The following is a 55,000-nucleotide window of genomic DNA, read 5'->3' as shown; positions in this document are numbered from 1 at the left end:
CGCCCTCGGGCTCCTCCTCCTCCCCTTTTCCTTCCTTCTCCCCCCCCACCCCCCATCAGTCTGAAGAAGGGTTTCGGCCCGAAACGTCGCCTATTTCCTTCGCTCCATAGATGCTGCTGCACCCGCTGAGTTTCTCCAGCAATTTTGTGTACGTTCGATCTTCCAGCATCTGCAGTTCCTGCTTGAACAATCCCTACTCTTTGTTTCCTGTCTGCCAACCAATTTAGACATTAACGTGGCTCAGTGATAGAGTTTAAGAAGGAACAGCAGATGCTGGAAAATCGAAGGTAGACAAAAATGCTGGAAAAACTCAGCGGGTGCGGCAGCATCTATGTAGCGAAGGAAATAGGCAACGTTTTGGGCCAAAACCCTTCTTCACACTGATGGGTGGTCCATCAGTCTAAAGAAGGGTTTGGGCCCGAAACGTTGCCTATTCCTTCGCTCCATAGATGCTGCTGCACCACAATGAGTTTCTCCAGCATTTTTGTGTAGCAGTGGTAGAGTTGCTGCCTCACAGCGCCAGAGACCCAGCTTCCAACCTGACTACGGGCGCTGTGTGTACGCAGTTTGTACGTTTTCCCCGTGACTTGCGTGGGTTTTCTCCGGGTGCTCTGCTCTCCTCCCACACTCCAAAGACGTGCAGGTTTTTAGATTAAACGGCTTGGTATAAAATTGTAAATTGTCCTTGGTGCGTGTAGGATAGTGTTAATGTGCGGGGTATTCGCTGGGCTGCGCGGACTCGGGTGCCGAAGGGCCTTTCTCCACGCTGTATCTCTAAACTAAAGTAAACTTTGCAGACCATGGATATGTCAAGTCAAGTCAAGTTTATTCGTCACATACACATATGAGGTGCAGTTAAATGAAAAGTGGCAATGCTCGCGGACTTGTGCAACAAACAAACAAACAAACTCCAAACAGAATGGAACAGAATCTCATATTCACATATTACATATTTGTGGGGGGGAAGTAAGAGAAAAAAATGACACCACACAACAGTAAAGTTAGTCCCTGGAGAGATAGGAGTTTACAGTCCTAATGGCCTCCGGGAAGAAACTCCTTCTCAACCTCTCCGTTCTCACAGCATGGCAACGGAGGCGTTTGCCTGACCGTAGCAGCTGGAACAGTCGGTTGCTGGGGTGGAAGGGGTCTCCCATGATCAGCGTGTAACAAAAAGAACTGCTGACGCTGGTAAAGCCGAAGGTAGACTTTGAATGCTGGAGTAACTCAGCGGGTGAGGCAGCATCTCTGGAGAGAAGGAATGGGCGATGTTTCGGGTTGAGAAGTGTCTTGACCCAAAACGTCGCCCATGGAAATGTCAGTGATTGATGTGTTGGATGTGTAGACTAGGGGAATGAATGGTGAGGACCGAGGGAACTGGAACCTTGTTGCATCTGGGGCAAGCTGGAATGAGAGCAGAACTACAGGACAGAGGAGATGCAGGTGAGGGGCCCATTTATTACAGCTGGGAGGAAACCACGTTGAAAGAACAAGGGCACCTCAGATGTCCTTGTATTGAAAGCCTCGTCTTGGGAGCTGATGCGGCAGAGACGGAGGAATTGAAAGTAGGGTATAGCGTCTTCACTCACCATCAACAACACCACAGTCACATCTGTGGAGTCTTTTAAGTTCCTGGGAACCATCATCTCCAAGGACCTTAACTGGGGGGCTACCATCGACTCCAGTCAATAAGGCCCAACAGAGGATGTACTTCCTGCGGCAGCTGAGGAAGCACAATCTGCCACAGGCAATGATGGTCCAATTCTACACGGCCATCGTAGAGTCTGTCCTCACCTTCTCCATCATGGTCTGGTTTGGCTCAGCTACCAAGCACAACACCTGGAGGCTGCAGCGAATCGTCCGATCAGCAGAGAAGGTTATTGGCTGCAACCTTCCCTCCATTGATGAACTGTACACTGCAAGGGCCAGGAAGCGAGCTAGCAAGATCATCTCTGACCCCTCTCACCCTGGCCACAAACTCTTTGAATCACTTCCCTCTGGAAGGCGACTCTGGACTGTCAAAGCTGCCACAGCCAGACATAAAAACAGTTTTATCCACGAGTAGTTGCTCTACTCAATAACCAAAAATCTGTAGCCTCCCTTTGATCTGGTATTTTATTTAATTCACATGTTTAATTGATAATGTTTTATTATTAATGTTTTATGGGTCATTCCTAACTGTCACTGTATGTCACGTTGTCACTTGTGTGCGGAGCACCAAGGCAAATTCCTTGTATGTGAATACTTGGCTAATAAACTTATTCATTCATTCATTCAAGAGGCAGGGTGGGAAGAAGTGTAGTCCAGATAACTGTTGGTAGGTTTGTAGTGGACGTGTCAATAGTCTGCCCCCTGTGGAGACAGAGATGAGGAAAAGGGAAAGTCTCAGAGTGATACAGCGTGGAAACAGGCCCTTCATCCCATTTGATCCACACTGACCAACATGTCCCATCTACACTAGTCCCACCTGCCTGCATTTGGCCCATATCCCTCTAAACCTGTCCTATCCACGTGCCTGTCCAAATGTTTATTAAACTTTGCGATAGTCCCAGCCTCAACTACCTCCTCTGGCAGCGCGTTCCGTACACCCACCACCCTTGAGAGGGTTGTCAGGGATAGTCCAGGTGAATGTGAAGGCAGGGTGGAAGTTAGTGGTGACGTTAATGAAATCAATGAGTTTTATTTACCCATGTTATTTTTATTTACAAAGATTTTCATTTATCCTGTTAGGGCATCTCCCTGTTTTATTCCCCTTAGTTGCACAAATGTAATCGATAGGGCCAGGGTGTTTAGGAGCTAAAACTCTGAAATAGGCAGGCAAAATGGCATCATAAAATTACAAAAAAAGACACGAAAAGGCATTTATTGACAAAAAAAATGCATAAAAAGGCACGTATTTCCACCACCAAAATATGGTTAAAAATGCTAATTATCAAGGTATATTACATTAAATGACCAAAGGTGCCTTGTTGTACTACTACTAGCATTTTTTTCAAATTATCTGGTGTTAAACTATGTCGTTTGTCAGTCAGAATATGCTTCAGTTGTGAAAATCTTCTTTCTACCTCAGCTGAGGTCACTGGTGCATACCCGAAACAAGCTACAGACTCTATATTCATGTCGATATTTTGTGCATTACAAATACCTTTGAGAACTTTAGCAATGTTTTGTATTTCTTCAAGATCTTTGTTCGCTAACAGCGATAACCACATATACTAAAAAACTGCCCTACACACACTAGGGACAATTTACAATTTACAGAAGCCAATTAACCTACAAACCTGCACGTCTTTGGAGTGTGGGAGGAAACTGGAGCACCCGGAGAAAACCCACGCAGGTCACGGGGAGAAGGTACAAACTCCGTACAGACGGCACCCGTAGTCGGGATGGAACCCGGGTCTCCGGCGCTGTGAGGCAGCGACTCTACCCGCTGCACCACCGAACTGCCCCAATGTCACATTGAGTTGCGCTGCTCCAGATGAGAATGTCATTGTTCTATCTGGGACACACCGACAATAAAACACTCTTGACTCTTGACGGCTTACGGATGGGCGAAGTTTCGGGTCAGCACCCTTGTTCAGCCACCTGCGTGACGTCCACTTTGGGCGGGCTGCCCAACCTCCCTGACGTTGGGGGGGAGGGGAGGGGAGGGTAGGGGAGCTCCGTGGACAGGTGGAGCCACTCAGAGGGTTTTGATGGGGACGGCGCGGATGGTGGGCAGCTGCCCGATGGGGGGGGCCACGTACTCCTCCACCCTCAGCAGCCGCAGCAGGATACGCTTGCTGTCTCTCGGCCACGAGTACACATGCGTGTTCTGCAGCCAGACGGGCACGTGTGTCTGCGGGGAGAGTCAACACGTCAGTAACATACATGTGATTGTGATCATGTACAGTCAATAGACAATAGACAATAGGTGCAGGAGTAGGCCATTCGGCCCTTCGAGTCAGCACCGCCATTCAATGTGATCATGGCTGATCATTCCCCAATCAGTACCCCGTTCCTGCCTTCTCCCCATATCCCCTGACTCCACTATCTTTAAGAGCCCTATCTAGCTCTCTCTTGAAAGCATCCAGAGAACCGGCCTCCACCGCACTCTGAGGCAGAAAATTCCACAGACTCACAACTCTCTGTGAGAAAAAGTATTTCCTCGTCTCCGTTCTAAATGGCTTACCCCTTATTCTTAAACTGTGGCCCCTGGTTCTGGACGCCACCAAGATCGGGAACATGTTTCCTGCCTCTAGAGTGTACAAACATCTTAATAATCTTACATGTTTCAATGAGATATCCTCTCATCCTTCTAAACTTCAGAGTGTACAATCCCAGCCGCTCCATTCTCTCAGCATATGACAGTCCCGCCATCCCGGGAATTAACCTTGTAAACCTACTCTGCACTCCCTCAATAGCAAGAATGTCCTTCCTCAAATTAGGGGACCAAAACTGCACACAATACTCCAGGTGTGGTCTCACTAGTGCTCTGTACAACTGCAGAAGGACCTCTTTGCTCCTATACTCGACTCCTCTTGTTATAAAGGCCAACATGCCATTTGCTTTCTTCACTGCCTGCTGTACCTGCATGCTTATTTTCATAGACTGATGTACAAGGACCCCCAGATCCCGTTGTGCCTTTCCCCAACTTGACGCCATTTAGATAAAAATCTGCCTTCCTGTTTTTGCTACCAAAGTGGATAACCTCACATTTATCCGCATTAAACTGCATCTGCCACGCATCTGCCCACTTCAAAGGATGTACAGGTCAGTAGGTTAGTTGGCTTGGTATAAGTGTACAATCGTCCCCTGGTGCGTGTAGGATAGTGTTAGTGTGTGGTGATCGCTGGCCGGCACCTACTCGATGGGCCGAATGGCCTGCTTCTGTTCCTGTATCTCTAAACTAAACCTTGAACTAAATGCTCCCACTTTTTGCATCCTGCACTCTCTGGGGCAATTTACTTAAACCAATGAACCTACAAACCCGCACGTGTCTTTGGGATGTGGGATGACCCGGGGGAAGCCCTGGAGGTCACGGAGGGGGCGTACAGACTCCAGCCGAGGTCAGGATGGTGCCCGGGCCTCTGGTGCTGTAAGGCAGCAGCTCTACCCGCTGCGCCATCGTGCCGCTGAATTGTTTTTGTCAACTAACTGAATTACTATGAATTCCAGCATCAGAAAAATAGAGAGAGTACAGAGGAGATTTACTAGAATGTTGCCTGGGTTTCAGCAACTAAGTTACAGAGAAAGGTTGAACAAGATAGGTATTTATTCTTTGGAGCGCAGAAGGTTAAGGGGGGACTTGATAGAGGTTTTTAAAATTATGAGAGGGATAGATAGAGTTGACGTGGATGAGCTTTTCCCACTAAGAGTAGGGAAGATTCAAACAAGGGGACATGACATGAGAATTAAGGGACAGAAGTTTAGGGGTAACATGAGGGGGAACTTCTTTACTCAGAGAGTGGTGGCTGTGTGGAATGAGCTTCCAGTGGAGGTGGTGGAGGCAGGTTCGTTTTTATCATTTAAAAATAAATTGGATAGTTATATGGATGGGAAGGGAATGGAGGGTTATGGTCTGAGCGCAGGTATATGGGACTAGGGGAGATTATGTGTTCGGCACGGACTAGAAGGGTCGAGATGGCCTGTTTCCGTGCTGTAATTGTTATATGGTTAAACCCAGGATACGTGCACAGTGACTATATCAGGGGCTTTGCGGGAGGGGGTATGTGCGGTAGCAGGGGAGGTGTGTGGAGGAGGGCGTGTGTGTGGGGTAGGTGTGTTGGGGGGGGGGGAGTGGGGGAAGGAGGTGTGAAAGTACTTTTTGAAAGTTTAGAGATACAGCACGGAAACAGGCCCTTCGGCCCACCGAGTCCGCGCTGAACAGCGATCCCCGCACACTAACACTATCCTGCACACACTAGGGACAATTTACTAAGCCAATTCACCTACAGACCTGCACAGCTTTGGAAAGTGGCAGTAAGCCGAAGACTATATTATTGTTATTTATCAAACTTTACAATATTTACATATTCACATATTCTGTAAGAATTTCATTGTCCCATCCGGGACATATGACAATAAAACACTCTTGACTCTTGAACTCGGAGAAAAAAACCCACGCAGGTCACGGGGAGAAGGTACAAACTGCGTGCAGACAGCGCCCGTAGTCAGGATGGAACCCGGGTCTCTGGCACTGTGAGGCAGCAGCTCTACCCGCTGCACCATCCACCGTGCCACCCAGTATTCACAGATTTGGTTTGAATCTATGTGTTTTAAATGTTTGAATCTTTAGAACACCTGGTTTTACTTGCCTTGGTAGCATTTGGAAATAATACAGGGATAAATCTGAAGTTCATGCTTGCTTGTTGGATGAATTCAACCTGCATCTGCAACAAACAAAATATACAGCTCTTAAAAAAGACACAGAGTGCTGGAGTAACTCAGCGGGTCAGGCAGCATCTGTGGAGAACATGGATAGGTGACGTTTCACAGAGTGCTGGAGTAACTCAGCGGGTCAGGCAGCATCTGTGGAGAACATGGATGGGTGACGTTTCACAGAGTGCTGGAGTAACTCAGCGGGTCAGGCAGCATCTGTGGAGAACATGGATAGGTGACGTTTCACAGAGTGCTGGAGTAACTCAGCGGGTCAGGCAGCATCTATGGAGCTAAGGAAATAGGCAACGTTTCGGGCCGAAACCCGTAAGGGTTTCGGCCCGAAACGTTGCCTATTTCCAGAAGGATTTCGGCCCGAAAAGTTGCCTGTTTCCTTAGCTCCATAGATGCTGCTGCACCATAACTCAGCGGGTCAGGCAGCATCTGTGGAGAACATGGATAGGTGACGTTTCTTCACAGAGTGCTGGAGTAACTCAGCGGGTCAGGCAGCATCTGTGGAGAACATGGATAGGTGACGTTTCACAGAGTGCTGGAGTAACTCAGCGGGTCAGGCAGCATCTGTGGAGAACATGGATAGGTGACGTTTCACAGAGTGCTGGAGTAACTCAGCGGGTCAGGCAGCATCTGTGGAGAACATGGATAGGTGACGTTTCACAGAGTGCTGGAGTAACTCAGCGGGTCAGGCAGCATCTGTGGAGAACATGGATAGGTGACGTTTCACAGAGTGCTGGAGTAACTCAGCGGGTACAGCAGCATCTATGGAGCTAAGGAAATAGGCAACGTTTCGGGCCGAAACCCTTACGGGTTTCGTCCCGAAACGTTGCCTATTTCCAGTAGGATTTCGGCCCGAAAAGTTGCCTATTTCCTTAGCTCCATAGATGCTGCTGCACCATAACTCAGCGGGTCAGGCAGCATCTGTGGAGAACACGGATAGGTGACGTTTCACAGAGTGCTGGAGTAACTCAGCGGGTCAGGCAGCATCTGTGGAGAACATGGATAGGTGACGTTTCACAGAGTGCTGGAGTAACTCAGCGGCTCAGGCAGCATCTGTGGAGAACATGGATAGGTGACGTTTCACAGAGTGCTGGAGAAACTCAGCGGGTCAGGCAGCATCTATGGGGAACATGGATAGGTGACGTTTCACAGAGTGCTCGAGTAACTCAGCGGGTCAGGCAGCAGCATCTGTGGAGAACATGGATAGGTGACGTTTCAGAGTGCTGGAGTAACTCAGCGGGTCAGGTGGGGGTGGCGGGGATAGTGGGGTGGGGGGGGGGGGGAGATGGTGGGGGAGGGAGGGTGTTGGGGGGGGGAGAGGGGTGGGTGACAAGGAGGTTGATGGGTAAACAGGTCAGGTACCGGGAGGTCTCACCATTTTGTGGATGTATCTGGTGTGCAAGCCATGCTCATCTCCCAGTTGCTGAAATCCAGTTCCCTCGATATCCCGCTTGTATTTCGGACTGATGGCGATGACTATCATCACTTCTCTCTGCAGACAACGACACGGAAACAGCTGAAATCGCCAACAACCGTAAGAATGGAGATCTCTCTCACGTAAATTCCTTTGGAAGATTGCGAACATTCGGAATGTCGACAGACATAACATGAGGAATCGAATATAGGAGCAAAGACGTTCTTCTGCAGTTGTACAGAGCCCTAGTGGGACCACACCTGGAGTATTGTGTGCAGTTTTGGCCCCCTAATTTGAGGAAGGACATTCTTGCTATTGAGGGAGTGCAGCGTAGGTTTACAAGGTTAATTCCCGGGATGGCGGGACTGCCATTTTCTGAGAGAATGGAGCGGCTGGGCTTGTACACTCTGTAGTTTAGAAGGATGAGAGGATATCACATTGAAACATATAAGATTATTAAGGGTTTGGACACGCTAGAGGCAGGAAACATGTTCCCGATGTTGGGGGAGTCCAGAACCAGGGGCCACAGTTTAAGAATAAGGAGTAAGCCATTTAGAACGGAGACGAGGAAACACTGTGGAATTCTGTGCCTTAGAGGGCGGTGGAGGCCGGTTCTCTGGATACTTTCAAGAGAGAGCTAGATAGGGCTCTTAAAGATTGTGGAGTCGGGGGATACGGGAAGAAGGCAGGAACGGGGTACTGATTGGGGATGATCAGCCATGATCACATTTAATGGCGGTGCTGGCTCGAAGGGCTGAATGGCCTACTCCTGCACCTAATGCTGTTGATTCACGTTTCTCTCTCACATCGGTTGTTTCGACAATAATCGACCAGGCACCGGGGTTGCTTTAAACGTACGTTTATGGAGCAGGAGTCTTCACACAGGTTACAACCTGGCAAAGAGTCAAGCTGACTGCCTTTAATTGCAAGGCTCTTTATATGTTAATGCCACCGTTTAGCACCTCCCACATTCCCCCCCGATCAAAGAACCGACACGTTGGAAGAATACAGGAAACCAAGTATGTACATATAAGGGGATGATAGAGGAACCACACATAATCTCAGACCATTTCATCCCTTAGTCTTCCTGGCAAGGGGGGGGGGGGGGGGTTGTGTATTCCTCAATCTTGTCAGACTGGGCCTGTGATCCTTTATTCATGACTACACAGTAACTGCAAGACATTGTGTATTCCCGCCTAACAGCCTGTTCCAGCAAGCCTGGTCAGCAGCCATCTTATGTCCTTTGTTTCAGTCTACCTGGCCAACCATTTTGTCTTACAGAACAGTCTTATAGCATTGATTCAGAATTTCTATTCATCAATGCCTATTGTCTATTGTTATGGGGAGAAGGCAGGAAAATGGGATTGAGAAGCAGAGATCAGGCATGATTGAATGGCAGAGTGGACTCAATGGGCCGAATGGCCTAATTCTGCTACTATAACGTGAACTTGTGGAAAGTTCACGTTAGAACACGTTATTGTGGAAACTTGTGACACCGACTTGAGGCAGCATTCTATGAGTCTCATTCTTCACCCTCTCCAAAGACCTTTAGACTTTAAACAGAGAGCACAGCAACAGGCCATTCGGCCCACCGGGTCAGCGCCGACCAGCGATCCCCGCACACTATCCTACACATACCAGGGACAATTTACAAGTTCACTGAAGCCAATTAACCTACAAACCTGTACGTCTTTGGAGTGTGGGAGGAAACCGAAGATCTCGGAGAAAACCCACGCAGGTCACGGGGAGAAGGTATAAATTCGGTACAGGCAGCGCCCGTAGTCAAGATGGAACCCGGGTCTCTGGCGCCGAGAGGCAGCAACTCTACCGCTGCGCCACCGTGCTTCCATTATAACCATATAACCATATAACCATTACAGCACGGAAACAGGCCATCTCGGCTCTTCTAGTCCGTGCCGAACAACTTTTTTCCCTTAGTCCCACCTGCCTGCACTCATACCATAACCCTCCATTCCCTTCTCATCCATATGCCTATCCAATTAATTTTTAAATGATACCAACGAACCTGCCGCCACCACTTCCACTGGGAGCTCATTCCACACCACTACCACTCTCTGAGTAAAGAAGTTCCCCCTCATGTTACCCCTAAACTTCTGTCCCTTAATTCTGAAGTCATGTCCTCTTGTTTGAATCTTCCCTATTCTCAAATTCCATATCAACTCTGTCTATCCCTCTCATCATTTTAAAGACCTCTATCAAGTCCCCCCTTAACCTTCTGCGCTCCAGAGAATAAAGCCCTAACTTGTTCAACCTTTCTCTGTAACTTAGTTGCTGAAACCCAGGCAACATTGTAGTAAATCTCCTCTGTACTCTCTCTATTTTGTTGACATCCTTCCTATAATTGGGCGACCAAAATTGTACACCATACTCCAGATTTGGTCTCACCAATGCCTTGTACAATTTTAACATTACATCCCAGCTTCTTTACTCAATGCTCTGATTTATAAAGGCTAGCATACCAAAAGCTTTCTTTACCACCCTATCTATATGCGATTCCACCTTCAAGGAACTATGCACGGTTATTCCCAGATCCCTCTGTTCAACTGTATTCTTCAATTCCCTACCATTTACCATGTACGTCCTATTTTGATTAGTCTGTTGAGTTCTTCAGTTAGATTAGTCTGTTCAGTTCTTCGATCAAATTCACATACATGTCAATTCAAACAGCCATCAGGTGAACAGGTGATCCAGTGATCTCCCCAGTTGCTAAAAATTTGAAATCCCCTCCCCATTCCCACACTGACCTTTCTGTCCTGGGCCTTCTCCACTGTCAGAGTGAGGCCCAGCGCAAATCGGAGGAGCAGCACCTCATATTTTGCTGGGGCAGCTTACACCCCAGCAGCGTGAACATTGACTTCTTTAACTTCAAGTAATCCTGGCTTTCCCTCTCTCCCTCTCCACCCCTCCCCCACACCTAGTCGTCATACTAGTTTCACTGTTGTCCTCTTGAATTCCACCGTCAATGTTAACTCATTATCATCTACACCACAGCCAACAATGGACCATTGTGGGCTCCACATTTCCTTGAACATCATTGCTTTCTGCATATCTTCCATTCATTTGTCCTAAATACCATCAAAATCTCTCATCTCCTTTCACCAGACTCTCAGTCTGAACAAGTGTCTCGATCCGAAACGTCACCTATCCATGTTCTCCACAGATGCTGCCTGACCCGCTGAGTTACTCCAGCACTCTGTGAAAAGTCACCTATCCATGTTCTCCACAGATGCTGCCTGACCCGCTGAGTTACTCCAGCACTCTGTGAAACGTCACCTATCCATGTTCTCCGCAGATGCTGCCTGACCCGCTGAGTTATGGTGCAGCAGCATCTATGGAGCTAAGGAAATAGGCAACTTTTCGGGCCGAAATCCTTCTGGAAATAGGCAACGTTTCGGGCCGAAACCCTTACGGGTTTCGGCCCGAAACATTGCCTATTTCCTTAGCTCCATAGATGCTGCCTGACCCACTGAGTTACTCCAGCACTCTGTGAAACGTCACCTATCCATGTTCCCCACAGATGCTGCCTGACCCGCTGAGTTACTCCAGCACTCTGTGAAACGTCACCTATCCATGTTCTCCACAGATGCTGCCTGACCCACTGAGTTACTCCAGCACTCTGTGATACGTCACCTATCCATGTTCTCCACAGTCGCTTCCTGACCCGCCGTCTTACTCAAGCAGTCTATGAACCGTCACCTATCCATGTTCCTTACATTGGTCACGTATCCTTCCATCCACTTGGTGATGTCCATTCCACGTAATGAGTTCTCAAACATGTCGATCTGTTGGACAACCAGATGCAGAGAGAATGGGGTTAGGAGGGAGAGAGTGATCAGCCATGATTGAATGGCGGAGTAGACTTGATGGGCCGAATGGCCTAATTCCGCTCCTATCCCTTATGACCTTATGAGTGTGATGTATGTAATATAATTAGCATATGTTATGTCTTGTGGGAGGGGACGCATGCGTTAGAGGAGACTCATGGTGGCATCGTACAATAAAGAAACTTGTTAGTTTACTCCTGTATCTGAGAGTTCTTTTGAGTTAGTTCCAAGTACCCAAAGACTCTACAATTGGCAACGAGGATGGGATAGAGTTTGTGAACTCACCCACAGGACACTACAATGACCATATAGGTCATTGAGGCCGGCTCTTTGAAGGCGATCGCACAAAATCCTACACAACTGACTTGTTTTTAACCAAAAATAAAATCAATTTAATCAATAATTTACAAAGCAAAACAATAAAAACAACCCCAGCACCACAATACTGTAGACAATAGACAATAGGTGCGGGAGTAGGCCGTTCGGCCCTTCCAGCCAGCACCGCCATTCACCACCGGAAACTGGAGGAGCAGCACCTCATATTCCGCTTGGACAGCCTGCACCCTAGCGGCATAATGAATGAATGAATGAATGAAAACTTTATTGTCATTCAGATATACACCTAGACACAGTGCACCTTGAACGAAATTTCGTTGCATTTTACTCTCCAAAATCAGTTAAAAGTTAAAAGTTCTAGGTGCGTCCATAAAAATGCGTCATGCGCATGGTTCTGTAAAATAAATATATATTAAAAAGTTTTTAAAAGTGACGATATTTAAAAAGTTCTAGCCGCGGTTTTTTTGATTGTTCAGTAATCTTATGGCCTGGGGGATGAAGCTGTTGCAGAACCTAGTTGTCCCGCTCTTCATGCTGCGGTACCTCCTCCCAGAGTTAAGCAGTATGAACAGTCCAAATTGTGGGTGTGTGGGGGCTCTGATAATGCCCTTAGCTCTACTCAGACAGCGCTTGTACCCCATGTCCATGATGGAAGGAAGAGAAGTCCCAATGATTTTTTCCGCTGTCCTCACCACTCTCTGAAGGCACTTCCAGTCCGCAGCTGTACAGCTGCCACACCACGTAGAGATGCAGCTGGTCATGACCGACTCAATTGTGCTTCTGTAGAATGTGGTGAGGATGGGAGGGTGGAGGTGTAAACTTCTCAACCTGCGGAGGAAGTACAACCGCTGCTGTGCCCGTTTTGCCAGAGATGTAATGTTTGTGGACCAGGTTAAGGTGTCCGTTATATGCACCCCCAGGAACTTGATGCTTTTCACCTGCTCCACTGCTGAGTTGTTGATGCAAAGTGGAGTGTGACTGGGCTGAATTTTCCTTCTGAAATCGACGACAATCTCCTTGGTTTTGTTCACATTTATGGCTGGTGACTCCTTCATGGCTATGACTCCTTCAATTTCCGGTAGTCCTTGCTGTCTCCTCCCCTTCTCACATCTCCCTCAGCCCTCGGGCTCCTCCTCTTCCTTTCTCCTTTCTGCTCCTCACCCCCCCCCCCCCCACACCCTACATCAGTCTGAAGAAGGGTCTCGACCCGAAACGTTGCCTATTTCCTTCGCTCCATAGATGCTGCCGCACTCGCTGAGTTTCTCCAGCACTTTTGTCTATCGCCATTCAATGTGATCATGGCTGATCATCCCCAATCAGTACCCCGTTCCTGCCTTCTCCCCATATCCCCTGACTCCGCTATCTTTAAGAGCCCTATCCAGCTCTCTCTTGAAAGCATCCAGAGAACCTGCCACCACCGCCCTCTGAGGCAGAGAATCCCACAGACTCACCACTCTCTGTGAGAAGAAGTGTTTCCTCGTCTCCGTTCTAAATGGCTTACCCCTTATTCTTAAACTGTGGCCCCTGGTTCTGGACTCCCCCAACATTGGAAGGCCAGGGAATGTGTCTGCCTAATATGGGAGCCATGTGCGCAGTGCAAAGGCAGGAGCATGGGGTTAGGAGGGAGGGATAGACCAGACATGATTGAGAAAAAGATGAGAAAAACATTTTTCACACAGGGAGTGGTGAATCTGTGGAACTCGCTGCCACAGAGGGTAGTTGAGGCCAGTTCATTGGCTATATTTAAGAGGGAGTTAGATGTGGCCCTTGTGGCTAAAGGGATCAAGGGGTATGGAGAGAAGGCAGGAACAGGATACAGATTCAATTTTAATTGTCATTGTCAGTGTACAGTACAGAGACAACGAAATGCATTTAGCATCTCCCTGGAAGAGCGACATAGCACATGATTTGAATAAATAATAATAAGTGTCCGGGGGGGGGGGGTGGTGATTGGCAGTCACCGAGGTACGTTGTTGAGTAGAGTGACAGCCGTCGGGAAGAAGCTGTTCCTCGACCTGCTGGTTCGGCAACGGAGAGACCTGTAGCGCCTCCCGGATGGTAGGAGGGTAAACAGTCCATGGTTGGGGTGAGATACTGAGTTGGATGATCAACCATGATCATAGTGAATGGCGGTGCTGGCTAGAAGGGCCGAATGGCCTACTCCTGCACCTATTTTCTACGTTTCTCTGTTTCTATGTGCAGCACAAACAAGCAAGGCGGAATACAGATGTTGCATTATTGGGACACAAGTAATAATCGAAGATAGACACAGAGTGCTGGGCCGAATGGCCTAATTCTGCTCCTAACACCTGGCAACTTGTGAACATACACTGTTTCTGGGGTAGAAACGCTGAAGGTCAAGGAATCAAGGAATTGAGAAAACTACTTACTGTCGTCTCAAAGCCATTGCCGCGGAGAAAGTTGACAAAGGGGAAGATCTCATTTGCTGTATCCAAGGAGTACGTCACAAACACCTTCCCTAGTGTGACAAAACATGCACATCAACTACTTGTCCCGATGGGAAGGGCGGAGAGAAGATCAAAAATTCCACAAATTTGCAACTCTCTGGGTGAAAAAATGTCTTCTCACCTCAGTCTTAAATGGCCTCCCCTTTATTCTAAGACTGTGGCCCCTGGTTCTGGACTCGCCCAACATTGGGAACATTTTTCCTGCATCTAGCTTGTCCAGTCCTTTTATAATTTTATATGTTTCTATAAGAACCCCCTCCTCATCCTTCTAAACTGCAGTGAATACAAGCCCAGTCTTTTCAATCTTTCCTCATATGACAGTCCCGCCATCCCAGGGATCAATCTCGTGAACCTACTCTGCACTGCCTCAATCACAAGGAGGACTCAAGGGCATGAGTTACAGGGAGAGGTTGAGCAGGCTAGGAGCAGGTGGACGAGGGGTGATCTTACAGAGGTGTACAAAATCATGAGAGGAATAGATCGGGTAAATGGATAGTCTTTTACCCAGAGTAGGGGAATCCAGGAGCATAGGTTTAAGGTGAAGGGGAAATTAATTAATAGGAACCTGAGGGGCAACTTTTTCCATGGTTCCTTCACATCCAGAGCCCTAGTGAGACCACACCTGGAGTATTGTGTGCAGTTTTGGCCCCCTAATTTGAGGAAGGACATTCTTGCTATTGAGGGAGTGCAGCGTAGGTTTACAAGGTTAATTCCCGGGATGGCGGGACTGTCATATGCTGAGAGAATTGAGCGGCTGGGCTTGTACACTCTGGAGTTTAGGAGGATGAGAGGGCATCTCATTGAAACATATAAGATTATTAAGGGTTTGGACACGCTAGAGGCAGGAAACAAGTTCCCGATGTTGGGGGAGTCCAGAACCAGGGGCCACACACAGTTTAAGAATAAGGAGTAAGCCATTTAGAACGGAGACGAGGAAACACTTTTTCTCACAGAGTGGCGAGTCTGTGGAATTCTCCGCCTCAGAGGGCGGTGGAGGCCGGTTCTCTGGATGCTTTCAAGTGAGAGCTAGATAGGGCTCTTAAAGATTGCGGAGTAATGGGGCTGTCCCACTGTACGAGCTAATTCAAGAGCTCTCCTGAGTTTCCCCTGATTCGAAATTCGGAGAATCTATGGTCATGGTAGCTTAAAAGTAGCAGAGTCAGGGGGATATGGGGAGAAAGCAGGAACGGGGTACTGATTGGGGATGATCAGCTATGATCACATTGAATGGCGGTGCTGGCTCGAAGGGCCGAATGGCCTACTCCTGCACCTATTGTCTATTGTCAATGTATCTATGTTGAATGCGTGGCATTTGCTTGATCATTGTCTGGCTTGATCCTTCCTTGATGATGCTGCTGGCCTTGCCGAGGCAGCGTGAGGTGCAAACGAGGTCAATGGAGGCGAGGTTGGTTTGTGTGATGGTCTGGGCTGGGTCCGTAACTCTCTGTCTCCCCGACTGCACAGTGCGATACGGTGAGACACTTACGGAAGTCGCGGGGGAGATCGACGGTCCTCAGACTGCCTGGGGATGCGGAGGCAGTGGTGGGGTCTCGTGGGCCACGGGGAGGGGGAGAAGAAGGGGTAGCACCAGTCCTTGCAGGATGCTCCTCATCCCCCACACCAGCACCAGCACCAGCACCATCGGGCAGGCCAGGTCTCTCCACACCAATCCCTCTGATGTTGGCAGCAGACACGTCCTCCCTAGAAGAAGGAACATGTTTTAATAACATAACAGTTTTATTGTCCAGAGCCCCAAAACAGAACAATTAAATTCCGGAGGTTACACAAAAAAGCTGGAGAAACTCAGCAGGTGCAGCAGCATCTATGGAGCGAAGGAAATAGGCAACGTTTCGGGCCGAAACCCGGAAGGGTTTCGGCCTGAAACGTTGCCTATTTCCAGAAGGGTTTCGGCCCGAAACGTCGCCTATTTCCTTCGCTCCATAGATGCTGCTGCACCCGCTGAGTTTCTCCAGGTTTTTTGTGTAACCTTCGATTCTCCAGCATCTGCAGTTCCTTCTTAAACAATGAAATTCCGGTGAAGGTTATTGGCTGCAACCTTCCCTCCATTGATGAACTGTACACTGCAAGGGCCAGGAAGCGAGCGGGCAAGATCATCTCTGACCCCTCTCACCCTGGCCACAAACTCTTTGAATCACTTCCCTCTGGAAGGCGACTCCGGACTGTCAAAGCTGCCACAGCCGGACATAAAAACAGTTTTTATCCACGAGTAGTAGCTCTACTCAACAGCCAAAAATCTGTAGCCTCCTTTTGATCTGGTATTTTGTTGGTTCACATACTTGATCAATGGTGTTTTATTATTAATGTTTTATTATTATTAATGTTTAGTGTTTTCTGAGTCATTCGTAACTGTCACTGTATGTCAAGTTGTTACTTGTGGGTGGAGCACCAAGGCAAATTCCTTGTATGTGAATACTTGGCCAATAAACTTACTTACTTACTCCATAAGTCCATTCGGCCAATCAAGGTTTGTAGGTTAATTGGCTTCTGTAAAATAGTCCTCTGCGCCTAGGACAGTACTAGTGTACGGGATTATTTCGTCGGGGTCTCCTGAAGGGCCTGTTTACTTGCTATATCGCTAAAGTCTAAAGTCTATAGGACACACAAAAACCTGGTGACTCTGGTGTACTGCCTAAGGGTAACCTGGTCATATGCTGAGAGAATGGAGCGGCTGGGCTTGTACGCTCTGGAGTTTAGGATGAGAAACATCTCATTGAAACATATATGATTATTAAGGGTTTGGACACGCTAGAGGCAGGAGACATGTTCCCGTTCGATGTTGGGGGAGTCCAGAACCAGGGGCCACAGTTTAAGAATAAGGGGTAAGCCATTTAGAACGGAGACGAGGAAACACTTTTTCTCACAGAGAGGTGTGAGTCTGTGGAATTCTCTGCCTCAGGGGGCAGTGGTAAGCACATAGAATGTACATAGCGGGTACGTCGGAGCTCGGGGACGTCTCTTAGCGGCTCGTAACGCTAACGGCAGGTACTCGGGAAACGCGGTAAGCTCGGGAAGATTTTTCAACGTTGAAAAATGTCCACGAGAGCCCCGAGTACCGACGAGTGGCCATTACCGTAAATTCTCCGAATTTCGAATCAGGGGAAACTCAGGAGAACTCTTGAATTAGCTCGTACAGTGGGACAGCCCCATGACTCCGCTATATTTATTTAAGAGCCCTATCTAGCTCTCTCTTGAAAGTAACCAGAGAAGCGGCCTCCACTGCCGTCTGAGGCCAGCTAGCTTATGTAAGGGCCGTTCAGAAGCCTGATAACAGAGGGGAAGAAGCTGTTCCCGAGTCTGGTGGTGCGAGCTTTCAAGCTTCTGTGCCTTCTGCCGGACGGGAGCAGGGAGGGACAATTGCTGACAATTTCTGTGAAGATAAGTTAGCAAGCAGCTTCACACCACAGCTCACTTTATTCTTTGTTAAATCCCCTCTGTGGTCTGCAGCTGAACCCACATACACCAGTCTCCCTCTCAACATCCAGGTCACAGAGCAACCGTCGATCCAGATACTGCACAGCAGGTCAAAATCACTGGCCTCTAAAATACTGGCTCCGGGCTGGGATCTCATTGAAACATATAAGATTATTACGGGTTTGGACACGCTAGAGGCAGGAAACATGTTCCCGATGTTGGGGGAGTCCAGAACCAGGGGTCACACACAGTTTAAGAATAAGGAGTAAGCCATTTAGAACGGAGACGAGGAAACACTTTTTCACACAGAGAGTGGTGAGTCTGTGGAATTCTCTGCCTCAGAGGGAGGTGGAGGCCGGTTCTCTGGATGCTTTCAAGAGAGAGCTAGATAGGGCTCTTAAAGATAGCGGAGTCAGGGGATATGGGGAGAAGGCAGGGACGGGGTATGTAAGCTCCCCCCGCGCCGGGCCATCAGACCTCGCGTCGAACCTTCTGCAACGTTGGAGCTCCCGACTCGGCCTCTCCCGGGACTGCGAGCCCTTGATGGTACGTCCGCAGGCCGCGGTGGGGCTCTCGACATTCCGAGGCGGCCTTTCAACTCCTTCGAGCCCTTTAAGAGCCCTATCTAGCTCTCTCTTGAAAGTATCCAGAGAACCGGCCTCCACCGCCCTCTGAGGCAGAGAATTCCACAGCCTCACCACTCTCGGTGAGAAAAAGTGTTTCCTCGTCTCCGTTCTAAATGGCTTACCCCTTATCCCTTATCCAGCCCCGACGCGAGGTTTGATCGCCCGGCGCGGGGGAGCTGACATCCCCCCCGATGCAGGAACAGAACGCCTCGACACGGAGGGCCAAAACGCCGCCGGCTACGGCAGTCAAGGTCGTCCCGTCAACGGAGGGGGGCGCTCGAGGCCCCAGACCGAGGAAGAACAACAAGGGAACAACAAGGGAAGGACTTGGAACTTTATTTCGCCTTCCATTACAGTGAGGAATGTGGAGGAGTCACTGTGGTGGATGTTCATGTTAAAATGTGTTTTGAGTCTGTTGCTTTTTTAAATTGTATGACTGGCCTGGCCTGGCCTGTGAAATTTCACTACACCAATTGGTGTATGTGACAATAAATGAACCTTATGTACCTTCTGAACGACCCGCCGCAGAACCCGCTGTGTCGTCTGTGCTGTCTGTGTGGAGTTTGCACGTTGTCCCTGGGTGTCTGTGGATTTCCTCAATGCCCCGACCCACTAAGGCAAGCATGGACAAGTCATAGTGGCAGAAATAGGCCATTCGGCCCCTCACGTCTACTGTGCCACCCAGTTCAAAGTGACCCAAGTAACCCAGTAGACAAAAATGCTGGAGAAACTCAGTGGGTGAGGCAGCATCTACGGAGCGAAGGAATAGGTGACGATTCGGGTCGAGACCCTTCTTCACACTGATGTGGGGGTGGGGGTTGGGGGCGGGAAGAAGAAAGGAAGAGGCGGAGACAGTGGGCTGTGGGAGAGCTGGGAAGGGGAGGGGAAGGAGGGAGAAAGCAGGGACTACCTGAAATTGGAGAAGTCAATGTTCATACCGCTGGGGTGTAAACTACCCAAGCAAAATACGAGGTGGTGCTGCTCCTCCAATTTGCGGTGGGACTCACTCTGGCCATGGAGGAGGCCCAGGACAGAAAGGTCGGATTGGGAATGGGAGGGGGAGTTGAAGTGCTGAGCCACCGGGAGATCAGGTTGGTTATTGCGAAGTAACCCAGAGTGTGGGTTTGCAAAGAGAGAGTCTGGAGAGGTATGCAAGGGTCCCTGGAACGATTTATCCCGAACAGCTCCGTCACAGAGGACTCTGTGATTTACGGACTGTTCCCAGGGACACATTCAGAGACTGACATCGAGTGCTGCTGGAGGGTCATCAACTCGGTCAAAGACGCTCTTTGGTCTGCCCGAGCGTTGCTCACCACCCAGCAGAGCGAGATGTCCGTCAGGGAATGTTGCCGACTGGCCCACTGCAGACTGCAGGAGTACGTGCTAAGGGACTCGCTGAAGCTTGGTGCAGCCAACGCCAAGGCTCGGTGGGGGAGGGCCACAGTCTAGGGTCCTTCCGCTGCTGGACATAGGGGGCAAGGTATGGTGGAGACGCCCCTCAAATTAAATTAAGGGAAGGTATCCCACCCCAGGGGGCCACATGAGTGGCACGGGTGGGGGACATTTTTGTGGAAATGAAAATGTCAGATGGAATTTTCGCACTGTGTAAACATTGAGTATAGAAGTTGGGATGTAATGTTAAAATTGTACAAGGCATTGGTGAGGCCAATTCTGGAGTATGGTGTACAATTTTGATCGCCTAATTATAGCAAGAATGTCAACAAAATAGAGAGAGTACAGGGGAGATTTACTAGAATGTTGCCTGGGTTTCAGCAACTAAGTTACAGAGAAAGGTTGAACAAGTTAGGGCTTTATTCTTTGGAGCGCAGAAGGTTAAGGGGGGACTTGATAGAGGTTTTTTAAAATGATGAGAGGGATAGACAGAGTTGACGTGGAAAAGCTTTTCCCACTGAGAGTAGGGAAGATTCAAACAAAGGGACATGACTTGAGAATTAAGGGACTGAAGTTTAGGGGTAACATGAGGGGGAACTTCTTTACTCAGAGAGTGGTAGCTGTGTGGAATGAGCTTCCAGTGAAGGTGGTGGAGGCAGGTTCGTTTTTATCATTTAAAAATAAATCGGATAGTTATATGGATGGGAAGGGGATGGAGGGTTATGGTCTGAGCGCAGGTATATGGGACTAGGGGAGAATATGTGTTTGGCACGGACTAGAAGGGTCGAGATGGCCTGTTTCCGTGCTGTAATTGTTATATGGTATATTATATGGTTATATTGTATATATGTATTACTTGGACAGGGGCCACAGAGTGGCACGGGATGGGGGACTGTTTGGTGAAATTTGACAAATGTAAAAAAATAGTGCTGGAAAATATTTGTATAGTCTCCGAAAATGTCGGATGAATTTTGTTTGTTAATTTTTAATTTAATTTTAATTTTTTTTGTTTGTTTGTCGAATAAAGTCTATTTTGAAATTTAAACTAAAAAAAAAAAAAAAAAAAAAAAAAAAAAAAAAGTAACCCAGTAACTCACTGTTGTTGCTCTGGCACGAAGATGCCCGGCAGTGTTCCAGTCCGAGGGTCCCTCTGTGGGCGGGGACGGGGGGTGTCAACCCCGCAGTGCCCGCGTGGACGGGCAGCCGCTTCCTCCTCCGCCGCCCGGCGATACATCACGTTAGGACGTGGTGGATGATCCATGACGTTGTGGCACCGTGGCAATTGCCAGCCGACGGCACCGCCTGCTGGCACAAACACAAGGGGGTGGGGCAAAGCCTGGCGTTAACTCAACCGGGGCACATCACCAACAACCACCCACACTGAAGCAACGGCCAAGAATGTAGACAAAAGCGCTGGGGAAACTCAGCGGGTACAGCAGCATCTATGGAGCGAAGGAAATAGGCAACGTTTCGGGCCGAAACCCTTCTGGAAATAGGCAACGTTTCGGGCCGAAACCCGGAAGTGGGTACAGCTCCATAGATGCTGCTGTACCCACTGAGTTACTCCAGCACTCTGTGAAACATCACCTATCCATGTTCTCCACAGATGCTGCCTGACCCGCTGAGTTATGGTGCAGCAGCATCTATGGAGCGAAGGAAATAGGCAACGTTTCGGGCCGAAACCCGGAAGTGGGTACAGCTCCATAGATGCTGCTGTACCCACTGAGTTACTCCAGCACTCTGTGAAACATCACCTATCCATGTTCTCCACAGATGCTGCCTGACCCGCTGAGTTATGGTGCAGCAGCATCTATGGAGCGAAGGAAATAGGCAACGTTTCGGGCCAAAACCCTTCTGGAAATAGGCAACGTTTCGGCCCGAAACCCTTATGGGTTTCGGCCCGAAACGTTACCTATTTCCTTCACTCCATAGATGCTGCTGCACCCGCTGAGTTTCTCCAGCACTTTTGTCTACCTTCGATTTTCCAGCATCTGCAGTTCCCCTTCTTAAACAACGACCAAGAAAGCCCACCAACGCCTCCACTTCCACAACACTCCGGTATCTCGCCGAGACCAAACGCAGGCTCGCTCGACACCTCTGCTCCGTCCCCCTAAACCTACCTCATCTCCCGCTTCATAAACACTTAAAGCCCCACCCCCTCCCCCTCCCATTCCCAGACAGAAAGCCTTCTGTCCTGAATACAGGAGCAAAGAGCTCCTTCTGCAGTTGTACAGAGCCCTAGTGAGACCACACCTGGAGTATTGGGTGTAGTTTTGGTCCCCTAATTTGAGGAAGGACATTCTTGCTATTGAGGGAGTGCAGCGTAGGTTCACCTGGTTAATTCCCGGGATGGCGGGACTGTCGTAAACTGAGAAAGTGGAGCGGCTGGGCTTGTACACTCTGGAGCTTAGAAGGATGAGAGGGTATCTTATTGAAACATACAAGATTATTAAGGGGTTGGACAGGCTAGATGCAGGAAGATTGCTCCCGATGTTGGGGAAGTCCAGGACAAGGGGTCACAGCTTAAGGGTAAGGGGGAAATCCTTTAAAACCGAGATGAGAAGAACTTTTTTCACACAGAGAGTGGTGAAAATGGAACTCTCTGCCACAGAGGGTAGTCGAGGCCAGTTCATTGGCTATATTTAAGAGGGAGTTAGATGCGGCCCTTGTGGCTAAGGGGATCAGAGGGTATGGAGAGAAGGCAGGTACAGGATACTGAGTTGGATGATCAGCCATGATCATATTGAATGGCGGTGCAGGCTTGAAGGGCCGAATGGCCTACTCCTGCACCTATTGTCTATGTTTCTATGTTCTATAAGCCATTTAGAACGGAGACGAGGAAACATTTTTTCTCACAGAGAGTGGTGAGTCTGTGGAATTCTCTGCCTCAGAGGGCGGTGGAGGCAGGTTCTCTGGATGCTTTCAAGAGAGAGCTAGATAGGGCTCTTAAAGATAGCGAAGTCAGGGGATATAGGGAGAAGGCAGGAACGGGGTACTGATTGGGGATGATCAGCCATGATCACATTGAATGGCGGTGCTGGCTCGAAGGGCCGAATGGCCTACTCCTGCACCCATTGTCTATTGTCTATTGTCACCCTCCCATCCCCACACACAAAGCCTTCTGTCCTGGGCCTCCTCCATTGTCACAGTGGGGCCCAGCGTAAATTGGAGGAACACCATCTCATATTTTGCTCGGGCACCTTACTCCAACATCGTAACCCTTGCTTTTCCTCTCTCGCTCCATCCCTCCCCCACCCTGGATATGTTTCCATACAGTGGATATATTTAAGGCAGAGATAGATAGATTCTTGATTAGTGCGGGTGTCAGGGGTTATGGGGAGAAGGCAGGAGTATGGGGTTGAGAGGGAGAGATAGATCAGCCATGATTGAATGGTGGAGTAGACTTGATGGGCCGAATGGTCTAATTCTGCTCCTATCACTTTTGAACATGAACACTCCCTCTTCTTCCCTCTCCAGCCCGGCAGGAGCGTTACTCCAGCACTTTGTGCCTTTCCTTGGGAAACCAGCACCTGCAGTTCCTTGTTTCTCCATTTGGACTGCTGTTTGACAATAGACAATAGACAATAGGTGCAGGAGTAGGCCATTCGGCCCTTCGAGCCAGCACCGTCATTCATTGTGACCATGGCTGATCATCCCCAATCAGTACCCCGTTCCTGCCTTCTCCCCATATCCCCTGACTCCGCTATCTTTAAGAGCCCTATCTAGCTCTCTCTTGAAAGTATCCAGAGAACCGACCTCCACCGCCCTCTGAGGCAGAGAATTCCACAGACTCACAACTCTCTGTGTGAAAAAGTGTTTCCTCATCTCCGTTCTAAATGGCTTACTCCTTATTCTTAAACTGTGTGGCCCCTGGTTCCGGACTCCCCCAACATCGGGAACATGTTTCCTGCCTCTAGCGTGTCCAAGCCCTCAATAATCTTATATGTTTCAATGAGATACCCTCTCATCCTTCTAAACTCCAGCGTGTACAAGCCCAGCCGCTCCATTCTCTCAGCATATGACAGTCCCGCCATCCCGGGAATTAACCTTGTAAACCTACGCTGCGCTCCCTCAATAGCAAGAATGTCCTTCCTCAAATTAGGGGACCAAAACTGCACACAATACTCCAGGTGTGGTCTCACTAGGGCTCTGTACAACTGCAGAAGGACCTCTTTGCTCCTGTATGAAACTGCACACAATGCTCACAAAGTACCAAGGTCTAAGCGGAAGCTCAGAGGGGATAGAGCCTTCTCTGTTGCTGCTCCGGCACTCTGGAACACCTTGCCGTTGCACATCAGACAGGCCCCCTCACTGTCCATCTTCAAATCCACCCTAATAACTCATTTTTATTCTCTGGCTTTCAACACTGGCTGAGACATTGCTCCTGTTTTTAGTGCTTTTAATGTATTTTAATTTTTACTGTTTTATAGTCCTTTGTATTACGGTTTTTAATGGTTTGTAATAACTTCTTGTCCATGAGTTCTCATGTACAGCACTTTGTGGCAACTGCAGTTGTTTAAAGTGCTTTATAAATAAAGTTATTATTATTATTATTATTATTATTTACCTCGAACTGAGGCGATAGTTACAAGATTAGAATGCTTGCTTGCTGGTGTCGTGTGTGTTCGGCTGGAAGGCGTGAAGGGTGTCAGTTGAGGGGAAATTGCACGTCAGGAAGCTGAGAAATGGCCCGTGTTATTGACGAACGATTTTCCCAGGGCTGTTAAGGCGGGGAGGAACCGCAGTCGCGGTGAGAGGGGGGGGGATAGGAGCGCGGTGCGGGGTGTAACGGCTCTGCCACAGACCTTCAACGCTCACACCAAGACAGACGAGGAGCCGCCAGCCATCCCGTCTGTTACCACAGGCCAGTACTCTGCCCCCCCATCAGCGCACACGGGTAGCCTCACCGCTGCCCGAAGTGTAGATGTTTCCTGTAGATAAGGGAGTGTGTGTGTGTGTGTGATCAGGACATGTCCTGTGGCCCAGAGCCACATCCACTGCAGGAACACACACACAACACACACACACACACCTCATATCTCCCTTGTGCAGCTTACAACCCAGCGGAGATAGGCAACACAAGAAGGATGAGGGGGGGGATCTTATAGAAACATATAGAATTATAAAAGGACTGGACTAGCTAGATGCAGGAAAAATGTTCCCAATGTTGGGCGAGTCCAGAACCAGAGGCCACAGTCTTAGAATAAAGGGGAGGTTATTTAAGACTGAGGTGAGAAAAAACTTTTTCACCCAGAGAGTTGTGAATTTGTGGAATTCCCTGCAACAGAGGGCAGTGGAGGCCAAGTCACTGGATGGATTTAAGAGAGAGTTAGATAGAGCTCTAGTGGCTAGTGGAGTCAAGGGGTATGGAGAGAAGGCAGGCACGGGTTATTGATAGGGGACGATCAGCCATGATCACAATGAATGGTGATGCTGGCTCGAAGGGCCGAATGGCCTCCTCCTGCACCTATTGTCTATGTTTCTATGTTTCTATTAAAAGTGGCAGCGTTAGAGTTGCTGCCCCACAGCGCCAGAGACTCGGAGTTTGTACCTTCTCCCCGTGACCCGCGTGGGTTTTCTCCGGGCGCTCCGGTTTCCTCCCGCGCTCCAAAGACGTGCGGGTTTTGTAGATTCATTGGTTGCGGTAAAATTGTAAATTGTTCCCAAGTGTGTGTGGGGTAGTGTTAGCGTGCGGGGATCGCTGGCCGGCACGGACACGGTGGGCCGAAGGGCCTGTTTCCACGCTGTATCTCTAAACTAAACTCAAATACACTATAGTTTGAGTAACTCAGCAGGTCAGGCAGCATCTGTGGAGAACATGGATAGGTGACGTTTCACAGAGTGCTGGAGTAACTCAGTGGGTCAGGCAGCATCTGTGGAGAACATGGATAGCTGACGTTTCAGGCCGAGATCCTTCTTGTACCTTGACTCCATCCTATCCCCCCCCATGGTCTAGTCCCTCCTGACCTATGTCCAAGATACACCTTAAAGATAGCAAGTCAGGGAATAGGGGAGAACAATAGACAATCAGACACATTGAAGGTGCAGGAGTAGGCCATTCGGCCCTTCGAGCTCAGCTGTGACCGCCATGAGTCAAGTGTTTATTCTTCTGCAAAGGTCATGTCAGCTGGCATCATCCCCATCCATCAGACACAAGGAACTCGTTCCATGGGCCTTCTCCCCTATATCCCCTGACACTGAACTACAGATGCTGGAATCTTGAGAATCTAGTAATTAATAGGTGATAAATATTCAGACACAAATGTACTTACAAGATGGCAGAAAATGCTGGAGAAACTCAGCTGTGAGCATTGTTGGATGAAGGAACAGGTGTTTCGGTCGAGTTCTTCACCTGGTGGGGTGGGTGGGGGGGAGGGGAAGAATGCAGGGCGGAGCTGGGCTGGGATGGGAAGGGTCGGAAAGGAGGGAGAAAGCTGGATGAAATGGAGGTCAATGATACCGCTGGGGTGCCGGGGGGAATCTCCATGGAGGAGGCCCACAGAAAGGTCGGATGGGCCTGAAGCTGAGCACGGGAGAGGAGTGGCGAACCCGGAGGTGTTGGCGAAGTCCCAGCTGACCCAGGCCAAAGTCATCCTGGGGGTCCTTGGATGGAGTCGAGGGGGAGGTCGTAGCAGTTGCTGCAAGGGAAAGTGCCAGTACCGGATAGACACACGTGTTGGTCCTGGCTGCAAGAGGTGGATCCTTCATTGTACCTTGAGCGTTGCCGGGCGGTGGGGGGGGGCGGGGGAGGGGGGAGAAACTGCAGGTAGCTGGGCCTGGGGTTAGACTGGGGGCCTCCCCCCACTCCCCGCTGCCCCGTGGATGCCCACGGCCTCCGGAGGGGAGGCAGTGGTTCCTGTCGAAGGGGGCCCCCTCTGTCTCCGGCGGGCACCAGTCCCGGCGGCCCTTCCCGGATCCGGGAGACGAAGAACGCTCCGGGCGGCTCGCGGCGGCAAAGTCGTTGACGTCGGACTCCATGGGCTCCTGGGATACACGCTGGGTTGGCGGTGGGGAGAGGGGGCGCTGACGCACGTGGCCCGCCACCGGGGGGCGTGGCGGTGAGCAGCGCGGGCCGCGGGCTGCAGGCTCCCATGCATCGCTGCTGCATTGCTGCCGGTCACCGCACGCACGGTGGCTGCATGCGGGCCCAGGCTGCAGCCAGGAACACACCTCCTCTGGCTCACTGCCATCTGGAACACACAAGGGGAGACCATCAGTTCATAGGTGATGGGAGCAGAATTAGACCATTCGGCCCATCAAGTCTACTCCGCCATTCAATCATGGCTGATCTATCTCTCCCTCCTAAACCCCATTCTCCTGCCTTCTCCCCAATGAATTGGCCTCAACTACCTTCTGTGGCAGCGAGTTCCACAGATTCACCACTCTCTGTATGAAAAATGTTTTTCTCATCTTTTTCTCAATCACGGCTGGTCTATCCCTCCCTCCTAACCCCATGCTCCTGCCTTTGCACTGCGCACATGGCTCCCGTATTAGGCAGACACATTCCCTGGCCTTCCAATGTTGGGGGAGTCCAGAACCAGGGGTCATAGTTTAAGAATAAGGAGTAAGCCATTTAGAATGGAAACACTTCTTCTCACAGAGAGTGGTGAGTCTGTGGAATTCTCTGCCTCAGAGGGCGATGGAGGCAGGTTCTCTGGATGCTTTCAAGAGAGAGCTAGATAGGGCTCTTAAAGATCGTGGAGTCAGGGGATATGGGGAGAAGGCAGGAACGGGGTACTGATTGGGGATGATCAGCCATGATCACATTGAATGGCGGTGCTGGCTCGAAGGGCCGAATGGCCTACTCCTGCACCTGTTGTCTATTGTCTCCACCGCCGTCTGTGTGGCAAAGAATCCCACAGATTCACCACCCTCTGACTAAAGAAATTCCTCCTCATCTTCCCAAAGGAACGTTGAATAGATGCCATCGACTACAGGGTTGGGTAAAATCGAATCATTTTGTCTGGAGAAGCTGCGATTAAGGGGAGACTTGAAAGAAGCATGTTGAACTATGAGAAGTGTAGATAGGGTAGACAGTCAGAACCTTTTTCCCAGGTCAAAGGAAGTCAAAGGCAACATGGTGGCACAGCGGGTGAGCTACCGCCTGAAGGGCCTGTCACACTTGGTGATTTTTCGGCGACTGCCGGCATCATTGACTGACGTAATCAGGTCACCGAAAAAGTCGCGGCGTGATGGCCGTATGGGCGTGCGGTGTTTTTTCAAGTGTCGCGACATTTTTTTTGTCGCTGCTGGATTTTGAAATGTTCAAAATCTTTTGGCGACCCTGATATGACGCCAGCAGTCGCTGGAAAAAATCGCCAAGTGGGACAACAGACCCTTTACAGCACTAGAGACACGGGTTCCATCCACTAAATGGCTGCCTCGACTGTAATCATGTGTTGTCTTTCCACCGACTGGGTAACATTCTTGCCGTAGAGGGAGTACAGAGACGGTTCACCAGACTGATTCCTGGGATGTCAGGACTGTCTTATGAAGAAAGACTGGATAGACTTGGTTTATACTCTCTAGAATTTAGGAGATTGAGGGGGGATCTTATAGAAACTTACAACATTCTTAAGGGGTTGGACAGGCTAGATGCAGGAAGATTGTTCCCGATGTTGGGGAAGTCCAGAACAAGGGGTCACAGTTTAAGGATAAGGGGGAAATCTTTTAGGATCGAGATGAGAAAAACATTTTTCACACAGAGAGTGGTGAATCTGTGGAATTCTCTGCCACAGAGGGTAGTTGAGGCCACAGTTCATTGGCTATATTTAACAGGGAGTTAGATGTGGCCCTTGTGGCTAGAGGGATCAGAGGGTATGGAGAGAAGGCAGGTACAGGATACTGGGTTGGATGATCAGCCATGATCATATTGAATGGCTCGAAGGGCCGAATGGCCTACTCCTGCACCTATTTTCTATGTTTCTATAACACACAATAGTTTTCACTGTACCTCAGTGAATGTGGCAATAAACTAAACTGTACTACACTACACACACTAGGGACAAATTTACCAAAGCCAATTAACCTACAAACCTGCACGTCTTTGGAATGTGGGAGGAAACCGGAGCACGCGGAGAAAACCCATATGTTGACGGGGAAGAAGGTACAAACTCCGTACAGACAGCGCCCGTGGTCAGGATGGAACCCGGGTCTCTGGAGCTGTGAGGCAGCAACTCTACCGCTGCGCCACCGTGCCTTCATGGTAAGTAAGTCTAGGTAGAAACAAGGAACTGCAGATGCTGGTTTACCAAGGAAAGACACAGAGTGCCGGAATAACTCAGCGGGTCAGGCAGCATCTGTGGAGAACGTGGATAGGTGACGTTTCACAGAGTGCTGGAGTAACTCAGCGGGTACAGAAGCATCTGTGGAGAACATGGATAGGTGACGTTTCACAGAGTGCTGGAGTAACTCAGCGGGTCAGGCAGCATCTGTGGAGAACATGGATAGGTGACGTTTCACAGAGTGCTGGAATAATTCAGCGGGTCAGGCAGCATCTGTGGAGAACATGGATAGGTGACGTTTCACAGAGTGCTGGAGTAACTCAGCGGGTCAGGCAGCATCTGTGGAGAACTTGGATAGGTGACGTTTCACAGAGTGCTGGAGTAACTCAGCGGGTCAGGCAGCATCTGTGGAGAACGTGGATAGGTGACGTTTCACAGAGTGCTGGAGTATCTCAGCGGGTGCAGCAGCATCTATGGAGCTAAGGAAATAGGCAACGTTTCGGGTCGAAACCCTTCCGGGTTTCGGCCCGAAACGTTGCCTATTTCCAGAAGGTTTGGCCCGAAACGTTGCCTATTTCCTTCGCTCCATAGATGCTGCTGCACCATAACTCAGCGGGTCAGGCAGCATCTGTGGAGAACATGGATAGGTAACGTTTCACAGAGTGCTGGAGTAACTCAGCGGGGTCAGGCAGCATCTGTGGAGAACATGGATAGGTGACGTTTCACAGAGTGCTGGAGTAACTCAGCGGGTTCAGGCAACATCTGTGGAGAACATGGATAGGTGACGTTTCAGATCTGAAGAAGGGACCCAACACGAAACGTCACCCATCCATGTTCTCAGCTGATTTACTTCAGCATTTGTTTAAGAAAGAACTGCAGATGCTGGAATAATCGAAGCGGGACAAAAATGCTGGAGAAACTCAGCGGGTGAGGCAGCATCTATGGAGCGAAGGAATAGGCGACGTTTCGGGTCGAGACCCTTCTTCAGAATGATCTTCAGCATTTTGTTTCTTTCTGAAGTCAGTATAATGTGTTTTTTTACCAAAAGCGCAAGTTGTGGAGTGAAACTTTAACCCTGTTTCTGGGAATTTAAGCAGGGCAGATTCTGCAAGTGTTCTTTCTGGGAAAAGTGTGTGTCAGTGACCTTGCCTATTCTCAAGAGCGGCCTCGATTGGTGATTCCATTCCTTTAATTTATTTCCCTTTTTATCTGCAACTCGAACAGGATGATTATGAAATATGCAGCGTGTTGTGATAAATGCGATAAATCAGATAAGTTTCGGTGTAAGTTTATTATTAGGGCTAGAGTGTAAAAAAGTGTTTTGCATGCGATCCAAACAGATCAGATAACACTGTACACAAACTCAAGCACAATAGGTGGAGCAAAGGGGAATATACAGAGTGCAGAATATAGTCCTCAGCGTTGAAACCCATCAGTTCCACAAAAAGAGTTCTCAGCAACGTAACCATGTGGACAGCAAACAGAGGCGCAGCGGTAGAGTTCAAGTTCAAGTTCAAGTGAGTTTATTGTCATGTGTCCCTGTATAGGACAATGAAATTCTTGCATTGCTTCAGCACAACAGGACATAGTAGGCATTTACTACAGAACAGATCAGTGTGTCCATATACCATAATATAAATATATACACATGTGAATAAATAAACTGGTAAAGTGCAAATAAACACATAATGGGTTATTAATAATTGGAGTTTGTCCGTGCCTGGTTTAATAGCCTGATGGCTGTGGGGAAGTAGCTATTCCTGAACCTGGACGTTGCAGTCTTCAGGCTCCTGTACCTTCTGCCTGAAGGTAGCAGGGAGATGAGTGTGTGGCCAGGATGGTGTGTGTCTTTGATGATACTGCCAGCCTTTTTGAGGCAGCGACTGCGATAAATCCCCTCGATGGAAGGAAGGTCAGAGCCGATGATGGACTGGGCAGTGTTTACTACTTTTTGTAGTCTTTTCCTCTCCAGGGCGCTCAAATTGCCGAACCAAGCCACGATGCAACCGGTCAGCATGCTCTCTACTGTGCACCTGTAGAAGTTAGAGAGAGTTGCTGCCTCACAGCGCAGGAACTGTCCCGGGTTCCATCCCAACTACGGGCGCTGTCTGTACGGAGTTTGCACGTTCTCCCCGTGACCCGCATGGGTTTTTTCCGGGCGGTTTCCTCCCAAAAAACGGACAGGTTTGTAGGTTAATTGGCTTTGGTTAAAATTGTAAAATGTCCCTGGTGAGTGGGATAGTACTAGAGTGCGGGTGATTACTAGTCACTTGATGGGCTGAAGGGCCTGTTTCCACTCTATGTCTCAAAGCCATACATATCTACAATCAGTTCAAACTCATGTACGATAGGTAGAGCACCCGCCCGCTGAGTTTCTCCAGCAATTTTGTCTACCCTAGACGTTATGAAGTGGTGTTGTGAGAATTATTATCTCATAGCTTCCATTCCACCACACAAACCAACCTCCCTTCCATTGACTCCATCTACACCTCACGCTGCCTCGGCAAGGCCAGCAGCATCATCAAGGACCAGTCTCACCCCCGGCCACTCCCTCTTCTCCCCTTTCCCATCGGGCAAGAGGTACAGAAGTGTGAAAACGCACACACCTCCAGATTCAGGGACAGTTTCTTCCCAGCTGTTATCAGGCAACTGAACCACAGACGGCTGTGGAGGCCAAGTCAGTGGATATTTTTAAGGCAGGGATAGATAGATTCTTGATTATAGACAATAGACAATACTTCAATTGTCAGAGGTTATGGGGAAAAGGCAGGAATTTGGGGTTAGGAGGGAGAGATAGATCAGCCATGATTGAATGGCGGAGTAGGCTTGATGGGCCGAATGGCCTACTTCTGCTCCTATCACCTTGGCTTGGTGTAAATGGGAATTGTCCCTAATGTGTGTTGGATAGTGTCAATGTGCGGGGATCGCTGGTCGGCATGGACTCGATTGGCCGAAGGGCCTGTTTCCGTGCTGTATCTCTAAACCAAACTAAACCAAACTCCTCCCCACGCATCTCCTTTAAACTTTGCCCCTCTCACCTTTAAGCCACGTCCTCGACTCTTTGACATCACCACCCTGGAGAAAAAAGATTCTGACTGCCTTTGCCTTTCATCATTTTATACGCTGCTACCAGGTGTCCCCTCAACCTCTGGCGTTCCAGAGAAAACAATCCAAGCCGATGAGATGTGTCTCATCATCCAACGTTCCACAGATCCAACCGCTTTAGAAAGAAAGAATGAATGGGGAGGCCATTTAAGACTGAGGTGGGAAAAAAATTTCACCCAGAGAGTTGTGAATTTGTGGAATTCCCTGCCACAGAGGGCAGTGGAGGCCAAGTCACTGGATGGATTTAAGAGAGAGTTAGATAGAGCTCTAGGGGCTAGTGGAGTCGAGGGATACGGGGAGAAGGCAGGCACGGGTTATTGATTGGGGACGATCAGCCATGATCGCAATGAATGGCGGTGCTGGCTCAACAAAACCAATATTTGATCCAAAGTGGCCTCCTCCTGCACCGATTGACTATGTTTCTATGATTCTATGTTTCTATGAATGAATAAGTTTATTGGCCAAGTATTCACATACAAGGAATTTGCCGTGGTGCTCCGCTCACCAGTGACAACATGACATACAGTGACAACGACATACAAGAAGGGAGAGAGAGAGAACAAGGAACTTCAGAACAAGGAAATTCAATTAAGCTGATGTCAGTAAACACATATGCGCTGGAATCTACTATTATATAAGTGTTGATAGCACGTAGAACATGGTATGAAGATCGGGCGGGGTCAACAAAGAATTACGTGAGACACAAGAAACTGCAGATGCTGGAATCTTGAGCAAAACACAAAGTGCTGGAGTAACTCAGCGGGTCAGGCAGCCTCCAGAACCAGGGGTCACAGTTTATAGGCAATAGACAATAGGTGCAGTGTAGGCCATTCGGCCCTTCGAGCCAGACTCCCCTAACATCGGGAACTTGATCAGAAATTTCATCAATAGACAAAGTGAGTTCATCAGTACTTAAGATTATTAAGGGTTCGGACACGCTAGAGGCAGGAAACATGTTCCCCATGTTGGGGGAGTCCAGAACCAGGGGCCACACACAGTTTAAGAATAAGGGGTAAGCCATTTAGAACAGAGACGAGGAAACACTTTTTCACACAGAAAGTTGTGAGTCTGTGGAATTATCTGCCTCAGAGGGCGGTGGAGGCCGGTTCTATGGATGCTTTCAAGAGAGAGCTAGATAGGGCTCTTAAAGATAGTGGAGTCAGGGGATATGGGGAGAAGGCAGGAACGGGGTACTGATTGGGGATGATCAGCCATGATCACATTGAATGGCGGTGCTGGCTCGAAGGGCCGAATGGGCTACTCCTGCACCTATTGTCTATGTTTCTAGTTGCAGCACAAACAAGCAAGCGGAAGACAGGTGTTGCATTATTGGGACACAAGTAATAATCGAAGATAGACACAGAGTGCTGGAGTAACTCAGCGGGTCAGGCAGCATCTGTGGAGAACATGGATAGGTGACGTTTCACAGAGTGCTGGAGTAACTCAGTGGGTCAGGCAGCATCTATGGAGCTAAGGAAATAGGCAACGTTTCGGGCCGAAACCCGCAAGGGTTTCGGCCCGAAACGTTGCCTATTTCCAGAAGGATTTCGGCCCGAAAAGTTGCCTATTTCCTTAGCTCCATAGATGCTGCTGCCTAGGTGGCGTTTCACAGACCATAACTCAGCGGGTCAGGCAGCATCTGTGGAGAACATGGATAGGTGACGTTTTGGGTCGAGACCCTTCTTCAGACTGAGCAGTCAGAAATGCCTGGCTCGCTGAGTTACTCCGGCATTTTGTGTCTTTGATTTAAACCAGCACCTGCAGTTCCTTCCTAAACAGGAGGAGTAACAATGTTTTATTTCGGGGCCTCGGAAGATCAGCTATGTTGTTAAGCTGGACAGAATCCTAGAAACATAGACAATAGGTGCAGGAGGAGGCCATTCGGCCCTTGCGACCCTACCTTGCATTGGAGAAGATAGTAGACGGTCCTACCTTGCAATTGAGATAACAAGTCCTCTACAATAGACAATAGGTGCAGGAGGAGGCCATTCGGCCCTTCGAGCCATTCAATGTGATCATGGCTGATCATCCCCAATCAGTGCCCCGTTCCTGCCTTCTCCCCCCCGTATCCCCTGGCTTGCACTGGAGAGGGGGAACATGTCCCCTCCCATGGTTGGTGGTAATTTAGAGCAGATAGCTTGTACCCTGCACTGGGAGCTCACATTGTCGCCCAGCTTGTGTTGTTGGTGCGTGGACATGTCTCCTACCTTGGACGTGAGGAGCGAGGATTGGGCTGGCGCCTTGCATAGCTGTCCCTGGTCAGCGCCGCTCGCTGTCTGCAGTCTCTCTGTAGGTGTGTGTAGGTGTGTGTGTGTGGTGCAGGTATGCATGCGCCTTGAACCAGGAACAAGGAAGACACTCGGGTTAAAACCCGGGGAATGCCGCAACTCGCCCTATGCAAATACACAGCGCTGGAAATCCCCTGCAGTCCTGCTTGCCTCCCTCTCTACGTGTCTCTCTCCTTCCTCTCTCTCTCTCCCTCTCTCTCTCTCCCTCTCTCTCTCTCTCTCTCTCTCTCTCTCTCTCTCTCTCTCTCTCTCTCCCTCTCTCTCCCCTCTCCCTCCTCCCGCCTCTCCTCCCCCCTCTCTCTCCTCTCTCATTCTTCTCTCCCCCCGTCCCTCTCTCTCTCCCCCCTCCTCCCCCTCTCCCTCCCCCTCCCTCCCCCTGTCTCCCTCCGCACTCTCCCTCCCTCTCTCTCTTTCCCTCTCTCTCTCCCTCTCCCTCTCTCCCTCTCTCTCTCTCCCCCTCCCTCTCTCCCTCCCTCTCTCTCTCTCTCTCTGTCTCTCTCTCTCTCTCTCTCTCTCTCTCTCTCTCTCTCTCTCTCTCTTTCCCTCTCTCTCTCTCCCACTCTCTCTCTCTCTCTCTCTCCCTCTCTCTCTCTCTCTCTCTCTCTCTCTCTCTCTCTCTCTCTCTCTCTCCCACTCTCTCTCTTAAGTTGTGAACCGTGGGGAGATCGACACATAGAAACATAGAAACATAGACAATAGGTGCAGGAGGAGGCCATTCGGCCCTTCGAGCCTGCACCGCCATTCATTGTGATCATTGCTGATCGTCCCCAATCAATAACCCGTGCCTGCCTTCTCACCATATCCCTTGACTCCACTAGCCCCTAGAGCTCTATCTAACTCTCACTTAAATCCATCCAGTGACTTGGCCTCCACTGCCCTCTGTGGCAGGGAATTCCACAAATTTACAACTCTCTGGGTGAAAACGTTTTTTTCTCACCTCAGTCTTAAATGACCTCCCCTTTATTCTATGACTGTGTGACCCCTGGTTCTGGACTCGCCCAACATTGGGAACATTTTTCCTGCATCTAGCTTGTCCACGGGAGTAACGGAGCGGGTCAGGCAGCATTTCCCCGAGGTGTTGCCTGACCCACTGAGATACTCCAGCACTTTGTGTCTACAGTGTTATACAGCGTGGAAACAGGCCATTCGGCCCGACTTGCCCATACTGGCCAACATGTCCCATCTACACTAGTCCCACCTGCCTGCGTTTGGCCCATATCCCTCTAAACCTGTCCTATCCATGTACCTGTCTAAATGTTTCTTAAACAGTGGGGTAGTCCCTGCCTCAACTACCTCCTCTGGCAGCTCGTTCCATACACCCACAACTCTCCCTATAGAAAGCAAAAATGCATTAAGAGACTAATTCATATTGTACATGGCACTACAATTACTCTGGGCAGCACAGCGGTAGAGTTGCTGCCTCACAGCGCCAGAGACCCGAACATCCATCCCGACTACGGGCGCTGTCTGTACGCAGTTTCTACCTTCTCGCCTTGAACGCGTATTTTTCTCCGGGTGCTCCGGTTTCCTCCCACGCTCCAAAGACATACAGGTTTGTAGGTTGACAAAAATGCTGGAGAAACTCAGCCGGTGAGGCAGCATCTATAGAGTGAAGGAATGGGTGAGGTTTCGGGTCGAGACCCGCTGAGTTACTCCAGCAATCTGTGAAACGTCACCTATCCATGTTCTCCACAGATGCTGCCTGACCCGCTGAGTTACTCCAGCACTCTGTGAAACGTCACCTATCCATGTTCTCCACAGATGCTGCCTGACCCGCTGAGTTACTCCAGCACTCTGTGAAACGTCACCTATCCATGTTCTCCACAGATGCTGCCTGACCCGCTGAGTTACTCCAGCACTCTGTGAAACGTCACCTATCCATGTTCTCCACAGATGCTGCCTGACCTGCTGAGTTATGGTGCAGCAGCATCTATGGAGCTAAGGAAATAGGCAACTTTTCGGGCCGAAATCCTTCTGGAAATAGGCAACGTTGCCTATTTCCTTAGCTCCATAGATGCTGCCTGACCCGCTGAGTTACTCCAGCACTCTGTGAAACGTCACCTATCCATGTTCTCCACAGATGCTGCCTGACCCGCTGAGTTACTCCAGCACTCTGTGAAACGTCACCTATCCATGTTCTCCACAGATGCTGCCTGACCCGCTTAGTTACTCCAGCATTCTGTGCCTTTTTATGGTTGGGATAAAATCTTAGTGTAGTTTAGAGATACAGCATGGAAACAGTTCAGTTTAGTTTATTGTCAAGTGTATCGAGGTACAGTGAACGGCTTTTGTTGCATGCTATCCAGTCAGCGGAAAGACAACACATGATTACAATGGAATCATTTACAGATATATGATAAGGGAATAACGTTTAATGCAAGGTAAAGCCAGCAACGTCCGATCAAGGATAGTCCGAGGGTCACCAATGAGGTAGATAGTAGTTCAGGACCGCTCTCTGGTTGTGGTTGGATGATTCAGTTGCCTGATAACAGCTGGGAAGAAACTGTCCCCGAATCTGGAGGTGTGCGTTTTCACACTTCTGTACCTCTTGCCCGATGGGAGAGGGGAGAAGAGGGGGTGGCCAGGGTGCGACTGGTCCAGGCCCTTCAGCCCATCGAGTAGAGTATGGAATGTTAGTGTTGAGAGATTGTGGTGAGTCTGGGCCTGGGGTGAGTTCCACATCTAGTCCTGCTCGTTATACAACATGGGGAGGGCGTGGAGCCTATTGTTCGGGCAGGAGAATTTTAGTTATGAGGACAGGGCAGGTTATTTCCTCTACAACAGAGACTGATCAGTCTGAGCAAAATCACCTGGTTAGTTGCAAACCAATATATTTACAACAGACAATAGACAATAGGCGCAGGAGTAGGCCATTCGGCCCTTCGAGCCAGCATCGCCATTCAATGTGATCATGGCTGATCATCGCCAATCAGTACCCCGTTCCTGCCTTCTCCCCCTATCCCCTGACTCCGCTATCTTTAAGAGCCCTATCTAGCTCTCTCTTGAAAGTATCCAGAGAACCGGCCTCCACCGTCCTCTGAGGCAGAGAATTCCACAGACTCACCACTCTCTGTGAGAAAAAGTGTTTCCTTGTCTCCGTTCTAAATGGCTTACCCCTTATTCTTAAACTGTGTGGCCCCTGGTTCTGGACTCCCCCAACATCGGGAACATGTTTCCTGCCTCTAGCGTGTCCAAACCTTTAACAATCTTATATGTTTCAATAAGATCCCCTCTCACACTTCTAAAAAGATGTTTACTCAGAGGGTGAGGCAGCATCTCTGTAGAGAGGGTCTCAACCCGAAACGTCACCCATTCCTTCTCTCCATAGATGCTGGCTCGCCCGCTGAATTAGTCCAGCATTTTGTGTCAACCCAGTGCAAAAATAAGTTAATCAGTAAGTAAGTAAGTTTATTGGCCAAGTATTCACATACAAGGAATTTGCCTTGGTGCTCCGCCCACAAGTAACAACATGACATACAGTGACAGTTACGAATGACTCAGAAAACACTAAACATTAATAATAATGAAACATTAATGATAAAACACCATTGATCAAGCATGTGAACCAACAAAATACCAGATCAAAGGGAGGCTACAGATTTTTGGCTGTTGAGTAGAGCAACTACTCGTGGATAAAAACAGTTTTTATGTCTGGCTGTGGCAGCTTTGACAGTCCGGAGTCGCCTTCCAGAGGGAAGTGATTCAAAGAGTTTGTGGCCAGGGTGAGAGGGGTCAGAGATGATCTTGCCCGCTCGCTTCCTGGCCCTTGCAGTGTACAGTTCGTCAATGGAGGGAAAGTTGCAGCCAATAACCTTCTCAGCTGATCGGACGATTGGCTGCAGCCTCCGGGTGTCGTGCTTGGTGGCTGAGCCAAACCAGACCACGATGGAGAAGGTGAGGACAGACTCTGCGATAATATTGTGGTAAAGACTCAACAAGCAGCTACTTGGATCACTGGAGCGTTTGTCCCAGGTGAGCGATGAGAGAGGGAGAGAGAGACACACACCTGTGCTGTGCTTGTCCTTGCAGGTAATGATGTTGTGTTTCTATCCCAGGCTGAGCAGTGCCCTCAGGAGCTGCTAATGCTCACCAGACTGAGAGGCACAAACCAAACTCACTGTCCCCAAAGAACCCCCTGCACCCCATTAATATCCACAATTAATTAGCTTATTGAAGTAGAGTCAAGAAATTGTGCAGCAGTTTCTTCCCAGCTGTTATCAGGCACCTGAACCATCCTATCATCAGCTAGAGAGCGGTCCTCCACTACTCTTGCAATGCTTGCTATTGAGGGAGTGCAGCGTAGGTTCACAATCTAAATAGGCAGATTACCATCTAAATGGCGTCAAGTCAGATTATTGTCTAAATGCCGTCAAGTTGGGAAAAGGGGAAGTACAACGGGTCCTTGTACATCAGTCGATGAAAGTAAGCATGCAGGTACAGCAGGCAGTGAAGAAAGCAAATGGCATGTTGGCCTTCATAACAAGAGGAATCGAATATAGGAGCAGAAAGGTCCTTCTGCAGTTGTACAGAGCCCTAGTGAGACCACACCTGGAGTATTGTGTGCAGTTTTGGTCTGGGAAGGGATCTCATTGAAACATATAAGATTGTTAAGGGTTTGGACACGCTAGAGGCAGGAAACATGTTCCCGATGTTGGGGGAGTCCAGAACCAGGGGCCACACAGTTTAAGAATAAGGGGTAAGCCATTTAGAACAGAGACGAGGAAACACTTTTTCTCACAGAGAGTTGTGAGTCTGTGGAATTCTCTGCCTCAGAGGGCGGTGGAGGCTGGTTCTCTGGATGCTTTAAAGAGAGAGCTAGATAGGCCTCTTAAAGATAGCGGAGTCAGGGGATATGGGGAGAAGGCAGGAACGGGGTACTGATTGGGGATGATCAGCCATGATCACATTGATTGGCGGTGCTGGCACGAAGGGCCGAATGGCCTACTCCTGCACCTGTTGTCTATTGTCTACTATCTACCTCATTGGATCCCTTGGATATTCTTTGATCGGACTTTACTGGCCTTGTCTTGCACTAAACGTTATTCCCTCGATCAGTTCAGTTTAGTTTATTGTCACGTGTACCGAGGTACAGCGAAAAGCTTTTGTTGCGTGCTAACCAGTCAGCGGAAAGACAACACATGATTACAATCCAGCCATTTACAAGCAAGCCACAAGAGAATAACGGTTTAGTGCAAGGTAAAGCCAGCAAAGTCCGATCAAGGATAGTCCGAGGGTCACCAATGAGGTAGATAGTAGTTCAGCACTGCTCTCTGGTTGTGGTTGGATGATTCAGTTGCCTGATAACAGCTGGGAAAAAAACTGTCCCTGAATCTGGAGGTGTGCGTATACATCTACACTTCACGCTGCCTCGGGGAAAGCAGCCAATCCATTCAAAATCTGAAGGCTCCTGACCTGAAACGTCACCCATCCTTTTCCTCCAGAGATGCTGCCTGACCCGCTGAGTTACTCCAGCACTCTGTGGCTACCTTCAGCAAAATCAAAGACTGTCCCACCCTGGTCATTCCTTCTTCTCCCCGCTCCCGTCCGGCAGAAGGTACAGAAGCTTGAAAGCGTGCACCACCAGACTCAGGAACAGCTTCTTCCCCTCTGTTATCAGGCTTCTGAACGGCCCTTCCATAAGCTAGGGTACTGTCCCATTCACCTCTACCCCATTGTGGACATTGGACTTTGTCTGTGGAACTGATGCCTGATATCAACAGGAAAGAAACACCAGTGCGAAGGGGATCTGAAACTTTTTTTTTTTACACTCTTACCTCCTCTCTAGTTCAACATTATCTCAATGTCCCGAAATTCTGTAACAGTTTAGTGGCATGACTCACTTCCTCTATTTCTTCCCAGAATAGTGTGTTCAGTTCTTGTGCTGTTCCCAACTGAACGGCTACTATCATTAGTTCATAAGTTCATAGGTGACATGAGCAGAATTAGGCCATTCGGCCCATCAAGTCTACTCCGCCATTCAATCACGGCTGATCGATCTCTCTTTCCCAACCCCATTCTCCTGCCTTCTCCCCGTAACCCCTGACACCCGCACTAATCAAGAATCTATCTATCTCGGCCTTAAAACATGCATTGACTTGGCCTCCACAGCCTCGACCTGAAGAGTCATCATTTTTCAGGTGCCATCTTGTAACCTTCTAGTCCGGAATTGTTATAAAGTTGTTAGAGTCTTGCCTTGGCCATATAGGCCGGTTGTCGTGGCGACGGCACAGGGTGGGAGTTGCAGGGTAGGCCTGGCCTGGCCTAGCGATGTTGTCCACCGCTGCTCCACCGCTCCGTGCCTCTGCAGGCCCCGTCCCTTCCACTCCAGCCCCAGGCTGCAGTGGGGCCTCCAGCACTGCCCCTCTAATGGAGCCCCAGGCTGTAGTGAGGCCTCCAGCACTACCTGCTCTAATGGAGCCCCAGTGCAGTGAGGCCTCCAGCACTGCCCCCTCTAATGGAGTCCCAGGCTGCAGTGAGGCCTCCAGCCTGCAGTGAGGCCTCCAGCACTGCCCCCTCTAATGGAGCCCCAGGCTGCAGTGGGGCCTCCATCACTACCTGGTCTAATGGAGCCTCAGGCTGCAGTGGGGCCTCCATCACTACCTGGTCTAATGTCCCAGGCTGCAGTGAGGCCTCCAGCACTGCCTGGTCTAATGGAGTCCCAGGCTGCAGTGAGGCCTCCAGCACTGCCTGGTCTAATGGGGCCCCAGGCTGCAGTGAGGCCTCCAGCACTGCACCATTCACATGCTTGGCCACTCTCCAGGTTAGAAGACCTGCTGCCCAGTGCCAGCTTGGCCATGACATGACTCCTGTCCCTACTGTCCCTCTGGGTAGGGACATGCGGTCAGTCAAAGGCTCCAAGTCCCATTCCAAGCGGGCAGTGCAGTATTGCTACCTGGTCAGACATGCCACACCCAGAACAGCGGAATCAAAGACCAGTCACGCCCTGGCCACTCCCTCTTCCCTCCCTCCCAGCTCCATCCAAGACCGCAAGGAATTGCAGCGAATTGTGGACGCAACCCAGACCATCGCACAAACCAACCTCCCTTCCATTGACTCCATCTACACCTCACGCTGCCTCGGCAAGGCCAGCAGCATCATCAAGGACCAGTCACACCACTGGCCACTCTCTCTTCTCCCCTCCCCCATCAGACAAGAGGTACAGAAGTGTGAAAACGCACACACCTCCAGATTCAGGGACAGTTTCTTCCCAGCTGTTATCAGGCAACAGAACCATCCTACCACTAGCTGGAGAGCTGACCTCTCATCTACCCCATTGGAGACCTTTGAACTATCTTTAATCGGACTTTACCTTGCACTAAACGTTATTCCTTTATCCTGTATCTGTACACTGTGGACAGCTCGATTGTAAGCATGGATAGTCTTTCCATGGGCACTGTTTTTGTGCTGTATCTCTCCTCTCAACTCAACCCCAAACAAAACTCAAATTCAAGATAAGATGTGGAACCATTCTAACCTCCTTTTAACCTCCCAAAAGGGCCCGTCACATTGCGGCAATTTTTTAGGCGACTGCCAGCAACTGTCACAGTCGTAGCAGATCGCTGAAAAACCCGGCGACTGGACTCCACCCCCACGACAATGTCTACGACAGCCGATCACCTAGACGATGGCGAGCTACTGACAACCGCCGACCCATTAGGACGTCCACCTACAACCACACCTACCACAACCTACGTCCACACAGGTGATAACCAAAGTCAACCTACGTCCACCTGCGACAAGCTACCACGCTGTCGGCGACAACGGAAGACAATTTAGCCGCCCGTACCTGTCGCCGGTTGACGTAGACAGTCGCCAATGGAATTCGCCGAAGTCGGCACCGGCGACATCCAACGTCACCTAGCGACAACCCACCACAGGAGAACACAGGCAACGTCAAGCCCATAGTCACCGAAACGTTTTGGACATTTCAAAAGCCGGCAGCTTAAGACCGAAACGTTTTGGACATTTCAAAAGCCGGCAGCTTAAGACACAACACAATTTGAAGAAGTGAAACACAAAGTGTGGGAATAACTGGTAGTGACTAGCACGCAATGAGGGGAGGCCACCAGTCCGTACTCCGGGAAGGAACTGCAGATGCTGGTTTACACCGAAGGTAGACACAAAACGCTGGAGTAACTCAGCGGGACGGGCTGCATCTCTGGAGAGAAGGAATGGGTGACGTTCCGGGTCAAGAAACCTTTGCAGACTGAGAGTCGGGGGACATGCCAAAGAACTAAGGGAAAAAAGTTGTTCAGCACGGACTTGTAGGGCCAGATGGCCTGTTTCCGTGCTGTAATTGTTACATGGTTATATGGTTAAGTGGAAGTCTAGAGATATGAAGGGTAAGGTGTGAAAACGACAGATCAAAGGGGACGATGATAAGGAAATGTAGAATGGTTGTTAGCTGAGGGGTAGGTGGCAACGAGAGGTACAATCAGAAAGCTAATCAGAGATCCAGGGTGGGGGAGGGATGCCTCTACTTCCTTAGAAGGCTTAGGAAGTTTGGCATGTCCCCCACAACTCTCACCAATATCACAGCTTGGTTTGGGAACAGCTCCATCCAAGACCACAAGAAATTGCAGCGAATTGTGGACGCAGCCCAGTCCATAATAATAATAATAATAAATTTTATTTATGGGCGCCTTTCAAGAGTCTCAAGGACACCTTACAAAAATTTAGCAGGTAGAGGAAAAACATGTAAGGGGAATGCAATAAATAGTAGAGACATGACTAGTACACAAAGTAAAGACAGAATTCAATACAAAACACAATATGAGGCAATTAATGCACAGATGAAAAGGGAGGGGGACGTGGGGCTAAGGATAGGCAGAGGTGAAGAGATGGGTCTTGAGGCGGGACTGGAAGATGGTGAGGGACACGGAATTGGGGATCAGTTGGGGGAGGGAGTTCCAGAGCCTGGGAGCTGCCCTGGAGAAGGCTCTGTCCCCAAAACTGCGGAGGTTGGACTTGTGGATGGAGACCGGCTGATGTGGATCTGAGGGACCGTGAGGGTTGGTAGGGGGAGAGGAGGTCAGTGGTATATGGGGGGGACCAGATGGTGGATAGCTTTGTAGGTGAGGACCAGGATTTTGTAGGTGATCCGGTGGGAGATGGGAAGCCAGTGAAGTTGTTTGAGGACTGGAGTGATGTGATGCCAGGATTTGGTGTGGGTGATGATGAGTCGGGCGGCTGCGTTCTGGACCAGTTGGAGTCGGTTGATGTAGGTGGAGCTGATGCCAAGGAGAAGTGGGTTGCAGTAGTCCAGTCGGGAGGAGATGAAGGCATGGATGAGTCTTTCAGCAGCGGGAGGTGTGAGAGAGGGTCTGAGTTTGGCGATGTTGCGGAGATGAAAGAAGGAGGTTTTAATGACATGGCGGATGTGAGGCTCAAGGGAGAGGGTGGAATCAAAGATCACGCCAAGGTTGCGGGCCTGGGGAGATGGGGAGACAGTGGTGCCGTCGATGGTGAGAGTGGGGTTATTGATTTTGCTGAGTGTGAATTTGGAGCCTATGAGGGGGAATTCTCACCATCGCACAAACCAACCTCCCTTCCATTGACTCCATCTACACCTCACGCTGCCTCGGCAAGGCCAGCAGCATAATCAAGGACCAGTCGCACCCTGGCCACTCCCTCTTCTCCCCTCTCCCATCAGGCAAAAGGCACAGAAGTGTGAAAACGCACACACCTCCAGATTCAGGGACCGTTTCTTCCCAGCTGTTATCAGGCAACTGAATCATCCAACCACAACCAGAGAGCGGTCCTGAACTACTATCTACCTCATTGGTGACCCTCGGACTATCCTTGATCAGACTTTACTGGCTTTACCTTGCACTAAAGGTTATTCCCTTATCATGTATCTGTACACTGTGGACGGCTCGATTGTAATCATGTATTGTCTTTCTGCTGACTGGTTAGCACGCAACAGAAGCTTTTCACTGTACCTCGGTACACATGACAATAAACTAAACTGAACTGATAAAATTAATAACTTGAATATCGTTTAGTTGCCTGATAACAGCTGAGAAGAGTCATAGAGCGATACAGAGCGGAAACAGGCCCTTCGGCCCAACTTGCCCACATGTCCCAGCTGCACTAGTCCCACCTGCCATATCCCTCCAAACCTGTCCTATCCATGTACCTGTCCAACTGTTATTAAACGTTGGGATAGTCCCAGCCTCAACTACCTCCTCCCCCGCAGCTTGTTCCATACACCCACCACCCTCTGTGTGGAAAAGTTACCCCTCAGATTCCTATTAAACTGTGGCCCCAGAACCAGGGGCCACACACAGTTTAAGAATAAGGAGTAAGCCATTTAGGAACGGAGACGAGGAAACACTTTTTCACACAGAGAGTGGTGAGTCTGTGGAATTCTCTGCCTGGAGGCCGATTCTCTTGATGCTTTCAAGAGAGAGCTAGATAGGGCTCTTAAAAATAGCGGAGTCAGGGGATATGGGTAGAAGGCAGGAACGGGGTACAGATTGGGGATGATCAGCCTTGATCACATTGAATGGCGGTGCTGGCTCGAAGGGCCGAATGGCCTACTCCTGCACCAGTTGTCTACTGTCTATTGTCTAAATCTTCTCCCCTTCACCTTGAACCTCTGATCCTCTGGTCTTCGATGCCCCTACTCTGGATGAATGACTGTCCATTTTAGTTTTAATTCTGTATAAACTGAAACTGAACTGAGCAAAGAGTTTTTTTGGAGTTAGAGAACATAGTGGCAGCTGGCTGTTGTACCCCCGCCCGCCTTCCCCTCCGGCTCGTGACACCTCCAGGAGAAGCTAATTAATGCTCGTTAGGGAATCATCATTGTTATCCGCCCCCAATTAGTTGCTGCCGTTCCCCAGGTCCCGAGGGGAGGGGGAGAGGAAATGCAAGTTGCTGGGCGATGGGATCCTCAGCTAACCTGTCTCTGTAGACATGGCCTCCGGTGGCAATGCCACAGGTCGATGCTGTGTGATTGCAAGCAAGCCCCCCTCCCCGTGTCTGCGTGCTCCCCAGAGGCCGACTGACTGGAGAGGTTGCACTTCTCCCAGCAGGTGCGTTGATCAATGCTCACCGACTGTACTCATTGTCAATGCTCCTTCACACCCAGGCAACAGCTAACAATGGCCTGCTTTATTTATCATCCTTGCCTTGTTCTGCTCATCATTCATTTGTCCCGATGTTGGGGGAGTCCAGAACCAGGGGCCACACACAGTTTAAGAATAAGGGGTAGGCTATTTCAACCTTAGATGAGGAAAAACCTTTTCACCCAGAGAGTTGTAAATCTGTGGAATTCTCTGCCTCAGAAGGCAGTGGAGGCCAATTCACTTGATGCATTCAAAAGAGAGCTACATGCCCCTGTCCCACTTAGGAAACCTGAACGGAAACCTCTGGAGACTTTGCGCCCCACCCAAGGTTTCCATGCGGTTCCTGGAGGTTGCAGGTGGTTGCCGGAGGTTGCAGGTAGTGGAAGCAGGTAGGGAGACTGACGAAAACCTCCGGGAACCTCCGGGAACCGCTCGGACTCCTTGGGTGGGGCGAAAAGTCTCCAGAAGTTTCCCAAGTGGGACAGGGGCATTAGATATAGCTCTTAGGGCTAGATTCAAGGGATATGGGGAGAAGGCAGGAACGGTGTACTGATTGGGGATGATCAGCCATGATCACATCGAATGGCAGCGTTGGCTCGAAGGGCCGAATGGCCTACTCCTGCACCAATTGTCTATGTATCTATGTAACTCCGCGGGTCAGGCAGCATCTGTGGAGAACATGGATAGGTGACGTTTCACAGAGTGCTGGAGTAACTCAGCGGGTCAGGCAGCATCAGTGGAGAACATGGATAGGTGATGTTTTGTGTCATGGGCCAATATGTTCTGGGCCCCTTCTTCTACACAAATTGAGGGAGGGGAGGGGAGGGGGTGGAGAAAGCTGGGAGGGAGGAGGAGCAGGGCAACGCCCGCAGGTAATGGTTGACCCAGGCGAAAGGGGGGGTTGAAGAGTCTTTCGTTTTAGTTCAGTTTAGAGATACAGCGCGGAAACAGGCCCTTCGGCCCACTGAGTCCGGTCCGACCAGCGATTCCCGCACACTAATACTAACTACACCCACTAGGCACAAGTTAACCCCTAGTTCACTCCTACTCTTTGCTTCCTGTCTGTCAACCAGTTCTCTATCCACATCAATACTGAACCCCCAATGCCATGTGCTTTAAGTTTGTATACTAATCTCTTATGTGGGACCTTGTCGAAAGCCTTCTGGAAGTCCAGATACACCACATCCACTGGTTCTCCCCTATCCACGCTACTAGTTACATCCTCGAACAATTCTATAAGATTCGTCAGACATGATTTACCTTTCGTAAATCCATGCTGACTTTGTCCAATGATTTCACCACTTTCCAAATGTGCTGCTATCCCATCTTTAATAACTGACTCTAGCAGTTTCCCCACTACCGACGTTAGACGAACTGGTCTGTAATTCCCCGTTTTCTCTCTCCCTCCCTTTTTAAAAAGTGGGGTTACATTAGCTACCCTCCAATCCTCAGGAACTACTCCAGAATCTAAAGAGTTTTGAAAAATTATCACTAATGCATCCACTATTTCTGGGGCTACTTCCTTATGTACTCTGGGATGCATCCTATCTGGCCCTGGGGATTTATCGACCTTTAATCCATTCAATTTACCTAACACCACTTCCCGGCTAACCTGGATTTCACTCAGTTTCCCCATCTCATTTGACCCCCGCTCCCCTGCTATTTCCGGCAGATTATTTATGTCTTCCTTAGTGAAGACAGAACCAAAGTAGTTATTCAATTGGTCTGCCATGTCCTTGTTCCCCATGATCAATTCACCCGTTTCTGACTGCAAGGGACCTACATTTGTTTTAACTAATCTTTTTCTCTTCACATATCTATAAAAGCTTTTGCAGTCAGTTTTTATGTTCCCTGCCAGTTTTCTTTCATAATCTATTTTCCCTTTCCTAATTAAGCCCTTTGTCCTCCTCTGCTGGTCTCTGAATTTCTCCCAGTCCTCTGGTAGGCTGCTTTTTCTGGCTAATTTGTACACTTCATCTTTTGTTTTGATACTATCCCTGATTTCCCTTGTTATCCACGGATGCACTACCTTCCCTGATTTATTCTTTTGCCAAACTGGGATGAACAATTGTTGTAGCTCATCCATGCAGTCTTTAAATGTCTTCCATTGCATATCCACCGTCAACCCATTAAGAATCAATCGCCAGTCTATCTTGGCCAATTCACGTCTCATACCCTCAAAGTTATCTTTCTTTAAGTTCAGAACCATTGTTTCTGAATTAACAATGTCACTCTCCATCCTAATGAAGAACTCAACCATATTATGGTCACTCTTGCCCAAGGGGGCACGTACAACAAGATTGCTAACTAACCCTTCCTCATTACTCAATACCCAGTCTAGAATAGCCTGCTCTCTCGTTGGTTCCTCTACATGTTGATTTAGAAAACTATCCCGCATACATTCCAAGAAATCCTCTTCCTCAGCACCCTTGCCAATTTGATTCACCCAATCTATATGTAGATTGAAGTCACCCATTAAAACTGTTTTACCTTTGTTGCACGCATTTCTAATTTCCTGTTTGATGCCATCCCCAACTCCACTACTACTGTTAGGTGGCCTGTACACAACTCCCACCAGCGTTTTCTGCCCCTTAGTGTTTCGCAGCTCTACCCATATCGATTCCGCATCCTCCAAGCTAATGTCCTTCCTTTCCATTGCATTAATCTCCTCTCTAACCAGCAACGCTACCCCACCTCCTTTCCGTTTCTGTCTATCCCTCCTGAATATTGAATATCCCTGGATGTTCAGCTCCCAGCCTTGGTCACCCTGGAGCCATGTCTCCGTGATCCCAACTATATCATAGTCATTAATAGCTATCTGCACATTCAACCCATCCACCTTATTACGAATGCTCCTTGCATTGAGACACAAAGCCTTCAGGCTTGTTTTTACAACACTCTTACCCCTTATACTATTTTGCTGAAAAGTGGCCCTTTTTGATTTTTGCCCTGGATTTGCCGGCCTGCCACTTTTACTATTCACCTTGCTACCTATTGCTTCTACCCTCATTTTACACCCCTCTGTCCCTACGCTCACACATTTAAGAAACCCTTTCCCTTTAACTCCATCCTCCACTATCGCATTCGACACTCCACCCCCCTTATTCAGTTTAAAACCACCAGTGTAGCAGTGGCAAACCTGCCTGCCAGAATGCTGGTCCCACACCTGTTAAGATGCAATCCGTCCCTTTTGTACAGTTCCCCCTTACCCCAAAACAGATCCCAGTGATCGAAGAATCTAAATCCCTGCCCCGTGCACCAGTTCCTCAGCCACACGTTCAGGTCCCGTATCTCCCTGTTCCTGCTCTCGCCAGCACGAGGAACTGGAAGCAAACCGGAGATAACAACCCTGGAGGTCCTGCTTTTCAGCATTTTTCTGAGCTCTCTAAAGCCACGCAGCAGAATATTCATCCCCTTCTTTCCGACATGGTTTGTGCCGACATGCACTACCACTTCCGGATGTTCACCTTCGCCCTTGAGGATTTTCTGCACTCTGTCCGTGACATCCTGGATCCTGGCACCAGGAAGGCAGCACACCATCCTCGCATCCCGTCTGTTGCCGCAGAAACCCCTGTCCGTACCTCTCACAATGGAGTCTCCCACTACAATGGCCTTGCCTGCCTTAGGCCTTTTTGGCTCAACAGCCCTATTCGCATCGCAAGCCAGTCCGCCGCTCAGTGTAATAACGTCTTCTGTCCCGAAAGCTTCTAAGTGGGTGAACCTGTTCAAAAGAGGTACACCACCCGGGGACATTGGCATTCCATGCTTCCCTCCCTTTCTCACTGTCTCCCACCTTCTCTCTTCCAGTACAGGTGCACAACCTTTTATCCGAAAGCCTTGGGACCAGACACTTTTCGTAATTCAGAATTTGTCGGTCTTCGGAATGGAAATTTTTTAGCGTAGATTTTAATGGCTGGCTCAGTGGTAGAGTGTTCGGCTCATATCCGCAAGGTCGCGAGTTTGCGCCTTGATTCCGGCAGTTACTCGGTCGCGAGTTTGAGTCTTCAATGTCGTTTTTTCTTGCAGAATAAATGTTTGTATGAAATGCAGTGTAGGAGAGGTGTACTGACTGTGTGGGCAGAACTTTGGAAGTGATTGCCCACCAGTCTAAAAAGCCGCTGTGTCTCCCTGTCCCTGGGATAGCACGGGGCGATCAAACAGCACAATACCCCTCTCCCCCTCCAACTCCAGAGGAATCCGCTCCCCGATGACAAGTGGCAGTTTGCCCACAGCCCGAGCTGCGCCACCCCAAGAACAAGAAAGACGTACCTTGCATACCATCCGCTTCTGCCCCTACGTGTTCCTCTGGAGTTGGAGCGGGGCTGGGCTGGAGTTGCTGCTGGCTGTGGGTCTCTGAGATCTCCGTGCTTGCAGTGGGCCTGGGGGTCGCTGTCCCGTTGGTCCTGACGTCTCCGGCCACCCCCCTGGACTGGAGCTGAGACTGGGAACTGTACCGCCCTTGCCCCCTCCCTCTGCAACTGCAAACAACCCCACTCTCCTGCAAGGGCGGTACAGTTCCCGGAGGATAGCAGATGGCCGGAGACGTCAGGACCAACAGGAACCGCTCCCCGATGGGCCCCTACGACGCCCCGAGCTGTGCCCCGTCATCCGCAACCCAGGTTCCTAAGTAGTTGGAGCGGGGCTGGGCTGGGCTGCTGCTGGCTGTGGGTCTCTGGGTTCTCCGTGCTTGCGGTGGGCCTGGTGCTCGACGTCCAATTGGTCCTGACGTCTCCGGTGACTCGCACCGATCTGCTGCCATCGCCGACGTGAAGACAGTACAAAGCCCCCGCGCCGGTGCAATGAGCGGGGAGCTGGAGAGGGGAGGGAAGGGGTCACACACATGGCCGGGAAGCAGAGGGGTGTAGGTGGGGTGAAACTGAAGGGAGCGACAATCTGCTGCTGCCTGCACGCTGAGTTAAAAAGTTCCCACGCAAGACTCACGATACACTGTGTATCGTGTCTATCGTGGGAACTTTTTAACTAAGCGGGCAGGTAGCAGCATATTGTCAATTATTAACCCTCCTGCGCAATATACCCTCACCTTCTCTTTTATGAATGGGGCTTTAGTTCCCCTTTCTTCGAGGACCGACCGGAGGTTCCGCTGTCACCTCTGCGGGCCACCCTCGGTGAACGTCCTGTCTCCCTGTCCCTGGGATAGTAGGGGGCGATCAAACAGCACAATACCCCCCTCCCCCTCCAACTCCAGAGGAATCCGCTCCCCGATGGGCCGCTATGGCGACAAGTGGCAGTTCGCCCACAGCCCGAGCTGTGCAACCCCAAGAACAAGACGTTATTCTTGCACACCATCAGGTTCTGCCCATACGGGGAGCGTGTTCCTCTGGAGTTGGAACGGGGCTGGGCTGCTGCTGGCTGTGGGTCTCTGGGATCTCCGTGCTTGCGGTGGGCCTGGTGGTCGGTGTTCAGTTGGTCCTGACGTCTCCGGTGACTGGCACTGTGCTGCTAGCATCGCCGATGTGAAGACAGTACAAAGCCCCCGCGCCGGTGCAATGAGCGGGGAGCTGGAGAGGGGAGGGAAGGGGTCACACACATGGCCGGGAAGCAGAGGGGTGTAGGTGGGGTGAAACTGAAGGAAGCGACAATCTACTGCTGCCTGCACGCCAAGTTAAAAAGTTCCCACGCAAGACTCACGATACACTGTGTATCGTGTCTACCGTGGGAACTTTTTAACTCAGCTGGCAGGTAGCAGCATATTGTCAATTATTAACCCTCCCGCGCAATATACCCTCACCTTCTCTTTTATGAATGGGGATTTAGTTCCCCTTTCTTCGAGGACCGACCGGAGGTTCCGCTGTCACCTCTGCGGGCCGCCCTCGGTGAACGTTTTCAAGGACCTTTCTTCAAGGACAGAAAAAATGTCGCTATTCGGAGGTTTTCGTTATTTGGATCTTCGGATAAAAGTTTGTGCACCTGTACCTTAGGTGTAACAATCTTACTGTAGGACTTGTCGAGGAACGACTCTGTTTCTCGGACGAACCGGAGGTCATCCACTTGCTTCTCCAGTTCCCCAACACGGCCCTTCAGGAGCTCTACCTGGATGCATTTTTCGCATTTGTAGCAGCCAGAGGCACCAGCGGTGTCCTTGACCTCCCACATACTGCAAGCATCACACTGAATCAGCTTGCCTGACATCTCCTTCTTTCGTCTCTACCTCTCAAGCTTATTGCGTTGTCTCCTCTCCGCAGCCTCCTCGCCGAAGACTCTCGAGCCAAAGACTCACACTTTTCTCACAGGGCATTTCCCTCACAAGGCTGCTCACTCACTGCCGCTCTCCAAGAGCTGTCCTGCTTAAATTGACTGATAAATTGCCCAATTTACCAATTTACAAACCAATTCCTCAGTTTTCATCTGTTTTCCCGGCACTGACTCACTTCTCTCCTCCCACTCGGGCTAGAGCCAATCAGTCTGATCTCTTGCTAATAATATTGGTTGAGTTCTTCATTAGGATGGAGAGTGACATTGTTAATTCAGAAACAATGGTTCTGAACTTAAAGATAGATAACTTTGAGGGTATGAGACGTGAATTGGCCAAGATTGACTGGCAATTAATTCTAAAAGGGTTGACGGTGGATATGCTATTGAAGACATTTAAAGACTGCATGGATGAACTACAAAAATTGTTCAACCCAGTTTGGCAAAAGAATAAATCAGGGAAGGTAGTGCATCCGTGGATAACAAGGGAAATCAGGGATAGTATCAAAGCGAAGGATGATGCGTACAAATTAGCCAGAAAAAGCAGCATACCGGAGGACTGGGAGAAATTCAGAGACCAGCAGAGGAGGACGAAGGGCTTAATTAGGAAAGGATAAATGGATTATGAAAGAAAACTGGCAGGGAACATAAAAACTGACTGCAAAAGTTTTTATAGATATGTGAAAAGAAAGAGATTAGTTAAAACAAATGTAGGTCCCTTGCAGTCAGAAACAGGTGAGTTGATGATGGGGAACAAGGATATGGCGGACCAATTGAATAACTACTTTGGTTCCATCTTCACAAAGGAAGACATAAATAATTTGCCGGAAATAGCAGGGGCCCGCGGGTCAAAGGAGCTGGAGGAATTGAGTGAAATCCAGGTTAGTTGGGAAGTGGTGTTGGGTAAATTGAATGGATTAAAGGCCGATAAATCCCCAGGGCCAGATAGGCTGCATCCCAGAGTACTTAAGGAAGTAGCTCCAGAAATAGTGGATGCATTAGTAATAATCTTTCAAAACTCTTTAGATTCCGGAGTAGTTCCAGAGGATTGGCGGGTAGCAAACGTAACCCCACTTTTTAAGAAGGGAGGGAGAGAGAAAACGGGGAATTACAGACCAGTGAGTCTAACATCGGTAGTGGGGAAACTGCTAGAGTCAGTTATTAAAGATGGGATAGCAGCACATTTGGAAAGTGGTGAAATCATTGGACAAAGTCAGCATGGATTTACGAAAGGTAAATCATGTCTGACGAATCTTATAGAATTTTTCGAGGATGTAACTAGTAGCGTGGATAGGGGAGAACCAGTGGATGTGGTGTATCTGGTCTTCCAGAAGGCTTTCGACAAGGTCCCACATAAGAGATTAGTATACAAACTTAAAGCACACGGCATTGGGGGTTCAGTATTGATGTGGATAGAGAACTGGCTGGCAAACAGGAAGCAAAGAGTAGGAGTAAACGGGTCCTTTTCACAATGGCAGGCAGTGACTAGTGGGGTACCACAAGGCTCAGTGCTGGGACCCCAGCTATTTACAATATATATTAATGATCTGGATGAGGGAATTGAAGGCAATATCTCCAAGTTTGCGGATGACTCTAAGCTGGGGGGCAGTGTTAGCTGTGAGGAGGATGCTAAGAGACTGCAAGGTGACTTGGATAGGCTGGGTGAATGGGCAAATGTTTGGCAGATGCAGTATAATGTGGATAAATGTGAGGTTATCCATTTTGGTGGCAAAAACGGGAAAGCAGACTGTTATCTAAATGGTGGCCGATTGGGAAATGGGAAGATGCAGCGAGACCTGGGTGTCATGGTACACCAGTCATTGAAGGTAGGCATGCAGGTGCAGCAGGCAGTAAAGAAAGCGAATGGTATGTTAGCTTTCATAGCAAAAGGATTTGAGTATAGGAGCAGGGACGTTCTACTGCAGTTGTACAGGGTCTTGGTGAGACCACACCTGGAATATTGCGTACAGTTTTGGTCCCCTAATTTGAGGAAGGACAGTCTTGCTGTTGAGGGTGTGCAGCGTAGGCTTCTACGGTTAATTTCCGGAATGGCGGGACTGTCATATGCTCAGAGAATAGAGCGGCTGGGCTTGTACTCGCTAGAATTTAGAAGATTGAGGGGGGATCTTATAGAAACTTACAAAATTCTTAGGGGGTTGGACAGGCTAGATGCAGGAAGATTGTTCCCAATGTTGGGGAAGTCCAGGACGAGGGGTCACAGCTTAAGGATAAGGGGGAAATCCTTTAAAACCGAGATGAGAAGAACTTTTTTCACACAGAGAGTGGTGAATCTCTGGAACTCTCTGCCACAGAGGGTAGTTGAGGCCAGTTCATTGGCTATATTTAAGAGGGAGTTAGATGTAGCCCTTGTGGCTAAGGGGGTCAGGGGGTATGGAGAGAAGGCAGGTATGGGATACTGAGTTGGATGATCAGCCATGATCATATTGAATGGCGGTGCAGGCTCAAAGGGCCGAATGGCCTATACTCCTGCACCTAATTTCTATGTTTCTATGTAATCTCCTCCTGCTGTTGCTCCCAAATCTACAGCAGTTCTGAGTAAAGTCTGCCTGTGTTTGGCTTCTACTTTTCAACTGTTTTCACCCCTCTACTTCTTCTTCTTCTTTGTAGTTTTACGGCAGCTGGCATCTGCTATGTTGCATTGCTGCCCCCTTCTGGCTTCATTCCACAGTACTCATGTCTTTACATTATATCCTTTTTATAAGGCCAGAGGCCCTCAAGAAATCAAACAACACCTTTACTCCTTTTCCTTTCCCTCCACACTCTAGAATGTTCTTTACTGATATTTCTGTCACTCCAATTTTCCTCATTTCAATGATCATAAATCCTCTTTCTGTCTCATATCTCCTACATGCAACTAGAGCATGCTGAACTGTTTCTGGCTGATGGCATTCCTCACACAGCCCAGTAAGGTGTTTTTTTTAATGTGCTGTTCAGGTGAGTGTGTCCTATCCTCAATCTTGTTAATACTACCCGTTCCCTCCTGTTCCCCCCTCTTCTTGCTGTAATGTCCACTCTGTTTTGTAGCGAATAGAGGTGTCTCCCCTTTGTCTCCTGTTCCCAGTATTGTTGCCATTCCTGATTTATTTTCTTCCACACAATGTGTTTTTGCCATAGAGGGAGTGCAGAGAAGGTTCACCAGACTGATTCCTGGGATGTCAGGACTGTCTTATAAAGAAAGACTGGATAGTCTTGGTTTAT

General features: G+C 49.4%; 2 protein-coding genes across 3 annotated transcripts; both read right to left on the bottom strand.

Moving 5' to 3' along the window:
• Positions 1-2,202: 2,202 nt before the first annotated feature.
• traf3ip2a (TRAF3 interacting protein 2a) lies at positions 2,203-21,302 on the bottom strand. 2 transcript variants are annotated; one of them, XM_055631703.1, is made up of 7 exons: positions 20,980-21,302; positions 15,919-16,133; positions 14,355-14,443; positions 11,518-11,586; positions 7,745-7,861; positions 6,294-6,368; positions 2,203-3,835 (listed from the first exon to the last, which is right to left on the bottom strand). In XM_055631703.1, exons 1-7 carry the CDS (start codon positions 21,141-21,143, stop codon positions 3,680-3,682), a joined length of 885 nt encoding a protein of 294 aa, XP_055487678.1. In that variant the 5' UTR covers positions 21,144-21,302; the 3' UTR covers positions 2,203-3,679. The 2 variants fall into 2 exon arrangements, with proteins under 2 accessions (XP_055487678.1, XP_055487680.1); XM_055631705.1 differs by lacking the exons at positions 11,518-11,586; positions 14,355-14,443; positions 15,919-16,133; positions 20,980-21,302 and adding an exon at positions 10,549-11,136.
• A 5,030-nt stretch (positions 21,303-26,332) lies between these two features.
• Positions 26,333-34,589, bottom strand: LOC129694966 (putative RNA-binding protein 15B). Its single transcript, XM_055631706.1, has 2 exons — positions 34,419-34,589; positions 26,333-27,072 (listed from the first exon to the last, which is right to left on the bottom strand). Exons 1-2 carry the CDS (start codon positions 34,456-34,458, stop codon positions 26,333-26,335), a joined length of 780 nt encoding a protein of 259 aa, XP_055487681.1. The 5' UTR covers positions 34,459-34,589.
• Positions 34,590-55,000: the final 20,411 nt, after the last annotated feature.

This window comes from Leucoraja erinacea, unplaced genomic scaffold (assembly GCF_028641065.1).
Source record: "Leucoraja erinacea ecotype New England unplaced genomic scaffold, Leri_hhj_1 Leri_87S, whole genome shotgun sequence".
NCBI classification, from domain to species: Eukaryota; Metazoa; Chordata; class Chondrichthyes; order Rajiformes; family Rajidae; genus Leucoraja; species Leucoraja erinaceus.
This window is presented reverse-complemented; position numbering and strand designations above follow the sequence as displayed.

Coding starts and splice junctions, on each gene's coding strand:
- traf3ip2a (XM_055631703.1), bottom strand. CDS start 21,143: ATGGATCATCCACCACGTCCTAACGTGATGTATCGCCGGGCGGCGGAG. Junction 16,134..20,979: donor TTCGTGCCAGAGCAACAACA/GTGAGTTACTGG, acceptor TCCTTCTTCTAG/GGAGGACGTGTCTGCTGCCA. Junction 7,862..11,517: donor TGGAAGGATACGTGACCAAT/GTAAGGAACATG, acceptor CGTTGTCTGCAG/AGAGAAGTGATGATAGTCAT.
- LOC129694966 (XM_055631706.1), bottom strand. CDS start 34,458: ATGCAAGGCGCCAGCCCAATCCTCGCTCCTCACGTCCAAG. Junction 27,073..34,418: donor CCTCGCTCCTCACGTCCAAG/GTAGGAGACATG, acceptor TGTGTGTTCCAG/ATGGCAGTGAGCCAGAGGAG.